This window comes from Salarias fasciatus, chromosome 1 (genome assembly GCF_902148845.1).
Source record: "Salarias fasciatus chromosome 1, fSalaFa1.1, whole genome shotgun sequence".
NCBI lineage: Eukaryota > Metazoa > Chordata > Actinopteri > Blenniiformes > Blenniidae > Salarias > Salarias fasciatus.
Window position 1 is genome coordinate 10507680 of NC_043745.1, and position 69817 is coordinate 10577496.

The 69817-nt window shown below is 43.0% G+C and overlaps 5 protein-coding genes across 8 annotated transcripts; 4 read left to right on the forward strand and 1 right to left on the reverse strand.

The window, feature by feature from the left end:
• The first annotated feature begins 4433 nt into the window (after positions 1–4433).
• cplx3b (complexin 3b) lies at positions 4434–22723 on the forward strand. Of its 2 annotated transcripts, XM_030102436.1 has the most exons (5): positions 4434–4712; positions 7194–7281; positions 7417–7673; positions 9359–9370; positions 22713–22723. In XM_030102436.1, the coding sequence occupies exons 1-3, from the start codon at positions 4555–4557 to the stop codon at positions 7639–7641; spliced, it is 471 nt and encodes a 156-aa protein (XP_029958296.1). In that variant the 5' UTR covers positions 4434–4554; the 3' UTR covers positions 7642–7673; positions 9359–9370; positions 22713–22723. The 2 variants fall into 2 exon arrangements, with proteins under 2 accessions (XP_029958296.1, XP_029958225.1); XM_030102365.1 differs by lacking the exons at positions 9359–9370; positions 22713–22723 and having other exon boundaries at positions 7417–7699.
• On the forward strand, positions 12341–15836 carry LOC115396361 (growth arrest-specific protein 1). Its single transcript, XM_030102258.1, has one exon. It carries the CDS (start codon positions 12880–12882, stop codon positions 13630–13632), a length of 753 nt encoding a protein of 250 aa, XP_029958118.1. The 5' UTR covers positions 12341–12879; the 3' UTR covers positions 13633–15836.
• An 82-nt stretch (positions 22724–22805) lies between the features above and the next one.
• On the reverse strand, positions 22806–39974 carry ulk3 (unc-51 like kinase 3). Of its 3 annotated transcripts, none has more exons than XM_030102013.1 (17): positions 39883–39974; positions 39235–39373; positions 38183–38323; positions 37530–37650; positions 37239–37334; positions 35415–35558; positions 34693–34775; positions 33324–33479; positions 33041–33146; positions 32855–32895; positions 32567–32669; positions 31775–31839; positions 31055–31133; positions 29632–29672; positions 26761–26808; positions 26603–26666; positions 22806–23934 (listed from the first exon to the last, which is right to left on the reverse strand). In XM_030102013.1, exons 2-17 carry the CDS (start codon positions 39331–39333, stop codon positions 23918–23920), a joined length of 1404 nt encoding a protein of 467 aa, XP_029957873.1. In that variant the 5' UTR covers positions 39334–39373; positions 39883–39974; the 3' UTR covers positions 22806–23917. The 3 variants fall into 3 exon arrangements, 2 of the variants coding, with proteins under 2 accessions (XP_029957873.1, XP_029957956.1); XM_030102096.1 differs by lacking the exon at positions 39883–39974 and adding an exon at positions 39780–39803; XR_003932373.1 differs by lacking the exons at positions 22806–23934; positions 26603–26666 and adding an exon at positions 28830–28915.
• A 665-nt stretch (positions 39975–40639) lies between these two features.
• On the forward strand, positions 40640–55726 carry tars3 (threonyl-tRNA synthetase 3). The gene is made up of 19 exons (XM_030101895.1): positions 40640–40962; positions 41174–41254; positions 41347–41534; positions 41937–42060; positions 43070–43194; positions 43430–43547; positions 43809–43873; positions 44271–44349; positions 45735–45881; positions 46918–47016; positions 49900–50066; positions 50178–50340; positions 50480–50617; positions 52297–52374; positions 52472–52572; positions 53083–53187; positions 53479–53551; positions 53659–53773; positions 55230–55726. Exons 1-19 carry the CDS (start codon positions 40648–40650, stop codon positions 55376–55378), a joined length of 2430 nt encoding a protein of 809 aa, XP_029957755.1. The 5' UTR covers positions 40640–40647; the 3' UTR covers positions 55379–55726.
• A 2854-nt stretch (positions 55727–58580) lies between these two features.
• On the forward strand, positions 58581–66667 carry tm2d3 (TM2 domain containing 3). Its single transcript, XM_030097269.1, has 6 exons — positions 58581–58713; positions 59086–59187; positions 59886–60046; positions 60136–60310; positions 65180–65255; positions 65342–66667. Exons 1-6 carry the CDS (start codon positions 58608–58610, stop codon positions 65505–65507), a joined length of 786 nt encoding a protein of 261 aa, XP_029953129.1. The 5' UTR covers positions 58581–58607; the 3' UTR covers positions 65508–66667.
• The last annotated feature ends 3150 nt before the right edge of the window (positions 66668–69817 follow it).

Below are 69817 nucleotides of genomic sequence, written 5' to 3' on the forward strand. Positions count from 1 at the left end.
GTATTTCTGACTCAGATTTCTTTACCAGGGGTCATATCACCTTAAACCCACACATCGCCCAGCCACAAAATGCTGATCGTGAGGAAAATGTTCAGAAAAATATGCACTCTGTGTTAAAGAGACATCTGTGCAAGGTTATCCAGCTCAGGGTCCACAGCATTGAATCTGATCCCAGTAAGTAAGAATGGATGCAGTTCATCACAAATGACCGTATTCATACCTGCAGGCAGTTAGAAGAGAGAAAGGATTCAATTTTTGAGCACGTTGAGGAAATTACTTCTCTAGGGTGGAGGAGCGGTGAGGTCAAGGGTCATGTTCAGGGACCCATAGAGGTGACCAGTTAGCAGTGGGATCTGAGTCAAGTCTGCTTCTCTAACCTTGAGGGAACCACAGCCCTTCACAGCTACGAAGGTTTTGGGATGTGGCTTCAAAAACAACAATGGACCTTCTACACTGTGACCGGCACTGTGCATCACCAAGGGGAGTATGAAGAGGAAAACTCAAAGCGAAAACATGCAAACTCCCCACAGGAAACAGGCAACAGCAGTGTTGCCTTTTCCTTCAACCACAACAGAAGACCTTCGTTGAGTTACAGTAATTCACAAAATGAGTGTGGCTTGCTCGATGGAAAATGACTGTTTATTCAGTCCACGATTTTCTTATTGATTGCTTTCACCCAGGGGTCATCCTCACATTTTTGCCTTTTCATTTTGAATTTTCATTATTGGCATAAAACCCAATAAAGATGTTTACAGATAATACATGATTATTTTAATATCAGGCTGATATAGGTGGGCCAATGTTATCTCACATCCCTAAAAAACAACATATCAGCTATATAATGACTTTATTCAAACCAAACTACATATTCAAAGATCCTAAAATAACATCCTAGATGTACTACTATTTACAGCCCTCCACTAACATTGGTGAAACCTGGCTTAACAGTTTGTGTAATCCTGCTAAGCAAACCAACAAACAGACACAGCTGAAAAAAATTACTTTGTGTGGGTGTGGATATGTTGACTCTTACTGACAAACGATCAAGCACAAGTTTTCAGACTTTATACCAATAGAAACATTTTTACCAAAAAAAAATAAAAAATACTTCAATGGCAAAATAAAGAAAAAATACAACTATAAATGAATGGTTAACTTTGGGCACATTGATTGCCATAAAAAATTGATTTCTTATAGTCCTAAAGGGAACCTAAACCCCCATGGTATAATTATTGCTTCTGATTTGTTGAAAAGAGCAAACTGTGTGTTTTTTTTCTTTTAATATTTAATAAAACCAACAGTTATTGGTATTTTAGAATTTAAAAAGTTTTATTACATTTTATGATTAATATCTGGTTCAAATTTCCATGAAATGTCCTACTTCCATCCATCACCTGCAAAAGAACAATCACAAAGTCTGCTACCAGCTAAAAAAAAAAAAACATGAATAATTCAATACTTTCACCAATGCTAGCTTTAACTTTACCACCAAATTCTTCTGGAGTGCACAAATACTGAACCCAGTCTCATCCAAGCAGTCTGAACCAGATGAGACTAAACACACAGCGACCTTGATCACCAACCTGCAGCAACTCCTGAAGCTAACAACCAACCAGCAAATCCCTCATTAAGCTCACCGGCATGCCGCCCGCGTTTACATCGGGAATTCCGTGTGAACTGAGTTTCAATAAACCGGATGGTAAACAGAGGATCTTGTAATCGTCTCCATTGTACATCTCCACCGCAGAGACCTCATTAATAAAACAAAGAATTTAAAAGAAAGGGCAATTCCAGTGTGTCGCCAGGAATGTGAGTCTGTTCATGCCCGGACGGAAACAGCTGATGCATTGCTCATAGGTTTGGTGTGATTAGGGACAACTCTTCTGCTAGCAATATTTATTTCAACCTCTATGATTGTAGTGCGACTTTCAGCTGCCACAACATGTCAGTCTTCTTTACTCAAACCGAAGAATTTCACCATGAAGCCTGGGTGAGTGGGAGAAATGTGCATCATGTCGGATGAAAGCAGCTGTAGTGAGAGATCATAATCAAGTGAGTGGGACCCCAGAGCAGATCGCAGAGGTGTGGCTCTCAAAAGCAAAAAAAAAAAAAAGAAGAAAGGACACAAAGTAATGCTAAAACATGCTGGCGAGGCAAATTCTTTCTTGTTATTCAATTTCACAGTGATTACTGTCTTGATCTTATTCTACTGCGCTACGTTTGGATCCATTCGCCGCCGGCAGCTTTGGAGTTGGAGGGAGATTTGTTCAAGCGAGGCAGGTACAGGCTAACATAACAGGGCCTTCTAAGCCTGTGACAAAAAGACAGTGAGACGGCGCTCTGTCGCTGCTGATCCACGGGGACGGGAAAAAGTAGGCCAGGCTCGGTGTCAGGCTGCTGCGAGGATCAGGAGGACGCCCAAGTTGTTGATTTGTGATCAAAGTTGCTTCTCACACTTTGGATGTCAAGAATCCCACAGACAGAGAGGGAGGGATTTAAAATAGTCCTCACACTCACAGACATGTAGGTCATATTTTTAGAAATGAGGCTTTCCAGCTGAATACTGCGTCATCCAACCATGTCGTGCAGAGGAAGCCAGCCTTTTAATGTTTTTTTTTTTTTTTTAATAGTGATGGAAGTTGAACTGTTCACCCCGCCTATCCCCATCAAAAGCGCACAGAACCACCGAGAAAATCCCACCGAGGGCCTAATAAGCATTTAGATACTGATGTTATTAAACTCACTAGTGGCTGCAACACACGCGACTCACTACAGGAGCTTTACACTGAGGCAGCTGGGGAAGAACTTAAGAACTGAAGGAAGTCAGCTCCATTTAGCAAACAATATTTACACAGCAAATCCAAACCTGGATTTTTTTTTCTTATCCTTTCAAAATTCTGCAGCCCAAATTTTTTCACAGAAATGTTTTTCAGCACCTTAGTCTGAAAAACACTGGGTATGGTGAGGAACAACATGCAAGCTTCATATGATGTAGGTTGACTTGCATGCAATCGAAACTGCATGAACTATTTTAATGGCACAGTACATTTCCAAAAATCAATCTCTTTAAAATACTTAAATATATTTTCATTGAAGTACTTCTTCTTTTTCTTTTTCCTGTAATTTTAACACTAGCAACAAGCTAATTAAAGTGCTGGACAGTTGTTACAGTTTGTGCAGGATTTACAAAGTCTGAAGATTCTGAGAATATTTCTACTTCACTGCAACTGATGATATGAATTATATTACATACCAATAATACAAGTTACAGTATGTCCATTAAAACATTCAACCATGCAAATGAAAAGTCACGTTTATTTAACTTTTCTTAGCGAGTACGACATTATATTGGATTACACCAGTTCTCTGGAGTATATCAAAAAAACTTTATACACTTTTATATATCTTAAGGGAGCTTAATTAATCATTAATCATTTGATTAACATGAAATGTGTGATTTAAAAAATAAATAAATTTTACTTCTAGCTTTCGATATTGGAGTGTTTTTTTTTCCCTCACATAATTTGTTTAGATTGCAATTTTATTACATTATTATTTTTTTATATATATAGATGAATCAGGTTATTGGCCATTATTGGTTGTTAGACCCCTTAGAATATCTAAAAGCATGACTAATGTGTCCTGAGTGGTTCGCTCATGTTTATTTGTGCTCTGATGATTTCTTAGTTTTTACAGAGGGCTTTGACATTAGATGAGCACAGAGGGTCTGCTCACCCCTGCACGCCTCACTTTCCTCTGTGTGAAGACAAACAAGCTTTCTCATGTGCATCAAAAAAAAAAAAAAACCAGAGCAGAGATTGAGACTCATCGCTTCTGAGTGATTAGACCAACAAACCGGGCTCGTGCCGTGGGTGAACAGACAGCCATCTGACTAATTTGCAATTAGGAGGGCTCTGAGTGGCGCGCGGGGCCGCGGCGCTCACCGTGACCCCGTGCGCGACAGAGGCACCAAAACAGCCGAGAGACACCGAGGCTGCTCACGTGTCCGCGCGGGCCCTCCGGAGTTGTGTCTGACTCCATCGTGAGTTCGAATCAGACGGCGAATCACGGGATCCCGTGCAGGCAGCCAGCCCGGCGTAAAGTGCACGGCACGCGCGCACCCAGTCCGGCGGTGGCGCCTGGGATTGGGTGGAGGGGAGTGGTGGCTGCGGACGGAGTCACGGGATTGGTAGAGTTCAGCGCCAAACTTGTTGACTCATAACTGAAGCAGCTCCTCTCCATCCTCCTCCTCGGCGCAGGAGCTGTCCAGGGGCCAGTGGTGCTGAAAGCTGCCAGCCTGCCACGGAAATTATTCCATCTATTTTTAGGTTGTTGTGTGTTTTTTTTCCTCCCCGTTCGGTTTTTTTTACTGCTCTCGTCGCAGCCGTTGAAAGAGGCTCAGCTGATATTCATCCACCCACCCATCCAGCCATCCATCCATTCATCCATCCATCCATCCATCCATTCATCCGTCCATTCAGCCTCACCGCTCTATCCGGGAGCGCGACGTGCCTTCAACTTCTTCACAAACCGAGGACTCTCCAAAGCGCAGCCATGGCTTTCATGGTGAAACACATGGTGGGAGGACAGCTGAAGAACCTGACAGGAGGACTGACGGAGGAGAAATCCGAAGGGGAGAAATCAGAAGCCGCCGCGCAGGGGATGACTCAAGAGGAATTTGAACAGTATCAGCAACAGTTAGAAGAGGAAAAGTAAGAGGAATGATTGAAGTTTGTGCTTGTGAAGTTGTATTTGTGGCGGGGAAACGTGGTTTAGACGTGGCGTGTGTTAAGCGCGTTATGTTTCTGTGTGTAAATAGAGCTCCCAGTGCGCCCGCCGTGCGCTCTTTTACGCATCAGCGCAATAACGCGAGCGCTCCTCGCACAGCTGCTCCTCTTGCCCTGGGAGCTCCCGTCGTGTCTGTTAGTTTCAGCAAATATATTATGTAGCGAAGCTATTAATTTAGGATTCCCGAATCTGTTTTCACACGGAAATACCTACAAGGACTCCTGCCCGGAGGCAAAAGTGTTTCTGTTGCTGCGTGTGTGGATGAAAAATGTTCCTGTGTTGAATGAAAGTGGCACAACCAACACTTCCACTACTTTATTGAGGATTTTTAAAAACCTCACGTCTAACACTTATTTCCATCAGTTGTTATATCATTGACTTTTCTTTCATTGGATTTGTTTTAATTGTTGGTTAAATTAAACCCTTTCCTCTGTATCGACCTGCAGAATCCAACACACAACTAATTAAATTTCCATCATTTGCTGTTAGTCTTTCTGGTGTTCATTGCCAGAACGCACTAGAAAAGCATAGTTCAAAACAAGGTCATTTGACAGTAACCCAGTATTGATTTGTATGAGCATGACTCTTCATTCTATATTAGATATCAGATGAGGAGGGAGGATTCAGAGCAAACTTCTACAGGAAAATATCTCATCTTCTCTCAAACATTCCAAAAGCACCCTGAAAATGGTTGAACTTGTCTCATTCTGATCATCGACCAACACACTTCAAACCAAAGGGTCCCATGGTTCCAACATTTGAAGGTTGAGGGTTAGTGGGAGGTGAAGTCCTAACCCTGGGCGGTATTAACGCTCATGTCAGCCCACTGGCGAGATGCTCAACGACCCCCCCCCCCCCCCCCCCCCCCCCCACACACACACACACACACACACACACACCCCACCTCCTAATGTGACCTTCAGTGGAACTGAGTTATTGGTCAGAGGTGCTAAACAGCAGCATAGATCACCCACAGGCCCCTTTACTGCTCAGATTAAAGTAGAATAAAATGTTGTGCGTGTATGTGTGTGTGTGTGTGTGTGTGTGTGTGTGTGTGTGTGTGTGTGTGTGTGTGTGTGTGTGTGTGTCTCACACGCGGACATTTTATCATCCCCAGTGAGCGGGCCACAGTGACATCTGATGCCCTTGAGAGGGGCGGGGGCGGTGTGTGAAGACACAAAGCTTCGCTCATTGGCTGCAAGTGAGCGTGGATGTGGCCCCTTGTGCCTTTTGGTGTCTGACCTCCTCACGTTAATGCAAAGTGAACTGAGGCTCACGCAGACAGCCCCGCGTAAAACAACCTTCCACTGACACATTGGGTACAAACACTTTGCAAGCCATGCCCGTGGTCCTCCAGCATCCTTACCCCCATTACCACCTCCAACCCTCCCTTCAGATGCTGACACTAAGCTGAACCCTCCAGGCACACAATGCAAATCTCCTCCACTGCAGCTCTGCTCTGATAAAGATCAGCAGTGTTACAAGCCCTCACTGTATTCACTGATCATGATCTAACATGGTGTTTTGTCACAGCACCACATTCATGCCACATTTGTCCCCGGGCTCCAAGGGTAGGTTAAAAAACAAAGGCTGTGGCATGCAGTTGGCTCGCAATCTCTCAGGAATTTCAGAACATTTTTGCAGTTTATGAGGGGGGCAATTAGGAAGCCATAATACTGAAGCCATAAATAATGTTGTGGCATTGAGTGAAGGAAGCGCTGCCAGAAGCTTATTGCCTGCCCTCTGCTGGAGGCACCACACACTGTGTACTGTACTGTTTACTGGAGAGAGATGGAAGAGACGAACCACAGATCATCAAAGGAGAACATTTATTGGGGGGTGGGGGGGGGGGTGGGGGGGGGGGGGGTCAGGCAGCATACTTATGATAACCTCCAGTCACTGAGATTCACAGCAGGTTCAAGACAATATCCTCAAAAAGAATGCAACTGTACAACTCACTGGAGAACACGACTTTCTTCCTTTTATGATTCATTGCATGTAATTCAATATTTTTGGTCTCAGTCTGAATGTATGTTTCCGTGAATTAGTAATGCTACTTAAAATCTTTTAAACAAAGAGGCTTATTGAAGGAAGGCTCACTTTTAGGTAGTGTTTTTCACTTTGTGAATATACTTTTTGATCAATCACATGACTTAAAAATGTTAAAAATGCTGCGTTGAGTGGTTGTAATTTGACACCAGCCTCATTGTAGATACTGTGTTTTCAAATTAATTTTAGTAGAAATCTAGAGGAAACCACCACCCCTTTAACCAAACCTAGATTTGTTTTGTTTTACCCTCATAAATGTCATTTGACTCGTCAGACTGACGTCACATGTGCAATGAAAATCCAAAATACTATGACATGTGACATTTTAATGAGGTTTTTGATTGTATTCCTTGCAGACAAGAACGAGAAGCTAGTTTTGCCCAGAAGAAAGCTGAGAGAGCCACAGTTCGGAGTCATTTCCGGGATAAGTACAGGCTACCAAAGGTAAATAAATATATTCACTTCTCTCCAGTTCTTCTGGTTTTTAAATCGGTTGTGCCTTTAGTTCCCTCCTGTCCAGCTGGGTTGAATGTGTGTGTGTGTGTGTGTGTGTGTGTTTTCTTTCCATGTCCACTGAAGAATGAGCTGGATGAGACTCAGATCCAGCAGGCGGGGGATGATGTGGTGTTGCCCACGGAGCTGGCCAAGATGATCGCCGAGGACAACCAGGAGGAGACGCACAAGCAGTCGGTGCTGGGCCAGTTGTCCAACATCCAGAACGTGGACATGGACCAGCTGAAAGACAAAGCCCAGGCCACGCTGGAAGACCTCAAAAAGCAGACTGAGAACTGCAGTCTCATGTGATCTGGTACAATTTAAGCCCCACGAGATTACAGGTTGTTGTTGGCTGTTTTTTTTTTTTTTCTGACGCAAATATTTCTCAGAGGCAAAAGTGTTTAAATGGCATTTTCTTGGTTGTTTCAGTGGAATGTCAGGACAGTAAATTCACAGAAGCCATAGATGATTGAAGCTCATCTCACTGACCAGCAAAAAAAAGCCCAAATAAAGTCATCAAGATGAAGTAGCCCCATTTTCTTTGAAACGCTCAAAGTCTCCATGAATGTCATTCCTGTTTTCACAAATGAACTCCTAGCTGCGATGGAAACTGTGACTGTGTTGCTCCTCACGTTGAAATTCAACCAATGGGAGGATTTCCGCCTTTAGAGAAACTTCTCCTCTGAGAAACATTTGTTCGATCCTTTACTCCCTCTGTTCCCGGACCTCTCCCGCTCTCTGCACCTCACATGGTCGCAGGTGCGATGGTGTTTTTTTTTTTTTTTTAATTTCCAAACAGCTGATTTCAGAGATGAGCACATGCACTTTCAGTACCAGAGGAAAACTGAGGTCAGCTGCTTGGTTGAAGTGGGAGGATTTAGGATTTGTTTTGGGTCTAACAGAAATGAATAACATGTTTGGGGGTCATTTATGTTTCACTTGGGTTTGAAATAATACAAAGTGAGGATTTTTCTGGTCATTCAGAGTTTTGAAGCAAAAGGAGACCGACTAACAGATCATGTTGGACCTAAACATTTGACATGTATTAACTCCACATAACGTAACATCATTGGCTCCTTCACTGTTAAAGCAGAACAGTTCACAGTTCTCAGCTCAATAAGCCCTAGACTGTATCTTGGTTCTCATTCTACACAACTGTTTGCTCACTCTAACGGATATAAATAATTCTAAATCCTCGGTTTGTTATGGGTCGAACTGGAGTGCCAGTTAACGTAAGCTATCATCTCAAGAGCTTCAAGTTGTGTTTGTAACCAGCTGAGCTGTCCATAACCCGACGACCTGGACTCATGCTTTGAGATGTTAGGATCACCCAGCGTTATTTACTAAACAACGCTAAATAATATTTAGTCTCCCAAAGCACAGAATTGCATAGAAAAGCAATATCTACTGACAGCAGCAATAAGGCCCATCATTGTTAAAAGTAGCTTTACCAGTGTTGCTGCATTAAAACTGGTCGTATTTTTTTTTAACATATCATAACAGTGACTTTTTAACTTCCTCCCTACTTCAGTGTGCCTTGGACGACGTCCGTACAAGGTTGTCTTCTTCCACATCCAACTTCTGAAAGCTGCTTTTTACAAGGACCAGCCTTTTTCGGTTGTTTATTTCTGCAGGATTTGTCACGTTTAGTTCCAATTCAAGCCACAAATAACTGACAAGCAGGCACTGGTGGTGTCTTATTGAAAGGTAGAATCAATTTGCTTTATTATGGTGGTTGTAAATATCTACAGTTACGTGTGTTCGATAACCATGTTCCCAAACTGAACCTAGCAGTCATATTAAGTAGCCTCGATTGGGAGAAAATCTGTGTGTATGCTGCATCCAGAGGTTAAGACAACAGACGCTGCTCAGATGAGGGAAATGTAGATGCTTTAGAAAGTTGTACGCCAAAGCCTTTGTGGAAAAAAAAAAACAAAACATTTCAGCCAACATAAAGGAGAACGGCACAAATATATCAAACTGTGTAAATGCAGTATGTGTGTGAGTGTATAAATCCACATGCCAGTATTTGTGTTGTGTAGGATGTGACGTTTTTCTGCGGGTCGTTCCTCGCTCCGTCGGGTCTCATAGTGCCGTCGACCATCGCGTGACCTTTGACCTGTCCTCCATCTCATCTATTTGAAGCGCCCCCTCCCCCGCCACCGTGTCTCGGTCGTGCTGTTCTGTGATGGTGGATCTCGTGTTGTTTAGCCGATGTGACGCGTCTCGTAAGTGTCTTTGTAAAAGCGAAAAGAGAAAAGAAGTGTCGGTGTTACGGAGTGTTACACGCAGGCCAGTCTGAGCTTCTTCTTCTGTTCGTGTCGTTTTCAGGCCAGACGTATCCGATCTGAGAGCGCGCTGTTGATGTCGTGTTGCGTTCATGTACAATGCCAGTGTTCAGTTTATGTAGCAGTGGTACTGAGGATGTCACACCTGTCTCCGGTTTGGTTTCTGTCATGGTTCAAACACCAAATTTTCTGATTTTTTTTTTTTTCTGTTTTATTTTAACGTGCAGTTCTGGTCAGAAGGGTGTGCGTCATGCTGCTGATCAACGTCTGAGGTGACACATCTTTTTAGTGCAGTGCTCGTTGTGGTGGTGTAGATGAACCGTATATTCACTATATTCCAATGATATGAAGCAGAGGAAGAGTTGCAATAAGTCTTTTTGTATCAAAGCTCCTGGAGTCCGTCACTGTCAGTAGTGACTGAATATTACTGGTTGGAAAAGAAGCCATAAAGCAAAACTCTTGCTTTCTATCAGTGTGTGTGTGTGTGTGTGTGTGTGTGTGTGTGTGTGTGTGTGTGTGTGTGTGTGTGTGTGTGTGTGTGTGTGGGTGTGTGTGTGTGTGTGACTTCAAATAATTACAACAATAATCCATTAGCTCAGTAATAATCAATAAAATAATATACTACAGTGGTTGCTGTGCTGTCATTCTGTGGAGTTGCTCTCTTTTCCAGGATCTGGCTGCCATGACACGCAGTTCCTTCTCATTCGTTGCCTGTTTTCTTTGTTTCACTGTATTTCTGTCACTCTGTCCAAAAGTGATTCTTTTTTTTTTTCAGTTTGAACGGCAATAAAAACAAGTTTTTATTAAAACGTGGCAGCTCTCTCATTTGTTGGGTCTACACACACATGGGATCTTCAGTCACCGACATGTTTTGCTCAGTCTCGAACACCAGGTGGAGACAAAAATACACTTCCGACTGCAGTGAGCTGAGACTGAGGCTGCATGGAGAGGCAACTTTAAATGATCCGATCATCTGCCTTATATGTAAATAAAACATGTTCATTCTGTATCAGTACAGTATTGCTCAAAATTGACTGCACGAAAGAAAAAAATCACTGCCACACCCATGGAGCGAGTGCCAACAACAAGTTGAATTCTTTAAAGGATTAAAAGAAACAGCAAACAAACCTCAAAGAAGGTAGCACCTTTTCGTAATCTACAATTCAAAACAAAGTAAAAAAAATTGAAAAAAGATAGTAGAGAAGATATACTTTATGGTTTTCCAAAATTGATTTCATACCTTCAGACACTTTTCCACGACAAATTATTTCAACTGAAGTGAGCCATGGTGCATGTATTCACATCTTCAACATGTTTACTGTATATGTCTCGTCTTCTTTTATCCGCAAAATACATGGTTTCCCAGAATTAGTGGGAATTGTTTCTTATCTGCCACTTGAAAATATTTCATAATACCAAACCCCTCTTTAATCTGCCTCTGCATCTTCTTTAAGTCATTTGCTTTCTTTCTTTTCTTTTTTTTTTTTTTTTTGTTTGTTAATGTGACTTGTATGGCTCCAAGTGATGAATTGTGTCCACAGACAATGGTTTGCATTAGTGTTCTTGGATCTTTTTAGTGATTACCATCATAAACACGTCTTATCTAAAGACCATCCAAAAGCTGGCATCTGGCTGCATTTCCTTGTGAACACCTCCAGATTCTTTGGGTTTTTTTCCCCCCCTCTCTGGTGGAGAAGATGAACTCTCCATGTTCTTCACAGTTAAATGATAAAATGTAAGTTCTGGGTTGTTTCCCCGGCAGTTACAGCTCCTGTGAGCCTCTTGAGTTTGGGGCACCCATCTGTTTTGTGGAGTTTGTGCAAAACTGGCAGTGCCTCTCAGGAGGGGCAAACCTGCAGCTATTATTCCCCCAAAAATCAAGTTAGTTACCATTTCAATGGCAGGAAAGCCCGAGCTATTGGTAGTTTTCAAGTGTGGCGTGAAAGGGAATAGCTGTAAAATATATTGATGCCGAGCCCCTCTCCATTGGTAGGCCGCAGTGCGTGAACAATCTTCAGCCTGCAAAGACACTGGGCCGCTGCATGGCCAATCTGACACAATTAGGGTGAAACGGGCCAGAAAATACTATTCTCTCCCATTCTCCTCCATCAATCGGGGCTTAAAAACTCTGCAGAATGAGAGGCAGGGGGAGGGAGAAAAAAAAAAGGTGGGGGGAGTGAGTGACAATTAGTGAGAGCCCTAAAGGGGAAAACCACACAGGGACGAAGCAAACTGTCACAGACTTTTCTGTCGCTGCTTTGCTCTGGTGGAGCAGATTTGTTTTGCTGAAAATTGAAGCAGCGGAGTTGCAGATGTGAGCTTCTTGCAGAGGAATGCATTTTGCAAGCTCAGTTACACCCCCCCCCCATCCCTCCACCCCTCCTCAACTTGTGTTTTGCTACAGGAGGGGGGGGACCACACAAATCCTAGGTTTCATGCAAAGAAATATTATAAACACTTCCATCCAGCCTGTCTCGTCCTGCACCGGAGGGGAGATTTGCGCGCAGAGCTGCGCCGCTGCGAGCCTTGAAATGGGTCCCACGACCGACTCCTCAATGAGGACCAATCGGCGTGCAGGATTGTAAATGAGTGAAGAGGGGGAGAGGAGTGAGCAGGAGGGGAACTTTTCTTTTCTTTTCTTTTTTTTTCTCTCGACAGAAGGAGGGGTGCAGTGGGGAAATGCTCGGCGGACCGTGAAGCGTAACAGCCAGAACAGGGACAAAGACGCGCATAGCGGGACAAACTGCGCCAGGGAGAAACCTCCGACGACTAAAAACAACTCGGGAATGCCTGGACGGATTCAAAGCAGCGGCTCTGCCGAGACGAAATGGCAAGAAATACGAGTTCAAGTGTGCTATCCGACTTGTGGACAATAGCTGCGGTCGGACTGCGCGTCAACTTTGGATAGACTTGTGGCGCGTCGCGGAGGCTCTCCGGTCCGCACCGGAGGAAACACGCTGGAGTTTTGGACTCTTCTGAACGGACATGTTTCCCGGAATGATTCTTTCAGTGCCGCCACTTCGTTTTCCAACCACGCCTGGTGATTTCCCCAAGTCAGATCCTGCAGCTGAGCCCGCCGGGAGCAGGAAAACCCACCGGAGTTGTGAGTCAGTGAGCCAGGCGCGTTGGTAGTTTATCCTTCTGTCGCTTTTAACGTGGAATATCTGAGTCTGGAAGTTTGAAGAGTTTGAACTTCCCTGATCCTATACATGTGCTGCTGGAGAGAGTCCACGCCGCTGAAGTACACCTCCATTCAAGCATGAGATGTTGGTGCAGCGCCCTGGCACTTCTCCCGTGGGTGCTGGTGGCCTTAGACGCCCAACTGATGTGCTGGCAGGCGCTGATCCGGTGCCACGGCGAGCCCGAGTGCGAGCTCGCCTACAACCAGTTCCTGGCGGCATGTGAGGGCAACATCATTGGCACGAGGAGGCAGTGTCCCAGCCACTGCATCAGCGCGCTCATCCGGCTCAACCACACCCGCAACGGCCCGGACCTGGAGACCTGCGACTGCGCGCAGGACCAGGACTGCCTGAAGTCCAAGCGCGCCATCGAGCCGTGCCTGCCCCGCAGGCACCCGAGCGACGCCGGGGGGATCGGCTGCATGGAGGCCCGGCAGCGCTGCGAGGAGGACAGCAGCTGCCACACCTCCCTGGCGGCCTACTTGTCATACTGCGGGCAGCTGTTCAACGGCAGGAAGTGCTCCTCCAAGTGTAAAGCCACCATCCAGCAGATGCTGTTCATCCCGAACGGCGCGCTGCTGAACCGCTGCGTCTGCGACGGCGTGGAGAGGCCCTTCTGTGAAGTGGTCAAGGAGAACATGAGCAAACTCTGCTCCATAGGAGACCACAGTGTCATCTCGGACCAGCCAGACGTGGATGACCTCTACGAGGATGAAGACTATGACCCCAGAAGTGACAGAGAGGAGCTCTACATTGAGAACTCCTCCTCTTCCCAGATGTTCTCCAGCTGCACGGCCTTCATGTCTCTCACTATTGCACGGATATTGTACTGAGATGCTGCAGACGTCAGTTGGATTTATCAATGAATGGGTGACACTGTTTGAGATGAGTGCCAAGAAAGCGGATCCCGGAGTGACGGGGGATGAAGCTCGGAGACACTAGGTGAGACGGAGGCCTTGAACCCGGGTCTGCTGGCGACACAGAGTTTGCATCGTGACCCTTGATGCACAGCTCACTCAGGAATACCGTCCTCCTCATTTCACCCGTCACTCCGTCACATACGCGGCCTTCGCCGTGCTCGGGGTCAGCTGCGGCCTCAACAAGCTGAACGTCTGGAGATGAAGGAAACCAAACCAAACTTTGGGGCATTTTCTGTCCCTCCAAGCAGCTCCTGTTTATTTGGATTGGTTTAAACGGTACTTGAAGTGTGGCTTTATTAAGACCTTAGACAAACATTGGACCCATCCAGGCTCTGTTTGCTCTGCTCTCCATTTCAGGAGGGATTGGGGGGGGGGGGGGGGGCTTGTATTGTCGGAGTAACCACACTTCAAATATTTGTGTGAACGTTCAGAAGACATGGCAAGAAGGGTGTTGGGATCAAGTACTTAAATTAACTGAAGCCCCTCTTCAGCACACTTCGGAGTTCCCCTCCCCCTCATGTGAGATTGTTTTATTGTACTTTTCCTGAGACGGCCCCCTCCCCCCTTCCTCCACTGCCCGCCACCTCCTGATGCCTTTTAAAGACCCCTGTCTTTATTGCTGCTTTCACACTGCCGCAGCCCTCCAGCAGGCCCTGACGGCTGCCGGTGTGAAGGGGTCAAGGCGGCGTACCTGCAGTCTGTCCCCCGACGCCACGCTCGTCAGTGGGCCTTCACCTGGACTGACGCCGCGTGCGGGCCGAACGCAACGTCCGAGTTCGGCCGCACGCGCGAAAACTAAAACTGTGTGCAGTCGTCGCACCGCATTCCTCTGAGCCTGTTGAAAACTCGCACTGTAAAATGAGGATTTTAGGTTTTAGTTACCTCAGCTCAGTTTTCTAGTCAGTTCCAGTGACTTGGAGCAAAGTGTGCTGAACTCCATCCGTGCACGACTAGTAAGAGGGAACAGTAATTAAAAAGTATCCTGGACGCTCAGGGTAAATGGGTTTATTTTTGCAACAGTACATAAGGAATCATTTTTTAGAGAGATTGTTGTATTTGTATGATGTTACTTGATTTGTTTGATTATAAATTATTCAAATTCTTTAATGCTATCATGAAATTAAAAGCATAATTTTGATTTGGGTGAGACAAAGTATGAAATTACTGACAAGTTTTTTTTTCACAACTTTAAATAAGATGGAAGCTCATTGCATTCACACACAAAAATAATAAAATTAGCAGTTTTTCTGCAATAACTGCTTCACCTGTTAAACCTGCTGTGTTTAATCCAGTTTTATTCAGGTTTGGAACTGAAAAAATAAGTGATTCTGGAGTCATATAGATGGCCGCCCATTAGTCAACAGCTGTGGATTTTACAGTGGTTCAGATGAAATCCTTAATTTGCTGGATTTGAAGATCGGGTAAACCAGTGCAACATGATGTCTTTTATCTGACATATTGCATCTGAAATGCATTTAAACGAGATAAGCAGATGGCGGTTGAAAAAACGGAGTCCTTCTCTAATGTGTAAAACTCATCTTGAGATGACATCTTATTACTTCTGTGAATGCAGTATGCTTTCGTAACCAGAAAACCTTTATTTTTGTAATCCTAACACCCCCTCATTGAGTGGTTGAGCTGGTTCGGTCAGGTCGAGTGAGGTTCGTAACAAATGGTGAATTAGTTTGTCCAAATGGCAGAGCAGGAAGTGGACTTGTTCGTTTGATGGAAATGAAGGATTGTTCAGTCAAACGCACTAAAACCAACGGAGCGTCGCAGCAGTGTGTGAACCGTCGATGTGGGCGGTCCGTCACAGGTTCAGGCTGTGCCGCAGCACGGAGGCGTTACTAACCAAATGAAGTCTTCACAGACGTGTCTAGAGAATGTTTCACTAGCAGGATTGTCACCAAGTGCTTTCTAAGTATAATACACGCAGCTCATTAAATCACTTTACCGATTCCATTAGAAGGTGTACTTTAAACATTTATTTCCTGAATCAAGCACAACATGAGTATTTGTAATAGCACATTATTTTAGAGGTTATAGTCATGCTAATGTCTCTCTTCTCTCAGTCTGTTAAGTTGTTAAGCAAAAAAAAAAAAGGGAAATTCACAGTTTGTCATTAGTTTAGATCACTTGTATTAAAACCTGCCAATGTGTGTCTTTGCCACTTGAAATGAAGCCTTGAACCGTGTCGTTGAGTGTTAAATTATGAAGCTAGAATATGAAGAATGTGTATATTTTATATGATCATATGCAGTGTTGCTTAAATGCCTTTAATATAAACACACGAATGTAGCACAACGAAAAACTGACATGATTTTAGACTTTTTCAATTCCTCATTTCAACATGTGACAGTGATAGTAAACACTACAGAGCAGTGTCTTCCTCCTGGAAGGGTGAGTTTTATAATAAAATGTTTATGGCCTACAGCGGTGTTGTGATGTGGTTTATTCACGACTCGAGAAGGAATCCAGAAAGTAATATGTGCAGCTATTGTGTGTATTTCTGAGTTTTTGCATATCAGGGGAAACTCTATGTTTAACGATGTACTTAAAATAATATGTATATAGCAGTGGTATCCTGAATTCAATGAAAATTACTGTCATTATTGGCTTTATCACATCTAAAATGGTCACTTTTTTCTATGTTTTTGCCCTTTTTTATATTATTTGTTCGGTCTAGGATCTTGGCTAGTAGAACTTGAGTCCCTTTGCAGAACTGGTGTTTCACAGTGGAAAAAAAAGAGTTCTTGAAAAAAATGTAGTTGTAATTGACTTATACATTGACCTTTAAGTTCAGAAAAATGTCATCAGACTTGGTCTCTGAGAAAAAGGTGATGCAGAGCAACAGTAGCTCATGAATATGTTAATAACTGCTTTTCATCAAGAGGCATTTCTCTCTTATTTTTCTCTTGAATTAAGAATAAGCTGTACTGTGTACTCATAGAACTCATAGATCAGCCTTTAAAAATAATACCTTCACAAAATACTGAGTATCTGCAGGTAGACTTCAGGAACCTGCAGGACCAGGAGAGTCCGTTCTGGTCTCTATTGTCTGGTTGACTCTTAAGGTCGAGGGAAGTAAAATGGTTGCACACATTATTGAAGCAGTTATTGTGAACTCGACATGAAACCAGCTCTTCAAACAAACCGATTTATAAACTACTGAGAGAAGCATCATTGCAACAAAACAGCTGGAATAAACTACAGACAGGATGTGTGTCTGACGTCTTTCTGAGTCACTTCAACACAAAACCGTTGACTAATGCAACACAAACGGCTCTGCGACTCGCTGAAATGTGAGGACGTCATGGTGCATGTGCATGGTGACGTATTTCACTCACTGGCAGTGATTACAGTGAGGTTCTGTACTCTTTCTCTCAAAGTTCTCAGGCCAGTTCAGGCTTGATCACTGTGTTGACTGACTGATGAGGGTCTCGTGCTAAAAGGCTGAAACACCCCTGATTCAACAGATACTGCTGAGGATGCGTCCTGGATTTCCATCCTTCAGCTGAGACGAAGCTCCCACGCCACGCTCAGCATCAAGGCGAACCTCCTGTGAATACCATCTGCTGGCACAAAGGACAATTTTCCATCACGTCCCATGTTTGTTGATTCGTTCAGATCCTTTCTCCATGACACCGTTTCAAAGAGGAACTTTATAAACTAGTTTTAATTCTGCATTCAGCTTGTCCAGTTGTTCACTCAGGTATCCCACATATTCACTTGTTATTTATCTTTTTATTTGTATATTTTTTTACCTTTTAATAAAGCTTATACATTTTCAGCAGTGGATCACATAGTGTACAAATGGTGGTCATTTACTAAATCAAACATTAAGTGTGAATCTCTTTTTATGCAGGATGTTACAGCTGAGAGTGTTCAGCAGGAAGATCGATGCAGAGACGACAAGACTGAAGAAGAACAATGAAGCAGGAAGTATAAGAGGAGAGTGAAAAAAAGGCACATTTAGGGATTGTCCTGATTGGAAGAGAAGTGCATTGAAAAAGCTGTTAGCAGGGTAAGCATGATGACACCAATAAGTAGCAAAAAAAGGGAAAACTTACGTATTTCAACGCAGTTTTTTGTCATCTTTTATTTAATCTTTTCATTTGTATCAAACAATGTTTAAATGTTGCCATATAACAAAGAACACGGGACAATAATAACAAAACAGAGAAATAATAAACAGGACAACTGTATATAAATTATTTTACATATTGTACTTACTATAAATAAATTACTGTATATTTGACCTTTGTGTAAAGAGGATGTTCTCATTTTTAGATTGTTGATACGTTTTAGTGATTGAAGCAGCATATTAAGATCCAGAATCAAAGATAGAATACAAGCACTGTTTCTGAAAACTTGCTTGTGTGTGTGAAGAATTTGCCTCATAGAGTAATGAAGGGATTTTATGTGTTATTTATTAGTTTGCCTTGAGGCCATGATCAGGGAGATTTAGCTGTTTGGTTGTCTGATTCTATTTTCTGGAGACCGTCAATGTGTTGTCTATTTGAAATGGTTTTATTATTGTCAAAATCATTTCTCAGTTGCTGCATATAGTAAATATAAACAGTGTGAATGCTGCTGGATTCTCTCGTGTTTCTTATTCAGGAAGCAGCCATTTGGGACCTGTTCCACGCCGACGGAGGAAATTACAGGTCATTAGCAAATAGTGAAAGAGCTGCTGCTCGGTGTGAGATCCACACCTGTTCTTTAAAGGTGACATATTCTGAGTCCTCAACAAAAACAATAAATCTCAAAAGCAGCATCTATCTTCATCTTTACCAAACCTGCCCCCCCCCGTTTTACCAAATGAGGCTGTTAATGAGTCTCAAGCTGAAGATCAAGAATTGATCTCACGACCCCTTGATTGTGAGATGACCACTCTCCCCACTGAACCACAGCACAATCGTACATACATGGCAACAGTTTTACAGTCACATGTACACAACTCTATCTGCACAGTTACTTTTTTGGCATGTCTTTCCAGGACAGAACCTCTTTATCTTAACATGAGCCATCATGAAACGGCTTGAGTGGCGATCTGCTGGACCCCTGGTCCACAGCAGCTGCATTGGTTTTGAGCATTACAAACTGAAAACAGGGGTCTTGTGCATTGCATTTGTATGTGGGCGGCTGTGGTTCAGTGGGGAGAGCGGTCATCTCACAATCAACAGGTCGTGAGATCAATTCCTGTCTCCTCCGTCTGCATGTTGAAGTGTCCTTGGGCAACACACTGAACCGTAACTTTCCACTGGTGTGTAAATCTGTGTGTGAACGTGAAGCGCTTTGGCTCTGTCAGTGCAGTGTAAAAAGCGCTATGTAAGTGTTGTCCAGTTATGTGGATATAATTTAATTTTTATAAGTATCGTTCAGTCAAATCATTTAAGTGTGAAGTAGACATAAATATTAAGTTTATGGAATTTAGAAAAATATGTTGACTTAGAATATAGATTGAGTCAACTGAACACATTTTTTTAAAGCATAATGTAACTCAAAAGATTTGACAGCATAACTTAAAAGTTCTTATGTAATCAGTTACAACTAAAATTTTGAGTTTTCTGAACTTGTTCGGGTTTACAGTGTGTAACATAACTTGAAGCTAAGAAGCAGCCTTGAGATTCATCTGGGCTGAGGTGAATTCTTAATGCGTATCTTTATTTTTACAGGACTGAAAAAGCTCCAGTGAAATCTCATCATTTTCTTCTTTTCGATTCAGAAAAGTTTTACGGTTTCAGATTTCTGTAATGACACCACACACATGCAGAGAACAGTAAGTGATGAGAATTAACAATGGGACTACAGGACATTGGCCTGAACAGTTGATGGAAGTTGGATTGCTGCTACAGGTGACTCGCAACTAAAAAAAAATACCAATACCCAGGAAAACATGGAATATGGCGCTCTGGATTCTGCCGCCAGTGTTGTTATTGTCCGTCTACTCATGCTTGTGCAGAAGCACTAAGTCTTTACTTTTGTCTAATTAATAAAAACATGTTTTCTATCAGAAACACAAGTTTTGTTTTGTAGTTTTTTTGTTCTGGACTTGCGGTCCAATGTAAAATAACGGGTTAGGGTTAGACCGAAACCCAGTAGTTTTACTACTGGTGTGTGTGTGGAGACCCCCGGAGGGGTTGTGCAAACTGTTCCCACTGTTGCGTAACAGTCGCACATACTTCTGAATCCAAGAAAACTCGAATTTTTCTTACAAGTTGAATACGCAGAAAAAAGTTAAAAATTAAAACACTATATTGTTCATTTATAAACTTTCAAAAAGCAATTTTTCTATAATATATCTACTTCAACATTTCATATCCCCTTAAAATGTTGCTCAAGTCAGGTATGGATGCTCGAGGATGCAGAGGCACTGGAAAACTAACCAAACTGACCTACACTTGAGGAGTCAAGTTTTTCATTTAACAAGTGGCAAGTTACAAAGTCTCCCTGCAAAGTATTTCCACGCAGCGTTTTCTTACTCTTCAATAACCACAGGAATCTTCGAGCACATCCAACTGTCTGATGCTGTAAAAACTGCAGGCCTGAGCAGCTCAGCCCAGCGGCCTGCAGACGCAGCCACTTCTCAGCGGTTCTCTTAAAGTGTCTTTGTTCCAGTCTGCCATGACTGTTACTACCATGAGTGCTCCAACACAACCCCCCTGTCCCCGTCCTCAGCCTCCGCCGTCCCCTCCACCTCCACTCCGGGATCAAAATCAAAACAAACAGGAGCCGAGCGGCCTCGGGGAGTTGAGCGTGCGGAGGGAAGGAGAGAGAGGAGGAGGGGTTTACAGAGGCTGCACTGTGCTGGGGCCCATTTTCTAAATTATCTTTATTCAGCATGTCTTTGAAACAAACTTTCAGTGTGAGTCGCTCCTGCTGGACCGACTCTCTCCTCCTCGCCGAGCCACCGGAGGGCTTTCAGGAGGCTCTTGTCTCAGATGCAAACAATGATCCATTCATTACAGTCATGGAGAAGCTGTGGGCTCACAGCACCTTTCCTTCAGGTCAGAAACTAGAGTTTTTATGGGTCGACAACATCAACAGAGCTGAGAGGAAAAAAAAAAAAAAAAAGAGGAAACTTCTCCTGAGGAGAGAAGAGACCTCGTGGTGTCTCAGAAGATGGGGCTGTAAGTGGTTGAGGCTTAACTATGTCAGAATCTCTCTTTCTGGATTGCATTACTGTAAGGATATGAAGTTTTGTTTTGCTTTGTGGAGGGGGTGGGGTGGGGGGGTCAATGAAAACTGGCAGGACTCCCAGAAACAAGCAACAAAAGCAACGCACAAGGGTCAAAATTGCGTCCAAACTTTTCCTGGCAGCAGCGTGCTCCCGGCTTGATTAAAGCAGGCAAAGCCGAGCCAGCACCACGGGCACCCACAGCCAATTAGAACCCCCCCTCGTCCGCCCAACGCGTCCCTCGAGGGTCTCTCCTTCCACCCCGTCGTTTCGTGACCCCGTGGCTTCGCCGCTCTCCGTTCTGCCCCACGCGGCCTGGAAGTGATTTACACCTGGCATGCCAGGTGAATGTCATTAGCCAGATGGTGGGGCAAAAAACAAACATCACCCCGAGAGTCCTGGGTTTGAAAACCGCCCGTTAAACTCACAGCAGCTACAGCTGCAGTTTGGGTTTCACTGCATTCAAGGAGACACTGAAATGCACCCAGCTTGGATTTTTCCAAACTGTAGGACAAAGAAAACAGTCTGGGTTGCGCTTCAGGACCGTTCTGTGTTGAGTTTGCATGTTCTCACTGTCTCTCCGCTGTCCTGCTCGCATTCGACTAGTTACTGTAATCAAGGATTACTTTCCGATCAACACAAGTTGTTCTCAACCGTAATGCACAAGATGTTTTTTAAAAAGTAGCTAAACTGAGTGAGCGTTAGAAGGAAACTTGACAGTGAAGAGAACTGAGTGACGTCTTTGACCGTGTGAAGCAGAGGAGTGACGATAGAAATGAAACACGTTCTCCTTCTGACGTTTCATCAAAGAAAAGTGTGGAAATGGTCCTCAAATTGAAAACATTCTCTTTTTCAAGTCTACTTGAAACTTTTTGTGTTTACTTACATGAAGAAATTCACCGGTACTTTGCATTTCACCAGTTTTAATCATATGTCATGACTGATTTTGCCTGGTTTGATCTGGCCTCACTGATAACTTTGCTAACTTGAGAAATGATTGTTCTTAATGTGACCTAGATGTAGATCATATTACCGGTACAATTTATGGTTAACAATATTAATGTACCAGAATGGGGGGGCTCAGTGGCAAAATATGATAAAATATCAGTTAAAAAAAGTCAGTGTGTCAGATAAATAGTGCTGGGAAACAATGAACATATCAGCTGAAATCCTGGTTAAAAAAGCAGGTCTTAAGTTTGCTTTTAAATATATTATTATAAACCCAGAGGTGATTCAGAGAGATTCAAACCAGCAAACTCTTTTCAAATGCTCGCTGCCCAACCTCGCCCCATGATAGAGAACAGACTAATGCTGAATATTAGCTGCTTTAAATAACGTAAATTTCCTTTTTTTGTTTCTAAGTTGAGCAGAAAAGTTAAATCACTGCCAGTTCCTTGTTTTAAAGGTGGTGTTCAGCGTTGCCACTGCTGGTTTTTGTTACTAATCCATCTTTCCCATTATGAAAGGTCTTTTTGTGTAACCTTAATTGCCTCTTCGGGTCACATTCCTCTTCCAAACAAACATTTATGAGAAAGAAGTTTAACTTTCATAATAATTGGCAAAAAGAAGTTGGGCTAACAGTGGGAAAACAAATAAAATACACGTAATTAATTCTGTTTATTTCCCCAATTTTTTGTCAGATCTTTACATTTTCAATTACGGTTTTCTGAGCTTCCAGACCTCTGAATAAATCATATAATTATCAAATGTCCCTACTTTCCCTGCCTGCTTAACGCTCGCCGCCCTCCGTGGCCACCAGCCAGCTGTTTCTTCCAGATGATGGCGAAGGACCAGCAGCGCTGCTCCCACCAAGGCAAATAAATCTTTCCACAGGGCCTGAAAAACGAGCGTTCACCTGGCACTGTTGACAAAACGTCTGAACAACACACGGAACCGCACAACTTTTACAGATCGCAGCTTTATTTTCCATCTGATTCATCATCTGCAGTTAGTCTTTAATAAATACATTAGAAAATCACAGCTGTATTAACACTTGAAGGAAAAAAAAGAATCACAGCAGTGTAAAAAAAAATCTTACCAGTGGACATAAAATGTATTTTCAGTTATATGTTGCCGTTACTTTTAAATTACATCCACCAAAAAAAAAAGTAAAGCTCCCTTTTGGATACCTGTGTGAGTCCGGGCAGACCTACAACAGTGAGGATCATCGGCTCGCCGCCGCCTCTAAAGCTTTCTGCCGTTTCCACAGAGGCCTCGTTATGAAGCAGCACAAGTCGCTGCATCCCTCAAATATCCAGCCGCTGCCAAACCTAAGAAAAATGCGAGGCTAGTGTAAATAAGGAAGAGGCCGCACCTCTCCAGTTTCCCCCCCGGTCGTGGCGGAGAGGGCTCCATCAGCCTGGAGAGCACGGTGAGCCTGCGGTTGACCCACAGTAAAGGCAGTGGGGGGGGGGCAGAAGAGCGAAGGCGGCGGGCGACTGAATGTGTACATGTTTGCACAGGCCTCACTGTAATATATTTAATACTACAGTTTAAAAAAGAAAAAAAAAACTGTAGCTTTTGATTGTGTCTTTGGGATTTTTCACAGTCTGCATGTGAGCGAGAAAAGTTGAGCAGCGGTCTCTGTTTAACTCGTTTACCATGACAGTGCGGTATTGTCTGACAAGCTGTCCAGAATTTACATGTCAATGGTGTGTCGGGGGGAGGAGGGGGGCCGAGGCAACAACACAGTGCACAAGAGGGTTCACATTCACAACGGTGCAAATTCAAAACTCAACAGCAACTTTCAGTCTGAAAACACTTTTTTTTTTCCCCCCCACTCAAAAGTAATGAACACAAGTCGTCCACCTGCCAAATCATCCGGTCAGAAAACTTTTCCAGCGCGGCCACATTTTGGTTGGCGGCCGCAGCGTGCCACCCAGACAGCGCTGCCGCAGCGGGCGAGGATGTGGTGGGATTTGGCCGGGGTGGAGACCGCGTTAGGTGAAAGCTGGGAGTCCGACCTGAACGCTGACTGACGGTCCGAGTCCTGCAGACGCCTGGAGGAGGCCGAGCCGCTCACTGCAGGCAGCAGGCTGGGGAGACACACAGGCAGGCAGCGCCTGTCAGGGTCACTGCTTCTCCAAGTCATCAGTTTCAGCTCTGCAGACACACCTGTTATTACCAGTGAAATTCATTTTTTTTATTTTAGCATCTTTATCTCAAGTTACTGTTTTAGCTCCTTCTATTGTGTTTTGCCTGTCACTCACAGGGCGCACGCACACACACACAAACACGCACGCACTCAGCCACCAGCTAACGTTATCAGCATGTTTTTGGACTGTGGCTTGTACAGAATGGCCCAAGTTAGACTCAAACCCACAACATTCCTGCCTGAGTGGTGACCACTGCACCACTGTGGAACTGTATATTCAATTTGATTTTATTATGTGTCTTTATTTAGATTTTCTATTGCTTTTTAGTGTCAGTTTTATACTTCTTTTGTTATATTACTTGCATATTTAATAATTTCTTAGTTTTTTCAGCCCAGTCTAAAGTCCAAGTTGTATTTATTGTATTTTCTATCCACTCATCTTTCAATCACTCAAACCTCATTTAGCTGCAGAATTTATTTTTCTTTTCTGTGTTTTTTTGTGTCAGTGTGAATCGCTGTGAATGTACAAACCTGCATAACAACTGATGTATAAGCAATCGAGTATTTTATTAATTAAAGCCAAAGTGGATGGAAGTTTCCATTAGAGGATCTGGTGCGATTGCTGGTTTGACTGTATTTGCTCGGTTCTGCAGGCTGCAGTCAACGTGCGACACACCAAACACTCAGCCAGAGATCCACTGATGTTGCAGCTGGATTGAAGTCTGAATGCAGCACACACACCGCACACGTCAAAATAAATCCAACACAACATGTGACGCACGTCAGAACTGCTGGCCGCATCACATCTTTTTTTGTTCGCTGCTGTTTTGACTCTTCTCATTTTGACGGGCAACTGTGAGTCGTTAGCCAGTCAAGCCGACACTACGCCGACACTGAGGAAGAGTTCAGCCCAGCACACTGGAGTCTGCTCACATACATCCATACGGGCGTGTTTCCCAACCTTTTGTCTTGGAACTCTGACCAGATCAAGGCCTCTTCTCATATCTCTGATTGGCTAAAATATCAGTGAGTCAGGGCGGTCTCCTGGGTCTGTTCTACATTCTAGATAAAGGCTTATTATGGGTTTATTTGACATCTACATCTTTTTTTTTTTTTGTTTTTTGTTTTACAAACAGACATGGAAGCATCTTCTGTCTGAAACTGAAGGGATCTTTTTCTCCAAAACTTTACTGTTTATTCTTGTGCTGCACAAATCTGGATAATCATGTCATGAGTGACAGGAGTGTGACACCACCACTCTGTACTGGATAACCCAGTTCTCTATCATGACAGACTGATACCAAGGTGCTCACTCTGGTGGGAGGATTTCGACGTGAAGAGACTGAACAGATGTGACTGTCTACCACCAGGTGGTTTGCACTTCAACATCACCGCATGAAATTCACCAGTTCTCGTTGAGGTTTTGGACCTTTCTGTGTGGAGATTTGACCTTTTCTCTGTTTTCTTTACAGGTAGTTTGATTCTGTCCCAGTCAGATAACATGGATTTGAGGCAGTTTGGTGACTACATGGCCCATCTCTCTGTGATGCAGTGGTAACCTGTTCAGGGTGTTTCCTGCCTTGGCTGGGATTTTACCTTGTTATTCTAAGTTGATCAAACGATACAGATGACTGATGGACTGACAGTCCTAATGGAACTTCTATTTATTATTGTAAATTGTTACCGTTTATGTTTCCGTGTCCCTCGTGTAGTTACAGAGTCTGCAGTAACCCCAATCAAATGAACGGGAATACTGCTGTGTTTTTTTTCCCTCCTTTTTGCCTGATTTGGTGTCACCAGACAGACTTGGAACGTTGCCAGTCGGCGTGGCTGACCGAGGAGAGGTTTCATTAAAATAACAGCGGCAGAATAAGAAACCACATTCTTCGTGAAACTTGAGCAGGCTGTACAGTCACTGGTGCCCTTCCCCCTAAACCTTGAAAAAAAAAAAAAAAAAAAATCATAATTCCCCTGGAATTTCTCACTGAGAACAGGATATTGTCTGGGCTTTAGGTATCCACGGTCCATCTATGAGCTAAGCCCAGAGAATATTAGGGAATAGGCTGTGTGTATATAAATCACCACATGGGAAATTCATGTATATTAAGACTTAATTTTTCCATAATTGGTACAACGCAGCTGCGACGGGGTTATTAGGTGCTAAAAATCCACCATCTTATAGCATATACACAAAAGGAAAGTTCACAGGCACATACATGACAGGAGTAAAGCCTCTCTGTGTTTCTCTGTTGAGAGTGTCGCTCTCTTTCTGCACCAAGGCCCATTTCACAAGGCCGGCTTTACAAGGCGAGCGAGCGGCCCAGGGCCGCAGCACTGCAGGAAAATCAAAGAGCCAGGCAGCCCGGCAGGGTGGCCGGCGCAGCAAGAGAATGGCTCATATTTTACTAGTGGGAGGAGAAAAAAAAAAAAAAAAAACTCTTCAATGAAAGGACATTTCATTGCAAATTCAGGCTGCCATTCCTCGCTCTTACTCGCTCCCACCACCAAACCCTCCCCACAGTTACTTATCAGCATGACTGCGAGGTTAGAAAAACCACACGCTCGTGGCGTGAGGGACGGTTTACACAACGCAGCGGGGGGGAACTCACAGCTTCTGACCGAATCTGCAAGAGGTTCTCGATCCAGAGACACGTCCCTCTGAGTCTCCTGCATCTGGGAGGTGGATACAAACCAAATATCAACCAAAACTAACTCCAAAGTTACACTTTACACAATCTAAAGTTGCACATGTTCAGTGCATGCTCACCTTGACGTGCTTCTTGAGGTATTCTGCTCGGGTCATGAGGCCTTTAATCTGATGAGAGATTAAAACAAAAGTAAATGTGGTTTGAGAGTTTAAAAGTCTTTGTTCACCGTGTTCCTTTGGCCTGTGCTGGTAATGTGGTATCGATTACTGAGTTTCAGTGTGTAGTCTGTTAATCCAGAGCAAAAGCTGTCTGGATGTTCAAACACTTGGTTCACACACACGTCTCTCAGAAACTTTGCAAACCTAAGCAACAAAAAGTCTGCCTGTTACTATGAACTTGTTTATTTTTCATCGGCGACAAACAATTCAAGTGTTAAAAACTACTTTTGTCTCTTTAAGACCCTTTCCCTCAATATTAACTGTCTTGTGATAATCCAAATTGTGTTTCAACATTGCTTAACATGCATAAATTAACATAAATTAAGCATTAAATGCCCGTTACTGCAAACGAACCGCACTGTCTTGTGGGCTGCAGTGAGGCAGATAACTATACCGTATATATAACTATACTATACTGCTGAAAACTTATATTTGTTATTCACTTACAACCAGCAGCTGACAGTGACAGCTAAAGAATCCGAGGAGTTTAAAAGTGAATTTTATATACTTGACAATTCTCTTAATAATTTAAGTTTGGATAAGTGCTCGATAACACAATTTTCTGAACAGTGCTGTGTGTGACCAAATAAAAGAGTCATGGTCAGGTGGGCAGATGATGGACTGAGAACAAGTAAATGGTAAAAGCACATTTTACCGCTTCAGCTGTCTCAGTGCTCAATGTGTCATCTTCACCTGTTCGTGCACAGCCCAGCAGTGACGGACGACATGCATCGGTTAGATCACCGCAGGGAGAAACATGGGACTAAACGTCTTTCTCAAGGACACTTCAGCACACCGGCCGTTTGAGATTCAAGTCGGCTTGTAGGTTTAAATGACACTGTAGTCACAGGACACTGGGCTGTTTGTGGGAAAGATATGTTTCTACACCGTTACTCTGCAGTCATAAAGTTCAAGAGGGACGCCAGCAAGTCAACTGCTGTTCTTACGGCATCCCTGCATTTACAGTCTCATCTGCATGATATGTATTTTCAGTGCCGAGTTTGTTTTAATGCTGCATCTACGGATCAGAGGAAACTAAATAAGTGAGATACGGATGAGGAGTGCATGAACTCCAGGTTGTAATCAGACCACACTAATCTTCTCTGCGTCTTGCTCTATTTTTTGAAAGGATTTCATATGGTACACATGTGGAAGTACTGAGTGCTGTCATCATGAGCTGGAGGCAGCGCTTTACTGTGGTTATCAGACCTCTGGTGATGAAGTTCTCTGACTGCACCTAATACCTACTTGGATCAACAGCATGTTAGAATACAAACCCTCTGGAGGATTAAGGCAGTCACTTCTGAGGCTCGCACTGATGGGACATTCAAATCGATGACTTCCACATTGTTCCTTTAAATCACCGTCGGCATTGAGCCACGCGACTTTTTCGAATGCGGCTTTCACTCCAACTTTTTTGTGGCCACAGCGCTTTAATCACAATCCCTTTAATCAACATGTACAATAAATGAGGAAAAACTCTACCCGAGTCAGCAGAAGTGTAAAGGATACTTTGAAATCTACCAGAGTTTTGATGGTGTTTATACTGAAAGAGACACGGTGACATGATATGTGCATATGTTGAGCCACAGAGACTATACATTAACAGACAGTGGCTGGATCAAAAGCTGCGGCTCTCATATGCGAAGCCCGAATATCAAATTACAGTTAAAGTGCACTCTACAGTAGATATGAATACACATGGAGGCCAGGCATGGCAGCATGTGTTGGCTCTTTAAGGTTCTCACATGCACATATGCTTTCAATCTAGCCCTCAACCCTGCCTCACTAATGCGGCATTAGATTATTACAGCCGCATCTGAATTTACTTAGGACAAGCACCCATTAAACTTCAAATAGGGAGGTCTATGAGGCCCACTCAATCTCCTTTTGTAGTTTGGTGGTGAAAACTCATGTTAGTTGTTGGCTCGGTCACCGGCAAAACAATTAAGGAAACAAAAACAAAAGACCTTGGAGCGGGGATGACAGATGTTGCCCGTGTACTTGATGCATGTGCGAGTCAGGATTCAGGGTCCAGTTAGAGCTGGCAACGTCACTGCATCAATAAAAAGTATTCAGGATATATTCCAGCACTGTGCTCAGGTTGTAAAGCCATAGAGAAGTACGTTTCCATGCATTAATGAAAGCAATCTGTTAAAATGAGACTGGTGAATACATACAAATGAAAACAAGGTGTTTCAGTCAAAAACAAAGATGTCTTGTCTCAGAAAAAGGATGAAGTGTCAGGCTGAACAAATACATAAGGATGTGTTTTCCCTGTATAAATAATACAAATGCTGTTTTTGGGAGGTTTTTTTTAACTGAAAAGCTTTAAGTTCAAACAGTATAAAATGATCATCCATTCAAAACATGGAAACATACATTCAATGACTCATTTCTGTGGATACCTGACAAAATAAGTCTACTTTGCAATAATCAAGCTTTCCAGCTGGTTAATATTCCAGTGTGGAGACAACAGAGGCCAGCGCGTTGTCGTTTGGAGTTAGTAAGGTGCGTAATGGTACCGGCAAAGTTACAAGCAACATATAAAGCTATCTCATTATAAAGAGGACAGCGATGTATGTGAGCATGAAAGGAATTACGGATGATGAATTATGTCATTTGGCTTTTACCACAAACTCATGCACATGTGACGGGTCGCGTGACGGAGCGCCCCCTGTGCGAAGCGATCAGCCAGGGGCTTGTTGGGGTTGAGAGATAGCTATTTTCACCGTGTGCAGTCAGCCAGTCTCCCCTCCCTCGCACACTCACCTCGCTGTGGAGCAGCTCTTTCCGGCGGCCCTGGGGCTCGGCTGGAGGAGAGAGAGCGGGGGGGGAAGAGACACACAAATAATGAGAAGAGGAAGGGAGGAGACGACTCTACGGCCTAATCACCTTGTTTGCTCGAGGAGAGGTCAAATACAAGATTGGATTTTCCTAGCGTGCAGGCCGGGGGGGCTCACGGGTGGAAATGGTCCCAATGTAGGCCAGTATTTTCACAGTCTGTCATCCTGGAGGGCCGGGTGACAGAAAGTGGAGAGCATGGAGGAGGAGGAGGGCTCTGTGGCGGTGAGGCATGTTGGGAAGCTGTGCAACAAAGAGCTCTTGGCCAAACAAAGAACCAATGTTTTCTCCCAACAATCCCTCTGGTGGTATCTGCTGTGCCACACAACGAGGCTGCCCGACGCTGCAGAGACGTTTCCACTCCTACATCACCCATCGGCCGGCACACGAGACGATATTTAAACTTGCACTTTGTTCTTCATCAAACAAGCTTCTTCCCAGGGACAACAGATAATAGTTTTTATTTGTTCCAATGTATAATAGCGCAAATAAATGAGCCTGGAGTCTGAATGGGAAGCAGATGGTGGGATTTTTCGTACCACACACAGGGCGCTGGCACCGGGTCTCATCCCAGCTCAAAGCCACATCTGGATCACTGTATCCCACCTCTTCCATTAGGCCGATCTTCCAGATGAGCTCATGAAGCGGGGTCTAATGGACGCCAGGCCACAGAGAGAGTCTCTGGAGTCTCTTGTGTTACTCCTCTGTTTGTCGGCCTGTCACTTATTAAGTGGCCCCGCCTCTCTCCAAGTCTATGGCTTTGCCGGCTCTCGTCTTTCTAAGCAACTCTTTGTTTATATTCATCCCTCTCAAAGTCCTCCTGTCAGACTCTCTCTGTTTCCAGTTAAGTCTCTCTTAAAATATCTCTATATCTTTATTCCGCCTCCAAGTGGTTTTTGCCCTCTCTTTTCCAGCCGTTCCCTTGGGGATCATTTGCTTTGTTCAGTCATTTCTTGACCTGTCTGAACCCTCAACTCTAATTGAATTGCTGGCCTGGCCTGCTCATTACGCCTGCTCTCTATAATCAATTTACGTATGGCGGTGCGCTTCGAAAGGTTTTTTTTCCCCCTTTTTTTGCCCAAATTGTTTTTTTCATTCTACAACGATGGTGTGCATGCAGCGGTCACAGCATGTGAATGCAGACTGATGGTCAGATGTGGGACAACTAAATGTTTAAAATGGCTTTTTTTTTTTGCACTACACCGACTAAACAATAGTGTCTTTGAGTGGCTTATTGCTCACAGACAGCTGGGCCGACCCAGGGCGCTGTTGGAGTGGCTCAGTGACTAACATCACCAGAAGACAGGATAAATAAACAAATCCATGCATGGTAATCACAGAATTTATCTACCTGCTAGAGCCAGCAGTAGCTCTCCTAAACACTGCTGGTACACATCCAGAGCCTCCAGGTCATCGGCTCCGCTCTCCTCCTGAAAGACGAGACAACCAATCGACTTCACGTGGGATTCATCAAGAAGGAAACTTAATGCTGAAACACATTCTTACAGATCTGATTCTGGACATTTTCTGAGAGGTGTGTGTATACACACTTCGGACTACTTCAGGGTGTAATCTACCTTAATTTCTGTGTTTTGATAAAGATCACCTGAGATGTTTTATACTCATCAGGTACTCGTTTGCTGTTGTCTTGACCAGAACTGTAGAACACTGAGATGGATTTCCTGTTTCTTACCTTATAGTTTGCTACTCTCATGTATATGAATGGGGAGGCCAAACGATTAGAAACATTTACAGGCATGATGCACTGGTTTCTGGGTGAACACTGATCCTTGGAGATGTGCTTTGAAAAGCAACTAATATAAAAACTGCATGGCTGACATGCAGAAGCTTTTTATTTACATTTCCAACATTATTGTGCAGTTCAGTGCGTGCTAATTTGCAAAGCATAGATTAGTGTATTGGAAAATGTTTAATTTACAGCTCGGCACACACCTCTCTGACATGTTTGTCATTCAGCTGCTTGTTAAAAACATGACTCAGTTTCCAGCTGCTGCTGTAGCTTCGTCTGTCATGTTGCTTATGTCTAATCTACAGGGAGTCATCATCGAACCTTTGCGATCGCAGTAGAAGCCATCTCCAAAGCCGCAAGCAGTCGAGGCTGATCTTGACACATTCCTGCAGAAGATGAAGAGAAAACACTGATTCACTCCAGCAGGTGACACCAAGCATGACAGACCTATTTCTATAGAACATATTTCAGGGCAATTGAGCAATGATTAAAACAATCTTTGCTTTCAAGTGTTTGTTTAGTACAGCGCATGATCAGATGCTGACTGGAAGACACTCCTTAAGAGTCAGCTGCCTGACAGGAACATGTGTTGCTTCACCAGTGTGTGTTTACAGCATTGCTGTGGTTCTACTACCACTCCCCTGTTCACATTGAAGAGACATAAATCACCCACAGAAATGTTAGAGACACGGATTAAACCTGAGACAACCTGAAGCAACCTGAACATGTCGGAAGAACAGAACAGGAAGATTTCCTACAAATCAAAGCAGGGTCTTGTCTTGCTGGGTACCACTGTGATTTGCAAGAATAGTAAAAAACAAACAAACTAAAGTTAACTTGATGTTACTGGTAATGTAGAACTGGAGCTGATCCCTGAGGAAACAGTCTCCCATTCATAACTACAACCAATTTAAAAGCACAAATTCAATAGGCTAGTTTCTGGACTGGGTGGATCTAGAATACCAGAGGAAATCAAGATTCACACAAAAAGGACATGAAAACTCCCACAGAAACGCTCCAAAGCCTGAGATTCACTGTCACACACACTCAAGAACCCAACCTGTCCAAGGCTTTGCACTGAATGTATGTGAGCTGCGCTACATCGCTCTTTACCTCTCAGGACATCTCTGGAGGTCCGCGCCTCCTCGAAGCTCAGCTTGTAGTCTGAAGCCACCAGGGCCTTCAGCTCCTCAGCTCTGGACACATACTGGCTGACCTGCAGACAGACGTCTCACACCGACTCAGTCTCATTATGCTAATCACACCATATGCTTTTCAAGAGATACAGACACACCATATGTTATTCACAGAGAAGGAGCGAGTCCAGGAGAAGCAGCGGCGTATGAAAAAGGACTAATTGAAAACAGAGAGTAATCCATGTGTGAATGTGTGGAGGCCTACCTTCTGCCTGAGGGCATCTTTACGTTGCCGGTCCGTCTCATCTGGAGAGGGTTGAGAGAGGAGATGTTTTGCTTTTACAATTAGTGAGTTTTTTTCTCTTGCTGGTTTATTATGCTTCAATAAAGACGACTCATTGTTGAAGGGCTCAGTCCACAGACAGGATATGAGAGCGGTTGTTGCTCTTACAGTGAATAGCGGGCACAAAGTGCTCGAGGGCACTGCAGTACAGCGAGAGAGCGGCGGACCTCTCTCCCTCCTGGTCCTTCTGAACAGCCTGCAGGACCAGCTCCTTCTGAGGAGAGGAAATACAAAGTGGCATAAATGGATGCAAACTACAACAGCCATCCATGCGCGCAGAGTCATGCGTGAAGACACATATGGGGCAAACATGAGGACAACCCCGCTAACACATGTGTACACGTGTTCAGTCAGTCATACATAAATGAATCAAGCATTCCCATCCTCTCACCGCTTTAACGATGCTCTCTGCACTTGGCATGTGCTCCAGATCCACAAAGGGGTGGGTGAAGAACTCGGCGAAGGTGATCCGGGAGTCTGGATTTCTCACCAGCAGCCTCAACAGAAGGTCCCTGCAGTCCTTTGATACTCTGGCCCCGGGAGGAAGCTGGTGCACAAAACACAACCTTACCGCGTTGCACTGCGAGCCACGGGAGCATCCCGGGAAAAGGACAGCGCATTGTTGCCACCGACCCGCTGGTTTCACATCACTACTCTCTGTCAAAAGATGACCTTTACACCGTCTCTGTGAGTCCCTGCATAATGGAGCATGTGCTAATGCAATCCATTAAGTCACAGACTCACAAGAATTCAAGTCCTCCGACTTTAAAAGTGCATGTAGTGCCAACTGTTTCAGTGATTTTCTTCAATTTAGATATTAGTACAGGAAAATAACTGCAATGACTTTTATATGATGCATTTACTTGTGTATCCCACAGTTTTCACTTAAATGGCAGACTGTTGCACAGTCAGGGTGGTGAAGCTGCTGTAGTGAAATTACACACTGCACAGAAAAGCTGGAGACCCTCAAGCATGAGCGGAACAGTGTGCCATCTAGTGGTCTCACTTCAAATGGAGTCGAAAATGACTGTACTTTATCATCATATATTTCCAGACATATAGAACATAAACACACACAGATTCACACAACAAATGATTCTTAATCGGTCAAAAATAGAAATACATATGATCCACATATGGTACATAAATCTAATTATTAAGTTTTGAATATTTTCCAGATTACCTGATGACACATTCATTTCTGTAGTGATATTCAGGTTGTTTTAACTTGAATTTATTATTTTTGCAAACTGATGCTCAGTTTTCCCTAAAATCTACAAAAGATTTAAAAAGATTTTCACTTTGCCAAGATTTCTCGTTTATCCATGTAAATGTGGCTAATTTATTTGGTTTGTTCATATTTGGGAAAGTTTGGTTCTCCAAACCCCAGGACCCTTGTCTAAACCGGCTCCTTGCTGCTGTGTAGTGTTGTAGTATCTTTCTTTAACTGACTTTGAGAGTACCGGAAACTAATAAGAAATTATATCTGACATGTAAAGTGGAAATAAAGATATCCAGAAGAAATGGGAAATCCAGTTGAATTAAAAAATATATGTATTTGATGTTTTTCTGAAAGAGGCAATTTACTCTGAATTCATATGTGAGGTGAGGTCATGAAACAGGAATCACAACGAGGACTGAGAGAGTCACCTCCATATTCTCAATAGCGAACCAAACATTTAGGATTTCCATAGAAGTTATGTCCCACTGCAGCTGAGTCACTCCATTCACTGAGGAGGAACTCGAGGTTCACCACTTACCTCGATCGGCTGGTTGCTGCGGATCTTCTCCTCTAATTCGCTGTAAGACTTTGAAGCAAACGGTGCTCGTCCAAACAGAGCCTCTGCGTGGACACAGACCATGTTAGCTACACAGTCACACTACGTAACTGAATCATTTCATGCAGCTAGTAATTAAGGAAAATAAAGGATTTTCTTCCAAACGTATTTAATTCTAGCAATGATAACATGAGAAGTGAGCACACTGCATTTAAAAAAAATCAGTATTTTTAACAGCAATATAATCCTTCTGGACCTCCACAGAATGAAGCAGGAAAAGATCGTTGATGGATGTAATAAACTGTTGGACTACAGTGAGACACTGCCAGCGAGCTGCCGAGCTTTTGTGTTCAGTTTTGACTCCCACTGACAGGAACTCTTCCCGTTTCAATACAGACAGCCACTCAGTACAATCACTGCAGTGTGCTGTTATGCAATTGTTGCACAATAACTGAACTATTAGCCCCATGAAAGGGTCTATCACCAGCCTGTCTTTTTGTGATTAATCGTACAACTGTGTGTGCGATCAGCAGAGCCAGCTTTCGGTCCTGCAGGGCCAGTCCGCTGATAACTCTTTTATTTCTGACAGAAATGGGATGCTATGAATTATCATTAAAGGGGACTCACACTGCCGAACACAAAACATGTCAGACGATTCTTTTCATTGAAACCATTTTAGATGTCTGACTAGAAGCAGCGCTCACCGTAGAGGATGACTCCCACTGACCACAGATCCACCCTGGAGTCGTACTGACGCCGACACACCATTTCAGGAGCCATGTAAAGAGGAGAACCTCTCAGGACGCTCTGCTCATCCCAGGGCGACATGTACTGTGCAAATCCAAAGTCTGGGAACGAAGCACGATGCATGGAATTCAGGAGCAGCAATGGATAAGAACATCTTTGTTCAGTTAGTTGACATGGAAAGAGCACCGTCAACAGAAAACACCACAGTGACGAGCCCGAATTAAACCAAACCAACCTAATCTTTATTTGTTCTCCCCGATCAAGTACTTGGAAAAACTGATGCATAAACAACATGAACACAGATCAAACCCAGGACAGACACATCGTGGTTGGTGTTTACTGTGCTGCTCGTCTTGAGAGTTCATTCAGTAATTCTGTAGTTCGACGCAACATTTGTTCTTTCACAAATATGAATCTTAACTGCTGTTACTCTGCAAAACAACACGTCTTTCTGTAGCTTCAAGGCTACACAGCTCATTCTGTTTGCTGCTTTTCATTACCTGTGTGAAACTATCTAAAACAGCTGTCCACACTCACCAAAGCGGCTGCCTTTCTTCATTTCAGTATACTGTGAATACATCTGAGTGTACTGGTTTGCCAAATTTGTCTTGGATTAATATGTGTGTAGAGTTTGCATGTTCTCCCTGGGTGCGCCTGGGTCTTTGCAGGTCCTACAGCTTCCTCTCATATAAAAAGTCATGTTATATTAATCACAGCTAATGTAAGGGTGCTTCTGAAAAACTTTAATGTCATTGAACAATCATCGTTTTGTCAGTTATTTAGATAATCATAAGATATAAACTAAAGGTTTAAAGCACTTCTATCACTTTGATTATAGTCTTAGATTCAAAAACTAAATAAAAACATCTGATCTTAAGAATTGTTATATTTTCCTACATTGGTTTTCATGACTTAAATGCTTGAAAAGTAAAAAATAAAATAAAAAAGTTATAAATGTGTAATAAATCAAGGACATATGGAAGTTTGTTTTAATGAAAATATGGGAAATAATTAACTTTAACTTCTCACTGTGGTTATGTGTGTTTCTGCATTTCCAATTATTAAACACACACATCTGGCAAATAATCAAATTGTGCCAATCAAGATGAACATGAGGCGATAATCCCGCCTTCATCCGTCCTCGCATTCACGCCTGTGAGTTCGCTTCGACTCGATGCCCAGCAAATCCAGAAGACTGTGAAAAGATTTCTCACTGGTCAAACATCAACCTCCACACTCAAATCTCTCCTCTGCCTCTCTGTTGAATTTAGGATAAAACTCCCGGCATCGGCTTTGAGAGCATTAAACTGACAGGCTCCCGTAGATCTGCCTCCACTCATCGACTTGCTGCCTCAGGTCCATAAAGCTATGATCTGTTTTATGGCTCCAAACAGCCGCAGTGACTGAGCTTTAGCAGCCGGACTGAGGGACACTCTGACAACCTCTGCTTGGTCCACAGAGTCTCCAGACTGATGGAACAAGAGCTGGAAGACTCCTTTAAAATCAGAGAGAAAGTGTGTTCCTTACAAATCTATGTGTGGTTTGTGTTGAATGATTTTTTGTAATACGTCTCCATTTAACCATCTTATGATTGCAATATTCATCAGGATGATTTCATTGGTGTGGATGAGTGATGTGCAACAAGCGAGTGCTTTGGCACTGTTTTTCTAAGACAAAAAGTTAAAATACCCAAACAGGAAGTGGCGCCTGTGTGAAAGTAAACACTAGATATGGAAATCAGTGCGTGAGCGTTTTCTGTGTTGGGTGAGACATGAGATTACCTGCTAGTTTGAGGACTGAGCCGCTGAGCAAAATATTCTGCGGTTTCAAGTCCAGGTGCGAGATGTTTCGGTCATGAAGAAACTGGAGGGCGCAGGCTGTTTGTGCAGACAGGAGTACAATTACACACTGAAAGCAGCACAGTCGAACTGGACTCAGCACCTCACTGCACCATGTGAAACACTAACAACAACCACATCTATCTCAATGCATATGAAATATATTTGATGCTGAAAAAAGGAACAAGACGAGTTCAAACAGTTACGGAACAACAGAGTTTGTTGAAGACTCACCGATCTGCTGCAGGAAACGCTGGGCCACACGCTCTGGTAAAATCCTGCGAGAGCGAATAAAGCGGGAGAGATCTCCACCAGAACACCACTCCAGGATCAGATAAATATTCTCAGCATCCCACTGTTGAAAGACAAGAGTTCAGACACTGAAGAAAAGACTGTGCTACGTTACTACTCTGCCTATTTATGAGTATAGCCGTTAAAGAAAACGTGAAGCAGATGTGAGGCCTGGTATCTATGATGGAAGCACTACTTTCTGTGACTGGGGCTATAAATCTGCACTTTTTTAAAGATAGGTGTAGGCAATTGTGGTCTCTTGCTTTCTCTGGGCAAGGCGGGTGTTTGACAGGATGATCTTCTTTGAAACACAGGAGATGATAGAGAAAGGTTGTTATAATTTAATGTCAGACTAACTACACTCAAAAAGAAAAATGTATGAATTATTCCATTTTATGACAGTATGTGATTAGATCCTTATAAACACTTCTGTACAGAAACATCTCACACTGAGAGGACAGTCATTACTGTCCACAATAATAGAAAAGGCTTGACATGGTGTCAAGAAGTGCATTTACAACACGGCTGCTTCACATGTAATTATACTGATTGTAGTGTGGGCCCTCCCTCGAGGGTCTGGAGTCGTACCGGCTCACCTGAAAGTCCTTCAACTGGACGATATGCGGGTGTCGCACAGTCTTCAAGATTTCAATCTCTGTGAGCAGGTTTTCTGTGGAGGCCTTGTTCAGAGTCTTCTTCGAGACGACTTTCACAGCTACGACCTCTCGGCTGTTCGCCTGCAGGATCCCAACCAAGAAGTCAGCTTTACATCTTAACCACAAAACTAACGAGTGCTTTGAAAACTGTTTAAGGCATTCAAAAGTCTAATCAAAATAGGGACAACTAACTGCTTTTGTCCTGGATCTATTTCAAATGAGAGGTACTTAACCTGACTTTCATTGTTTGTTCTAAACTCTAGCACTGCTCAGCTGTGTTTAGTACTTTTTTTTCTTAGCCTGAAATTGCAAGTGAGTTGTCCTTTAATTTGTGTAACGGCCTCACATTTGTTAAACCACATCTTATTAAAATAAAGTCATCTGTAGTTCATAAAACTCTAACTCTGGGCACCTGCATCAAAACACCATTATATAATTAATAAGAACCAATAATGGCCTCAAGTCAGGAGCAAAGTGACGTGAGTTCAGATGCCTGCTATTTCCCAAAGACCCCACTGCTATAATGATTGACAGCCAACATGTGACCAGACAACGTTCAGATCATCAGACACCAGGCAGATAAGCAGTAGGTTATAAACAAAAGCGTTTGCATCCAGAGAAATTAAAAGAGAAAAACAGGAGAAAGTGGTGCTTCGCTCAGAGGTTTAATGCTGTAATGAAATGGGAAAAAAAAGTGTAAATATTGTTCACTTTGCAATTTATGACACAGAAGCCTTGACTGCAGGAGCATGTGTACTGTAGTTGGCAATATTTGACTTCACTAAAGAACAACTGATTGAAACAGAACAAAATTAAATTAAATAGGTGAACCATCATTTGATTCCCTACTGAAATCGGATGAACTTATTGAGGGAGTGGGCCACATGTTGTCGCTGACATGACACAGTCACTACAATAATACAGCGATATAATGAGACAGGCCACACTGGGCCTCATTTGGCCATACGTGACCCTGGCTGGAGACACCTCACCTTTCTGTAGGCTTTGTAGACTGTAGCATATGTACCACTGCCCAGGCGCTCTGTGAGGATGAAGTCTGCCAGTTTGGGAGGTGCAAAGCTGGAGGCCATGCTGAACACACCAACAGTAGATTCCCCAAACAAGTGGAGGCTGGAAAGTAAAACCAATCAGATAATGACAGCAAGTAAAACCTGAGATCTTCATTCACTTGAGAGCAGCTCAGAGCCCTTCATAGGATTATAGTTGAGGGATAGTCTGCCCACATCATTACACTTGAGGACAATCAATAATCTAAGTCAACTGTTTCGCTGCATACTTTAACTTTATTAATCATTTCCAGGATTTGCTGAAGGCAGCAATTCAACTTTACTGAATTAGTTTCGTTCTGTACAGCAGCAAAATTTAGACACCTAATACTAACCATGTTTGCAACTACTTAGGCGTTTGTTATCCACGGAGAGGATGAAAAAAAACATGACAAATGCCACTTAAATGAGGTGAATTTACTCTCATCTACACAAGTTACAGCTATGCTAACGCAACGCTGGCGACGTACACAAGCACAACAGGGCGATGAAACGAGTCGTCACAGCAGAATAAAACACAACGACTTCAAATATCCCCAGTTCGGACGGTGGACGCAGATCTAAGATACTCACCTGCAGTTTAGCCCGCAGCATGAGGATGAAAAGTGAATGTTTACATCGCTGCTGACAGACTGGATGTCCGCATGCGGCACTGCACCGCACAACGTCACTACGTCACTACGTCACCACGTCACGGGATGCGGTGCTGCCGCCTCGCGGCGGAGCACCGTCACTACACCCAGCGAATTTATTCTGAAAAAAATCCAAATAAATAAAACATCAAGCAACTATTCATCAAGAAGTATATCTAGAACGCAAAAAACAATTGATGTGATAATATAAAAGCCAACTCGTTTTTTCTTTTCGGTCAAAATGAAATATAAGAGAAAAATCAACACCATCATTTATTAGTGACATTACAGAAAAATGTAAAATACTTGATTCAAATGTAAAAAGTGTAATATTTATTCAATTTGTTACATATTCAGACAACTCCTGTCATGTAGGGTTATACAATTCAGTGTTTCAGAGGAATTTCTAGTAGAGTTATAACAGTGCAAGACAAAAAATTGAATAAGAATGCTAGAAACGATATATTTAATGTATAGACTATACAGTTCAGAAAGACAAATGAAATTAAAAATATGTTAAAATATATCAAAAAAGAAAAAAATCTATATAAATATAGAGGAAACCAATAAAAAATTGATATTTAAAACGAGACAACTTGACACACACTGCTGTCATATGAAATAGAATGCTTTTATTCATTTCCAGAAGCTTTTATTTTGTGTGGCCGGACACCGGAAGCGACCTGTCATTGGTGGTCGTTTAAAGATGGCGGAGTGCCTGGCCGCACGTTTGGCCGCCCAGGAGGAGCAGATTCGCCTCCTCTCGGATGAGGTCTCCTCGCTCCGGGACGGGCTCAGTCGGGGTGTGGACGCCGCCGGTGTTGCGGCAGCGGCGGCGGTGTCCCCGGCGCTGGAGAGCCTGCGGACGGAGAACGAGAAGCTGCGGTACCGGCTACTGCACCTCCGGAGAGCTCTGCAGGCGGAGCGGGCGCTGGAGGAGGCGGCGCCGGGCAAGTGTGGCACAGCTCCGGGGAAAAACGGCAACAAAGCTCCGCAGACAACCAACCGAGCCGATAAAGCGGTATGGATACAGATTTTGACAGGGAACACCGGGTGTTATCTGTATTTCTCACCGGAGGCGGCTGGGCTGTAGTAAAGCTGAGTAACGGGCCTCTGACCCATGAAGACACATTCAAACTGCACCAGCTCATATCCAGAAATAGCTGCTCCGCTCACCCCGTGGGCAGCACTGATATGAACCCTTTGTGATTGTAACGCATGTCTCTCTGAAGGTGACAGCCCCGGACACGAAACCACTTGACAAAAACAAGAAAGAGAAGAAACAGGAGAAGACAGATGGAAGTGTGAAGGAGGTGAGCCTCAGTCTTTCTTGTAAACAATAGTTTTACAATATCCCGTGCTCAGGTGGAGAGTGAAAGCTTGGCCTGTCTTCTCTTCATTCAAGCTGAATCCTTGGCCCGGATACATCTCACAGCGACTCAGCCTTTACGATCAGCTCAAGAAGGAGAGTGATGCCCTGCTGGCAAAGAAAGCTGCAGGCAGCAGGCCCATCTCTGTGGAGCTGCCAGATGGGCGAAAGGTGGCAGGGAAAGCCTGGGTCACCACACCGTATCAGCTGGCCTGTGATATCAGGTCAGTACCTTTAAATTACTCTAATCATACATCCGTCCTTCAAACCTGATGAATTCAGATCAGGGTTATGAGGAGCTGCTAAGGTTCTGATCCCAGCTGGCATTGGTACTCACTTTCCACTCCGTCACCCTCATACACACATTCACGCCTATTCTCAAGCTAGAGCCTATCGACCCAACAAGGTATGATTATTATTTAAGAGAGAAAGTGAAAACTTCTAACCAGAGTCCTTCATCCTGTAAGGTAACGCAGTCAAAACTGTCAGCCCACAGTTTAACATGGACTTTCACAATACTACATTGTCTGGCTTTATTTGCCATTTCCTTCTGTAATATTTCTCTCAGTTGTCTGTTGACTGAAATGTGGACACACCTCCTGACTCTGCTGTTCTGGGTCTTTCAGTCAGGGTCTGGCTGACAATGCTGTGATTTCTCGAGTGAATGGCGAGCTGTGGGATCTGGATCGACCTCTCGAGCAAGACTGCTCCCTGGAGATCTTGCGCTTTGACAATGAGGATGCTCAGGCTGTAAGTACATTAAGTATGGGTGATGTAACCATGTTTTTTTTAATTTGTCCTTATTTTTTTATTTTGGAAAAAAGAAACTACCTGACATGCACTATTCAAAGTAGCTGTTATAATAAAAGTTAATCTAAAGTAATCGAAGGATGACTTTATTTTTCTATTGATTTCAAATACTGAAAAACCTGATACAAATAAATACTGTCTAAATATTCATAAATGAATGACATATTGTGAAGTATTCTAACTGAGGCAATAAAGAGCAGAACCTAAATCTAAAAATATCCTAATTTATTTATGTTGGGGGTCTAATAATAAGTGTTGAACCTTTCAGTGGTATTCTCATCATTTGTCATGGACCTTTATATAGTGTGTCTGATTGGTAATTCAAAGCACTGTTAATTAGTTTAGGCGGCATGTTAAAAGAACAATGTGGCAAATGTGTGAAGACAGAGATGCTACCAACAGAAGACTGTTGAAATATGTTGTTTATCAGCGCTACAGTTGTGACACCATTAAATAAAAATGGGGAAATGTGGTTACCAGCTTTGGTTTTGGCATCATAGGAAGATCAAAAAATTTAATTTCGCATAGAATTAGGTCCTTATAAGCTGAAATGAATTGTGCTTCATCATCAAACTGCTCTCTTCATTAAGACAGTCTAATCTCAGCGTTTAAACCAAAACAAGAAGAGGAAACATCAGCATGGCTCTGAATACATGTAAAAGCCAACATGTTGATGTATGAGAGCAAAACAGTTACATTTGTCAAACTTCCAAACTGGACTGTGAAATAAAACATGTAACATTGTGTTTTACACATTGAAAGAGCAAAAATGTGTCTTCCAGCATTGAAAATATTTAAAAAATCAAAAATGTCTGTTTACCCTTTATTGCATGTGACACATTTAACATCCTGCTCACTGCAAAATGAAAACACAGTTGGACAGAGGCAGTTTATTCATGTTCAGTCGTTGCATGTTGCAGTTTTATGCAGTTTTCTGGATCTCCTCTAGGTCTACTGGCACTCCAGTGCTCACATCCTCGGAGAAGCAATGGAGCGCTTCTATGGAGGTTGTCTATGTTATGGACCTCCCATCGAGAATGGCTTCTACTACGACATGTTCCTGGATGGACAGAAGTGAGTTTTTTTTTCTTTTTTCTTTTCTTTTCTGTTTTTTTTTTTTCTTTCATCAATAGTGAATGATTTTCAGGTCTGGATTCCAATGAGTAAAAGAAAACGGAACTGTTATTTCCTTTCAATAGATTTGCTTCCAGTTTGAATCACAGCCTCATTAGATGAAGTAAAAATGTGTACATTTTACAGATGTATTCTTGCTAAAGCAGATTCACCCCTACATGATTTCTGTTTCCAGGGGAGTGTCCAGCACTGAGTTTGGGGATCTGGAGACGTTGTGTAAGACTGTGGTGAAGGAAAAGCAGCCATTTGAGAGGCTTGAAATCAGCAAGGAGACACTGCTGAAGATGTTTAAGGTGAGCTGAAGAGAACAGAGCACCCACTCTTGACTCTCTAATCCAAGCAGCTTGTTTTAACCAGGCCAGTTTGTAAAATGTCATGCTACATGCAGTTCCTTCTGTGTTTTGAAGCGAGCCGACATCGTTTTGGTCCGTTTACTCATTACGGATGGAAAAACTCCTAAAGATGTTAAAATCCAACTGATGATTTGTGAGCAATAATCTCTCTTAAACTCAAACATAATGTCTCTCTAAACCACAATTTTTGTGCCTTTTCAGTACAACAAATTCAAGTGTCGCATTCTGAATGAGAAGGTCACCACTCCAACCACTACAGTCTACAGGTGAGAGTCTTTGTTTTTGGAGCAGAGTCACTGCTGTTGTTAATTATGAGAATTAGCTACAGACTGTTTACTTCATGTGGCCTTTTAGTGCTTTTCAAAGTGTTGGGTTGGTCTCCTCCGCTGAGCCGCCGATGTTTAGACTGAGATGCAGAGAAAATGTGGAGTCAGGGGATGTCTTCTCCTAAAATCTAGCTTTTCAGGCAGAATTTCTCCTCGGAAATATTAATTCAAACAAACCTTTTTATAACCGAACTTGTTTTAAGTGCCATACAGTCAAGTAAAATGTATAAAATTAGCTTTGCAGAGAAATTATAAATGTAACAGTTTTCTCATCTACAGACTGTTTATTAAGACTTGCCAATTGTTTCAGTGTGACTTGCGTTTTATGTTTTGATAGGTGTGGGCCCTTAATTGACTTGTGCAGAGGTCCTCACGTCAGACACACAGGCAAGATCAAGGCCTTGAAGATTTACAAGGTACATAGGAAATGCACAGTTTTTTCACTACTCAAAGCTCAAAGCAGGCTTGCATTGTTGTCTTTGTCTCCGTATCAAAAGTATTTTATCATTTGCTGAGGGAGATTAACTGTGTTGCTCTACAGCAGGGGTGGGGAATCCTGGTCCTGGAGGGCCGCAAACCTGCATGTTTTCCATGTCTCCCTGCTTCAACACACCTGAATCGAATCAAGATTCATGGCCAAGTCCAGCAGAAAGCCAGATAACGAGCCTCATTGCAATCAGCTGTGTTGAAGCAGGGAGACATGGAAAACATGCAGGGCTGCGGCCCTCCAGGACCAGGGTTCCCCACCCCTGCTCTACAGCATAGTTACTTTAGATTGAATTAGTATGCACAAGTGGAGGGGCTTGACATAAAGTAAATATTCACACAGAATATTGCTCGAGTTTGACCACCTGCACAGAGTCCATCTCCACCCCCATAACACCTCTGGCCTTTCCCAATTGTCTGTTGAGCCTGTCGGTGTCGGCCACTCTCAGCCGTGCCGACCCAGCATGCAACAGCTTGGAAGATAGTGCTCATCGACACAGACCCATAAAACATCTACAGATGTTGAAGGACTTCAGCTGTTTGTGTTGCTGACGCGTACTTGTAGATATCTGCTGGCTGGCTAATATCTGCATCATACGAAGGTCTGGCGTTCACAGAGACTGACGATCTCAGGGGAGCCGTGGCACAAATACTGATTCAGCTTCAAACCAACCGATTATATAGCAGTTATCAATGGTCAGTAAATTCACTGTAAATGGTAGTTACATGTCATCGATGCCAAGTCCTCAAGCTTCACTGGGACCACTTTTGCATTTAGTGTGTTGCTCAAGAGCACTTTGGTAACCTGCACGAAAACAGATCCACAGCAGCCCTTCAGTGCTACCTTGTCAAACATGCTGTGTAGCCATCGCTCAACAGTCCAATCACTTAATGACACAATGTCCTGAATGAAAACCGGTTATTGTCTGAGATGGTCTTGGTTTTGTTCAAGGTCGCAACTGTTAGCGATTTCTACTTGTAACAAAGGCTTCTTGGAGAAAACATGTTTGTTTTTTTTTCTTGAAAATGTATCATTGAAAACACAATATATTGAGTACTTGCTCTGAATCATCCACTCCATGCAGCTTTTTACAACCCTGAACGGTTCATATTGCATGATTATGAACCAACTTGAATGTCACATAAAAATGATTATTAAAGGAAAAAACTTTTAATGGTGCTTACAAAATCTTTATAATTGCAGTCTATTAATTTAAAGAAGATTAAATAAGTGATGCCATATCAAATGAGAGAAGGTGGGATTAATGAAAAACACAAAGTGTTCAATGTTTCACTCTTTGTGTGTCGCTGTTAGAACTCGTCCACCTACTGGGAGGGCCGCTCCGACATGGAGACTCTGCAGAGAATCTATGGGATTTCTTTCCCAGACTCAAAGATGCTGAAGGAGTGGGAACGTTTTCAGGAGGAGGCCAAGAACAGAGACCACCGCAAGATTGGCAAAGTGAGTCTCTGCATGCAGTCACACTTCTTTCTCTCCAACTCGATCATTTGACATCCGACACACGTCTACATGAGGTTTGGTAGTAATGTTCCTTTGCTTCATACACGTGGCACAATGTTGGCACCAACCTGGTCATGATCCATCGTCTATACAGGAGAGAAGTATTAAAGAAATACATTTTTTTTTCCGGACATATGATTCAAGAATTCATTACCAAATAGAGGGAGCACTTTCTGATCCCGTTTTGTTCCGGTTTGTGAAGAGAACAGTCCAGGTTATCGTCAGTCTCCTGCTACCTCTCTCCACCAGCAGAGGGCACTGTGTTTCTTCATAGAGGTACATTAGTGAAGACTGTTCTGCTCAGCTGGCTTCTCATCATAAGAGTCTCTTTTAGCGCTTATTAAGACTCGGTTTCATATTAACAACAAAAGTCGTGAAAAATCTGACAAGGGAGTAAAAGTGGCTTGCTGTGCTAAAGATGCTGCTCGATTTCATGATCTCAATTCACCCTGTCCAGTATAGTGGAAATACTTTAAGTGCTGTCTCCATTTCAGTTTCCCTCAAGGCAGGAGTTTTTTTTTTCTCTCTGTGCATCAGCGGGAATCCAGTTTTCTACATGTTAATTTTTATACCTTAATCAGTTTTGATACAATGTCTTGTGTATAGCAAAGATCCACAGGCACTGTTGTTCAGAGTAAGGGATCCCACCCTGTAACTTAAAACTGCAATTTAGTGATTTAGTTTTGTTTTGAAAAAAGGATTAGTGGATCATTTAATGGTAGCTTGTGTTTGGAGGCTCTCAGGTGATCAGATCTGTTATTCATCAGAACTGTCTTCCTGCTCTCCAGCTGCACCGTCACATCATCCTTGGCTCTTTTTGTTTCCCTGAGTCTATTCTGGTGGATGATCCAGAGTGTGTCTGTGACGACTGGACACCTCTCTGCTGGTTGTGAAGGAGCCTCTCACTGGCTGTACCCGCGGAGAACAAGGATTTGTGAAGTTGTTAATAAAAGACTCGTCTCTGCCTGCTTCATAGGATCAGGAGCTGTTCTTCTTTCACGACTTGAGCCCCGGCAGCTGCTTCTTCATGCCCCGCGGAGCCTACATCTACAACACACTCACAGAGTTCATCAGGGTAGGACCACAGGCTGGATGCCTCTTTATACATATTTTATTTATTCAGTTCTTGCTCTTTTTAACCCTTTATCTGGAAAAAGACGATATTCGGGAACTGCCTTTTTTCTTCTTGTCTCTTTCAAACTTACAGGAGTTGCATGAATTCATGAATAAACACACTTTTCTCATCCTGTTTAATATGATTAATGCAGCAGTTTTGGAGATTGTGAGTTTTAGAGAAAATGATATAATTTGTTTACATGTCAGTATTCACTTTCCATCTAACTGAGTGCACCATTAGGTGTTTATCGGAGAGAAATGCAGCTTTTACAGGTAATTCCACTTCATTGATTTTAGAGGCTTTGCCCTTTTACTAATAGATGAGAGAGATCGAGGCAGATGAAAGATGTTCATGATTTGAAGAAGGGAATGCTCTCAAAATTCTTTAACATCAAATAATGTCTGTCCCTTTTAGTTTGAGTCTGACAAGATGCACTTAACATTTCCACTGGACTCACTGTGATTTAAAACTCATTGACCTGCAGGCCACTAATGGTGGACTTCTGCAATCGCCAAGAAGCTCAAAGATAAATGTGACTGGAGCAGTGAACTAAATGGTGTTCTTAAGCCTCATGGGCTCAAATTCACCTCAGTCACACATTGTAACATTGTATAAAGCAACATTTCAGATCAAAAGGGGGGAAATGTGAATTGCAGATGCTTGTCTGTTTCTTTTTTTGGGGGGGGGTCAGAAGATAAGGAGCTAGCCAAACTTCCACATATGTTAAAAATGAATCCAAGCTGAAAGGGACTGGCACTCCCACTTTCTGAGTTCAGCAAGTGGTTTGCAGATGATTTGTCGGGTTAATACAACATCTTTTGTGTGGGGAAAAATAGGTCTTGAAATTGAAATTTTTCACCAGACCTAGCCATCAGTAGAAAACTGTGCAAGAAGAGGTTTCATCTGAGCACAATGGAAAGGAAATTGCTGCAAGTCTGCATTGTATTGAGGGTGAGAAAGGACATAAATTGAAGAGTTGGTGACAGAAGTACACACTTAAAAGTGAATGAGAAGTTTTTAGGTGGGTTGGTTATGAAAGGTGGAAGAGGGCTATAACAGTTGTGAAATTATGTACTTTTAAAGTCAAGACTTGCGAAACGCAACATGTCATTTTACCAGTCCTTTCTAAATGAATGAGGACTAAATATAAATGACAATAGGACTCAGACTTTATTAACCATGTCTAACTCTCAATTGTTTAGAAGTATTGAAAATGTCATTGAATGGACTAATAAGCATGTGTTTAACCTGACTGGCATTTTGCACAGAATGCTGAAATGACTGTTTCTGCCTCTGCTGCGCTCACAGACGAGGGAGCAGACTTTAAAGCAGCTTTACTTTTATTCAAGTGCAGGTGCAACTTTTTATATGAATTGTAGATGAAAGTCCCCACATACGTAAATATATTTTTCATCTAGTATCTTTGTATATCAGATATTTTTAGGCCCGTGACCATTCACGCTTTATATAGCAGGAATCGGATTTATTGGTCGATCCTTTGACACACAGGCAGTCAGTGCAGGAGCTCAGGTGTGACGTACTCCTCCCTCTTTGTGTTGGTTTGACTCTGGATGGGCTGCAGCTGTCTGACAATGTTCTTACCGGCACATCTAAGCTCACAGTTACAATAATCCAGCCTGCTTCTTGGAAAAAAAATATGAACAAGTTATTAAGTATTACAGTCTGAATCATTAGTTACATTTTCAAGATTTTTTGATGCTACTTCAGTCATGTAATTTATTGCATTATTGACAAACAGTGGTAATGGATCAAATATCTTAATTCACTATTGACAATTTATTGCATTTTTGGTTTTAATGCATTGAAAAGGCCAAAATAATTCTGTTATTAGTTGTTACAAACTGACATTTCTTTCATTTGTTCAATTTTAAAGTTGTTTTTGTTTCATTGATTTTCAAAGACAAATTGTTGTTGGAAAAATGTAGAAGACAGAAGACTAATTTGATCTGAACTATTTTTTTTTAATGTAACGGAATTTTCTATAGAAGAGGTGTTCTTCCAAAAATAATAAATCATAAAGCTTTTGAATCAAATTTTAGCATCATTAAAATATCTTGAGGTCCGATAAAAATATCTGAAAGCCAAGAAGCAAATTTTTCTTATTTGTTGGCCTTAGCTTGAGCACTCTGGGGCTACATTTAAAAACAACGACAACAACAAAAATTAAACTAATAGTAACTTGAACTAGATGCCTTTGCAGAGACATGTTAACATCTTGAAAATGTTCTCGGCGCACACCCACAAACTGGCCCAAGCCAGTCGGACTTTGCACAGAAACGGTGTGAGATCATTATCACGTCACTCTGGTGCGAATATTTTTTTTTTTTTGGATGAGCTTACTATGCATTTTCCCCCGCTACATGCCACCAACACACGTAGCAGATGGCCGGGAAACATGCTCTCACATTTATAACTCTACAGTACAGACTGCAGTGATGTTGCTATTTGTAGATAATGCATTAAATAGACACTTAGCACCTGATATTCAGACTGCGATACACTCCCAATGCTGAATAATATTTAGTTTGGGAACGCTGACTGAGCGTGGATTGTCTCCTTCACCACCTGCCGCTTTGAGATTCACAGTTTCACATATTCACGGACATCCCTCCAGTTACACCAGCCCTCTTCTGTTGGCTGCTAATCTTCTCAACAGGCTGTTAAATGTTTTGCTTCAGGGCAACAGATGGATAAATAAAACCCTCAAAAAGAGATGTTCTTTGCGGTATTTGGAAGTTTGGCTCCAGAGGTCAGGGTTTTCGTTTAGTACCTGTGCGGTCCAGCTGGTGTGTTTACTCTCTGTGGTTTGGTGTTTTTCAGGATGAGTACTGGAGAAGAGGCTTTCAGGAAGTCGCCTCCCCCAACATCTATAACAGCAAACTGTGGGAGACATCTGGCCACTGGCAGCACTACAGTGAAAACATGTTCTCCTTCCCTGTGGAGGACGACATCTTTGCTCTGAAGCCAATGAACTGCCCCGGGCACTGGTAAATTTAGAGCTCGCAGCGAAGACGTGTCTTTGCCAGGTTTGAACATCAGACCGCTCCTCTCGTGTTTCTTCTGCGTGTTTGATTTGCTCCTCTGCGGCCGCCCCGCAGTCTGATGTTTGGCCACAGGCCTCGCTCGTGGAGGGAGCTTCCTCTGAGGCTGGCGGACTTCGGGGTCCTGCACAGAAACGAGCTCTCGGGAACACTGACGGGTCTGACTCGAGTGAGGCGCTTCCAGCAGGACGACGCCCACATTTTCTGTAGAATGGATCAGGTGACTTCATTAGCATTTTTCTACATGAATGAGGTGTTTTCTATTTTCAGGCCTTCAATTATGCAAAAAAAAAAAATACCTACTTATTATGTGTAATTTCCTCAATCCTGAGTCATGTTTTTTTCTTTTGTTTGTGCAGATCGAGTCCGAGATGAAGGGCTGTCTGGACTTCCTCCGCTGTGTTTATGACGTGTTTGGGTTTTCCTTCCAGCTGCACCTCTCCACTCGCCCAGAGAAATATCTGGGCGACATTGCTGTGTGGAACCAGGCTGAGAAGGTAAACTGGGTCATGTAGCAGAGTCAAGTGTTTAGTGTGGGAAAGTAAACATCAGCTCCTGAACAAAGCATCACATTCCTTCTGAGTTACAGACACTACAGATACTTTTCCATACCTCAGATTTAACTAGGTTGATTAATCTATTGGTAAAACTCTGTAAACTCTCTTGAATCTCCACTGAGATTTCAGTTTGTGATCATCAGTGTGCAATCCCATGTTTACATTGGGCTTATCTATGTACACTGTGTATACAATATCATCTCGTATTTTATTGTGGTAATGACTGCGTGTATTTCTGAAAGTAACTATATTTCAGAGTAGTCTGTTGTGACTGTCATTACCTAAAGGGACTGATTAACAAAGAGTATATAGTATAACAGTGCAGTTCGATATTAGCTAAATGTTTCCGTCCATGTTTACAAGTATAATAGAATATCTGGCAGGGGCGGAGAGGCAACTGAATAATAAAAACCTTGTCGTTCAACAAACCGGAAGAACATCAGATTACCGGGTATCTGGCAACAAGCAACCAGTTGTTCATCGCCTAGTGGGTTTGAGTTGTTTAAAAAAAAAAGCTAACCTCGAAGAAGTATTCACAACACCACCACATTTCATGGAAAGTAATGTTTTTTTTCTTTTTTTTTCTCCTTTTATTCTTTTTTTTCTTTTTACCTTCTTCCTCTTTTAATAAGATATTTTTATTGAGGTTTTCAATGCTTTTTCAAACATAAAAATGTAAAAAAAAAAAAAATATATATATTTATATATATATATATATATATATATATATATATATACATACACACACATAATATCACATATACATGAGTACATATATACATAAAAAAGAGAGAAAAAGAAGGGAAAAAAAAGGAAATACACACATACAAAACAGGGCTCGAGATCTTATGTTATATTGCATCACGATTTCAATATTTCTTGCAACAAGTGTTTAAAAAGGTAAACGGTAGGCATTCAGATACATTACTTTCCTGAAGTGGAAAGTAAGTTGTAAGAGTGTTCGAGATTATAAATGATGGAGTTGTTTTATGTTGATGGTTTGTATTTGAAGCTTTCATCAGAGTAGTAATAATGCTGTGACTGTAGACAGTCAGAGTGAAGGGGGGGGTGTCTGCTCGCTAACATTGCTATATTATGTGTGGTGATCATGTCCCAACACACGATGGACTTTGTGTTTGCATAAATGCAGCTCCCATTCTAGAAGAATGTCTACACCGTGGCACTATTTCCGGGAGAAATTTCCACGAATCTACTTACTCACAATGTCACAGATCTGTCACGGTGCATAAAGTGCTCAACTCTGCACTGCAGCCCGTATCGTATCACCAGATTGTTTCCCAATGCACCGTTACGTCTCTGAATGTTTCAGGACTGTGAGTGAGAGAGTTGGATTCTTGCCATGTGATCATATGGTAGCATCAGATCTGAGTCACTGGAAAACTCTCGGACTTTCACACCTGCTGGTGTTGTGTTTTGATAGACACTACTCATTTGCGTTTTAATTGGTCGCTTCCTCACTTTTGTCTCGCTTCACGAGGGCAGTACAGGAACTGTACAAGTAGAATAAGCAGTGCTGTGTACACTATGAGCAAAAATATTTGGTTTGATTGGTACTTGCATCTAAATTACATGGTGGCCTTTGTCTGATTATATGATAGCAACTGGAAAACAGCCTGAATGAGTTTGGGGAGCCATGGAAACTCAACCCTGGAGATGGTGCTTTTTATGGACCCAAGGTCAGCTGTTCTCCTCTTTTTCTCCTCAATATTTCTCACCAGTCAGTTTGATTTCCTGCCCTCTGTCAAACTCTCTCTCTTTTTCTGCCGTCTGCAGATCGACATAAAGATCAAAGACGCCATCGGACGTTACCACCAGTGTGCGACCATTCAGCTGGACTTCCAGCTTCCCATCCGCTTCGACCTGACCTTTGTTGGGTGAGTCACCTGGTCGTGCCGTTGACGCACCGATGAGCCTGTGTGCTTTTCTATAATTTGTTTAGCTCCTCCTGCGTAGGATGTGTCAGCTTGTGTACGTAGTTGTTTTCGAGCAAACTCAATGAAGCACCAGAACATCAATTATGAAACCATTCATGGGGAAACAAAGACGATGCTACACAGCAACAGGCAGCATGCGGCGTATAGGTTAACAGATTTGAGTTTGATAATCTCATCACCACCTCTAGAGCATCCTGATACTTGAAACTGTTGCGATCATGAGGACAAAAAAAAATAACGGTTTATAAAATCTGACATTATGGACGTTGTTTTCTGTACGCAGTCCTGCCTGTATTATTGAAATTTAGCCTAAACTTTAGCAAATGTTCCTATTTGTCACCTAAATTGGGCTTCTGCTTCCACAACCTTAACGTGAATAGAGTGTAGTTTATGGACAGACGTTTATGTCCAGAAACATTAAATTGCCAATGTTTTTTTGTGTGACGACAGGAAGGATGGAGACGACAAAGGCCGACCGGTCATCATCCATCGCGCCATCTTGGGGTCGGTGGAGAGGATGATTGCAATCCTCACTGAGAACTATGCAGGGAAATGGTGAGTCACTGAGTGATTGTGAATTGAGCAGCTTGGAGTGAGAAATTAGTTATTTTCATTCATCTTTGACTCTGAAAGTACTTGCTGCTTCAGTCTCTGTTACATTTAATAAATTCCATGATCTTTGTCAAGATTTCAAGTGTTTCTTGTTACCAAGATAGTTGAAATGACAAAATCAGTTATAAGTCTCTTTTCATGCTGTGATTCCCTTTCTTGTTTGGTTATTTTTTTTACGATTTTTGCACATGTATCCATGTTTGAAGCTGATTCTCACCTGCCTGTCCCTCCCAGGCCCCTGTGGCTGTCTCCACGTCAGGTGATGTTGGTGCCTGTGAACCCGTCCTGTGAAGAGTACGCCAAGAGGGTGTGGCCTCCACTTCTGAAACTCACCAACATTTAAATGCGATCACATAAATTCAGAAGTAATGCAACATTGTCTGAGTATAAACCAGCAGTATTTCTCTCTCTAAGGTGTGTAAGCAGTTTACAGATGCTGGATTCACCGCAGATGCCGACCTGGATTCTGGATGCCTCCTGAACAAGAAAATCCGAAATGCTCAGCTGGCTCAGTATAACTTCATACTTGGTGAGGGAATGTACTTCCTAGATAAGATACTTTGACTGACTGAACATTTTAGAGAATAAAATAAATGTGAGAAAAGGATGGAAGAGATTTTTGTAATCCACCAACTCGGTAGCAGCTGTGCTAAATCAGTAAATGTGTTTTTTTTTTTGTTGTTTTTTAAGTTGTCTCTTTCTTTAACATGTACTTGATAGATTGTTTTGAAAGATGAACTGATCAGAGGTCAAAGTTGGTGACATTTTCAGTAGTAACCCCCTTTAAAGTCCTCACAGCATGTACAGTGTTATGAGTAGACATATATAAATGAATAAAAACAGAACACAAGAAAATAAATGACTGGTTGTTAAAGGTTTTAGAACATTATTCAGAGTTAAAATAGAGCTTAAATCGAATTGCTTCTTCATTTTGTGCCTCCACCGTTCGCCTTCAAAAGCAATTCATCCATGTGCAGTTCTTCAGAGGTGCTTGACAGTTATTATCCAGCAGCTCTGTCTCGGTTCTCCTGTAGATTCTGTTTGTTTGTGTATCTCTTCATTAAATTTAATCAGACTGATTGTAAGATGTAGAGCTTTGATGGTGATAGATTTCCAAAAGGACAGTACACAGATTTCTGACAAGGAGGCCAAGTGGATTAGTGGACGAGGAGTTTTGCTATTGTCTGCTTTGATGGTCATCTCAGTCCTACAATATTCATTCTATTTTAAGCAGTGTGGTGTTTCTGATTGGCTCAACCAATCAACAAGCAAGCAATAATGAAAACTCATCAGAGCTGCTGAGTGGGAGTAGCAGGTGGATGCTGGATGGGGTAGGGATGATGTGGTGGGTGGTACTTTCTGTCCTTGCAGGCCAGGTCCAGCATATTCCCCTTCAGGGTCCTAGGCTCCATGTTTGGATTAACATGCAGCAGTAGGGGTCTCCTGCTGCTTGAGGGGACTTCCAGAGCTGCTTGGTCCCGTTGGTCCGGGTTAGGTTTAGTCCCAAGCCGTGGCTGAATGTTCACATGCTCTCCGTCCTGCTCTGTCTGCCTCTTCCCTTTCCTTTTAGCAGCTCTGCAGGAGCATTACAGCAGGGTTCAAATTAGGCTGTCTTGTCTAATGTTTATGTAGGTGTTGCTCATGCTTTTAACACTGTTCCCTCTGTCATTTTTGCATATTATTGCACGATTGTCGGTTTTGCATTGGAAATTGGAAAAACAAAATGAGTCTGCTCTGGTTAATATGTTCTAAAGTGGTCCGCAGCCTGTCGTGGTGTTTTTCTGCACTGCTGTCAGTAGACTCGTCATGGGATTGTTGATGAGCCAGGAAAGAAAAATTGGATCTTAATTGGGTCTGTGTAAGGCAAATGTGCTTCCAAGCTGGCTAAACACCCATGATTGTTGAATTCAGAGGCCCACACTTGGGGACAGTTTGTGTGTTTCTTGGCACATTTCAAGCTGCTATGTCTCATTGTGTCTTGGCAGTGGTCGGAGAGAAGGAGAAGATGACTAACAGCGTCAATGTGCGCACGAGAGACAACAAAGTGCACGGAGAGCTGTCGGTGTCCGAGGTGATGGCTCGCCTGACCCTGCTCAAACAGTCCCGCTGTCGAAACGCCGAGGAGGAGTTCTGATCAAGACAAACAAAGCAGATCGCCACATCTCAATACCTCAAGCTTCGGGCTGCACTCGATCAGCTGTGAAAGCACGATTGATGGCTCTTTGAAGGATGGTTTCAGGAAGGTAGAGCACTTAGAAATCCGAGGAAGTGGAAAATCTGGAAGAAAATGAATGAGCAAGGCTCTGAAACAGATATATGAAGGAAAAATGTTACACAAACCTGTATCGGTGGGAAGGAAAGTTACGTAATGATTTGAGAAATTCAAATGAATGTTGTGATAAGGAAAGTTGTTGTAATTTGACTGATTTTATTTTCACAACTGTCTGCCTTAGTGGGGAAACCCTCAAATAAAATCAATGTGCAGAAACGTGAGCAAGATGATTTTAATTTCCAAACGAGGTCAGTGCTTCCATAGCAACATTAGATCTGATATGCAGTAACTTTAATTTCTCTTGTTGTTCCTGTGACTTTTTCAGAGCTCGTGGAAGAAGTACTCATAACGGTGCATCGTGAGTGGTTTAATTCAAACTGAGAAACTGACTCAATAGATGATTCAAGATTTTTTTCTTTAATATCAAGAAAATCACGTGTAGCAACTCAAAATTACTGAATATTTAATGAAAACTAGTATTAAATGGTTTAAGGTTGAAGGACAGCAGGAGGCTACGAGAGATGAACTGAAATCATCCATCTATCCTTCTATCCCACTTCATCCACTTGAGGGTTGAAGGGAGCTGGAACCAATCCCAGCTCGCAGACGGTAAAAGTGGGGTTAATAGCATGTCGAACATCAGAATCAGAATCATTCAGAATAATTTTTATTGCCAAGTACAGTTTCCCATAGAAGGAATTTGAGGCAATGGAGAGAGACCAAGGCAGCCATCTGTGGTGCCTTATGTTAAAGAGAGAGTCAAAAAAAAAAGGTACATCAATTCAGATTATGCTTCCTAAGGGAGTCATGATTAGAAGGGAGAGACCTAAAAAAAAAAAAAAAAACAGACTTGCACGCAAATACAGCAAAGACGTAGGACAGTTTGTTGCAGATCAGCTGACGCAGCTTCCCAGCACGCCAGGTCATCGCCACTGCTCATCAGCAGAAGGTTGGGGGGGTGGCGGTGGAATGGTTGAGCGCGATGGGTGCAGTGTAGTAGGCCAATCTTCTCCCTTGGTGCTCCAGCTGTTGTGTCTCAGTTCGCAGATGGTCGTTGCCATGGAAACGACCTCAGTCCAGAGGTGAGGCAGGTGACATTGGACGAGAGAGAGGGAGGATATCAATCACAGAGGGAGGAGATAAGCAATCCTTCATACTGAATCTTCCAGGGGGTTGTTTTGATTTCCAAGGGCTGCCAGAATGCAATCAGTATCTTGTTTTGATGTGGAAGGAGCTGTCTGACCTCTGCTTGGTTCTCAACTTTTCAGACAGCAGCTGTGTTAACCCTCTTGATGATATCCAACTTGCGTCTCAAATCGACCACAACCCTGATCAGACTATCCATCTTATGATTGAGTTCGCCAAAACGGTCAACATCAGCTTTTTCTCATTCGACGCCGTCTTTCACCATTGGACGTTTTTTTATTGCGGAGGTTCTTCTTAATTCTTCAGAAGCTCAGGCCGCAGCACAAGCCAATCATCAGCAGACCCGTCATCATAAATCTGAATATATAGACATCTTCCACATCCTCCAAGTGCAGGGGCACCAGTAACATGAGCACTCTCCACTTGCCCCAGGCGTCGATCACATGCCCAGCAGGCCGAGTCCCATCCAAGCAGGAAGGACCGCCCCGCACCTTTGCTCTTTGTTGCGATAATCGTATGAATTGCATTGAGAGACCAGCTGATCAATTCCATGGTTGGTATGTTGATATATTTAAAAACAAAAAACAAAGCTTGCTCCAGTCAAACATATGAGACCAAGTTTAGCAGCAAGCAGAGACACCAGAGACGGTGGAGCAGCAAAAGAGAGAGTGATAGGAAAAGCATCCACCTCCTCCGAGAGCCACACAAGAAGGAAACAGACAACCAAACACTCATGGGAAATTTAATATCAGTTAATCTTGCATACATGTGTTTGGACTGTGGAAAGAAACCTACTTGTGGGAAACATGTAAACATACCATTCACACCAAAACAAAATAAAATGTAAGTACTTGCTTTTTTTTTTTTTTTTAACACAGACTTACCTTTATCAGACAAGTAGGTACAAAAACATTAAATACTCGATTTCATTCTCTTTAGATGCCAGAGTTGCTTCTGGGGGACCTGTTCTGGTTGACTTAAAAAAAAAAAAAACAACTGGTAACCGATTAAATAGATAGAAAGCTCAGTGGAAATCCTAACAATCCATCTATCTTCAGTGTACCTTTGTCCAACTCAGACTCACAGGGCACTGAAGCCCATGAGGAAACTTTCAATCACCAATTTAAGTGTGTTTTGGTACTGTGAGAGGAAACTCATGCAAACTCCATCCATCACCTTGTCTGGACTCAAACAAGAGATAATTTTGCTGTTACAAGAGAGTGTGCTCACCACTATGGCCTCCTGCAGTTCATCCTTTCATAATATCATCAGTCAATATGCTCTATGCTGTAATAGAGGGAAACAGTCAAAGGTCAAACATCAGACACAACAGAGAGGAAAGTGACAGTAGAAAAGGAAACCCCCACTCCGTTTTCACGTTCATCTTTTCTTAAAAACTTCAGAGTGGCTGATCAGGGTGACATGATGGTGTTATGTCAGAAGTGAGGTTGAAGTACCAGCAGGATGTGAGGATGCTTCAGAACCAGAGGCTGAGGGCATCTGAGGAACTGTCTATGATGAGATTGCTTCATGTGTTCAAAAACTGAGCTGCTGGCTCTTGGAATAAAAACACCAAACTCCTCAGTTAAAAAGCGTTACTTTCACATCATTGTCTCAACATCAGTTCTATTTTGAAGAGCATAGAGAAGCAGGCCGTCTTGTCTGCGTGTAGCAGTGGGCGGAGCGAATACAAAAGCAGGAAGTATGTTTTAATCTGATGCGTTCAAGTGCATGGGTAAAATATGTCAAATACCATTAATTTTACTTCTTTGTTTGTTTATTGCTGTAACAGTGCATTCAAACTAATTAATTTATTAATCCAGTTCACATTTCATATTCAATGTTTTAATTGGGGAATCAAACAATCAGTGAACACTGGGTCCTATCCAACGTAAGTTTTTTCCTACGGTATTGAAGGCAGCTCTGCTCCACAGAAACAGCAGCAATGGCTACCATCAGTCAGAGATGGAGACCAGACCGAGGACGGGGCTTTAAACATTATGTGACTGTTGCCATTTTATTAACGAACCTGCTCTTACAGTGCGTCAATGGTATGTTTACAAGGACATTCCAGGATTTACGGTTTTGTGTCGTTATCGTGTCGAGTTACCCTATTAGCATCCGTGTTAGCTCCCGAGCTGTGTCAACTGTGGCGCTAGTTAGCAGTGAAAACCTGGTTGGTTAGTGATTGAAGGGAACAAATGTCTATAAGACAAGATGTGTTCGGTCAACTAAGCTCCACGTAACTCTTGACAACAATAAAAGTAGTGCTGTAACAGCTATTATTTCCAAAGATGTCAGTTGCCGTCAGGGTGAGCTAGCTAGTTAGATTTACGCAGCAGTAGCACAAATGCAAGGAGTTTCCAGCTCCGAATGACGGCAGATATTTAGATTAAGGTTGTGTATTGTCTCCACTGTCTCAGGATACCTGAGCTCTCCTCATGTTGGCCAGGAGCCTCTGTACACCAGAGATGCCCAGCATGGACCAGTCATCACCAGCCCGGTGGTGCCTGCTGCAGCCTCAGGTAAACGTCCCTGTGCTATATACCTGTCTTTATGCAGACTTTACTGAGACCTACGTCCTGGATGCGCTGCCCCGACAGCCGTCAACAGTCAGTTATTTATGAGTCAAAGTCACAGACGATCTGCAAAACTGCGCTGACTTTTTTTTATTAATCATCCTGCATTGTGATCTTGCTCAATGTGTTGATAGAAGCAATCATTCTTGAATTCTTTTCCCCCCACAGATTGTGTTTCCCTTTTGTGCTTGGTTGTCATAGACATGAACTGTAACAAGTTTTGCATGCTGATGAAATATTAACACCTCCAGTTCCTCAATTAACCACAGCATATGTTTGTGGGTTGTTTTTTTCAGAGATTGATCCAGTGATTATAGGTGGCCCTTCAGTTTTGTTAGTCATACTTAACGTAGCTGATCATTATGCATATAGTAGCGATGAAGGCCTTTCTAAAAAATACAAGTGGATATTTGAAGTTGATTATCAGATCTTAGCTGGAGAATAGAAATTTAGCATATCATGCAACTTTCCTGTTTCTAGGTTGCAGGCAACATACTTGATTCACACATCCGTTTTTCCGAAATGTTGTTGCCACATCTATTAAATCCCCACGATGAACATGAAATGAACCGATTAAACTGCTTCGTTGTTTTAACGTGATCTTACTAAAAATATGTCCTGTGACTCTGTCCAATATGCTGCAGCCTCTCCTACTGATGAAGAGAGCTACACTTCCAAGTGTCCCAGTGGTGGTTTGTGTAACCGCTTGCCTGCTGACTGCATCCAGTGCAACTACCACCACAACTGCACCTACGGCAAACCTGCAGCTTTCAGCTGTAAACCTAAAAAAGGCGTCCACTGCATAGTGAGTGATAGCCCGTCGTGTATAAATTGGTGATGAATGATGTTCATCTTGAGAATATCTGTGTGATTTTTTTTTTCTTCTGTTTTTAGGGAGAATCAGGCCAGCAGCAATCCAATTTCACCCTCTCCATCATCTGTCAGTTCTGCTGGCAGATGGACCCATCTCAGTACCGCTGCTCAAACTCCACCAACTGCATGACGGTTTCTTGCCCCCGAACGCGCTACAACGCTACCTGTGACGCGTTAGAACATGTTCACTGTCTAGGTAAGACAAAGGCTTTGCTTTAATAACGGACTGTTTTCTAAAGTTCCCGCAGGCAAACTATATGCAAGGAGCATATCTGTCAGACGTGGCCAGTAACACAGTTGCAGATGGTTTTGATCCCTCTTAAAGGGCAACTTCGGTTTTTTGACATCTGGACCTTATTTCTAGGTGTGTGCATGCTCATATACTCACTCAGACATACATCGTGCAGCTCGGAGTCCTTCAGAAGTTATTTAGATCCAACCGATGTAGCCGCACTTAGCGGGGGCCACGGCAATGGAGCTTCAGCGCGGGACATAATCTCTGCAAAGTCGCTCATTTCGGCTGTATTTTTTCCTCCATCGGCGCTGGGTTGCCTTTCGGTCGGAAGGGGGGCCTCCGGCGGTGTCCCGCGGCCTGGCTCGAAGCGCGCATCCGCCGGGCGGCGGAGATCTGGATTCTCCCGCTGACGGCCCGAACACACTGGACGCGGAAGCGCCGCGCACGGTGCTTCTGATCGCCTCCCATGTTAATCTATCTGACCGGCCGCACACAACGCGCAGTGGAGCGCCGCGCGTGCCGCGGCTCGCGCTCTGCGGCTCGCACTCTGCAGCGCGCCCGCTCCGCTTCGTTCTATTTTTCACGCGAGCCGCGAGCGCCAGGAGCGCCATATGTCAAGCTGGATCAAGCTGATCGGACCAAACAGGAAGTCGGAAACAGAAAAGGCAAGAGAATCCGGTCAATTTTCAAAATAAAATAAATCAAATGACGATTAGTTACGGACGGTGTTGCTCATCCGTCTATAATTTGTCACTTGGGTCTAATCACAAGAGAGATGGACGCACGCACACACACATACACACACACACACACACACACACACACACACACACACACACACACACACAGCGACAGAGATTCACGTGATGCAGAAAAAAAGAGGACAGGAGGAGAAAAAGTCTCTCCACAGGTCACCAAAACACACACATCCATACTGGCAGAGCGAGACAGAGGGAACAAATGTGAAAACCGAGAGCAGACAGAGCCAGCCGAGTGCAGTCGATGTGTGACCAGCGCGGAGAGTGCAGGCAGCAGATACGCCTCCAGTGCGAACAGCCAAGCGCCGGTGCGGAGACGCGCGCAGCGCGCGCGGCGCCTCTGCTAGGCTTCCGCGTCCAGTGCGTTCCCGGCGTGAGGAGAGAGCTCCGGCCGCGGCGCGGCGGGCCGTCGCGCGTCCCGCGGCCAGCCTGGAGCGCGGAGATAGCTTCCTCCCGGCGAGGAGAGACATCCAGCGGCCGCGCGCGAGCCGTGCGTCTTCGCCGGTGTCCGGAGCCTCCGTGGAGCAGCTGAGGGCCATTTTCCAACTCGGCCCCTGGAAGTCAGACGCCGGGGCACCGTGACAGCCGAGGCCGACTCAAAGTGCCTCTCTGCTGGGGGGAGGAGCTCCGCAACGTTCCCATCCGAGCTAATTGTGGCTAAGTTAGCGAAAACTGTCAGCTGACTCACCTGAAGACGGTAGACGTGCTGACTTTATGATAACACTGGCGATGGATGAAGAAATACAGCCGAGATGAGCGACTTTGCAGAGATTATGTCCCGCGCTGAAGCTCCATTGCCGTGGCCCCCGCTAAGTGCGGCTACATCGGTTGGATCTAAATAACTTCTGAAGGACTCCGAGCTGCACGATGTTTGTCTGAGTGAGTATATGAGCATGCACACACCTAGAAATAAGGTCCAGATGTCAAAAAACCGAAGTTGCCCTTTAAGAGCCACAGAAAATTGTTGGATTGCTGCAGTGGATCATACCTTCAATTGAACTGAATTCTGCTTTTTTTTTCCCCACATACATGTTTGAATAATGTTTATTTAATTTTCTATAAATAAGTACTGACTTGTAAGAAACTGCATTCTGCATCAGCTTTTATATCTGTTCTCAGTTTTAAGACATACGGATTGTTCATCAACTCATCAACACTCTGATAACAGTAAGGACATATCTGCAAGCTTATATGTTATTGCAGTATATCTAAAATAATAAAGCGTCCCCCCCTTTTTAATGAAGACAAAAAGCTTTAATTCGTGCATGTAAGCATAATTTTGCTTTCAGCACAGATGGCAGATTAATATTCAGTCAGTAACTCGATAATGTACAGTAGTCTGTGCAAATCTACGCCCTCGGGTACGCTTACTTTGCCCTTTAGTTGTGTTTCTGTTCTAATAAAGCCGATCAAAGCAGTGCAACAAACCCCATAATGAGCTGTCATTAGAATCGGGTGTGTGGGAGGAGGAGAGGTGGGAGGCTTTCGTGCTTTCCACTCTAGTGGTGCGAATATCTACTTCAGACCAAAGCAAAGAGACCAAGGAGAGTCGTTCATTTTTAAGTGCTGTCCATAAAGGCATTGAAATGTGCTTTTATCATGAACAGTGTCAGAATTGATCAGTGTTTCTAGGGCACTAATGAGCCTTTTTTTTTCATAAATCGGCAGGTTATGTTTGAAAAAGTCTTATTTTTTCCTAAATAAAGCAGACTCTGTCATTCAGGAAGAAAATAAAGACAACTTTCTTGGGAAGCAGTTGCCTCTAAAACATTCTCCACACTATAAAAAACAAAAACCTGTGGTGTGGAGGAACAAGATATAACAAAATCTACAAAAAAAATCCTCCTCTGTTCACATTAACTCAGTCTTTGTTCTAGTAGAAACAAATATCTGCCTGGAAGGACTCATGTTAGCGTTTGCTGAAGCATTGATAACTGTGCTGATCACTTCCTCAGTACAGCCCACACACACATCAGTCTTCATGAGAACATGCAGCAAACTGCAGGCTCAGATCTTATCAGATACACGAGTAGTGATATTGCGACACTCCAGGTGCACAGCCTGCAGCCCAACTCTTCTAAGCACAGCTGTATGTTGGGCTGAAAAATGTCTGCTGAGAGCTCATGATCCCTTTTTAAAATCCTCTCCTGTGAAGAGCGGACTGTTCTGACATCTGTCAGGTCCCATCTTTGGCCTGCGCTGTGTTCAAACTGAGGCTGGGCCGCTGGTTGGGAGGCAGACCTGTTCATAATTCAACAAATGGACCACACAAACTGAGCTATTCATTTTAATTTTACTTACAGCACCAGTTGGAACCGAACCATTTCTTGGCACTTTAATATGTGAGCAAATACAGAGGAGTGAGAATCAATTAGTGATGGCGAAAAAAGGGAAAAACTCAACTTTCCCAGGAAGAAACCGCCATCAGATCTCAGAGCTTACAGCAGCTTTGCACTGCGCTGGTTTGGGATTAGGTTATAGAGAGAGAGAAGAGAGACAGAGTGTCGAACAGAAAAACAATCACGTGTCACAGATCACTAGCTTTCAGTTTCGCCATCGGAGAAGGAACCGAGAGAGGACAGACTGCAGGAGGAAGGCACAATGTGCTAGTGTGGAAAGTGAAGAGGAGATAAGCTCATTGCAATAAAGAAGGTACTCCAGCAGTGTAAGCTTTATCAAATATGGACGTTTGAAGCTCAGACTGTTTTCCTCTTACTCACTGAAAACTGAGACGGTTTCGCAAGTGATGAGCTTCATGGCTGAACGCTTTGCCTTGTTTTCTCCTTTTCACAAACTCCAGAGTTTGTTTGGGTTACACTTGTGGTGCAGTTACCTGATTTAAGCCTAAAATTAGAGGGGAAAAATGACATTTTGCACAAAGCCAACGTACTTGGCACTCGTTCTCATTTATAACACATTTAGAATAATGCAGTTCTCTAAAGATTCTGTGTTGAGGCGGATTTTCACCAGTTTTCAAGACTCGGCAACAGTTTCTAAAATATACAGAAAAGGAAAACTGCATTATTTGCTTTTGATTCATTCGGATCTCAATTGAAAAGACACATGAAAATGAATAACCATATTCTTTTGAACACTGATGCACAAGCAAAAAGTAGATGAAGCTGATTGGAAAAGCAGGTTTTCTTTCTGGTTCCAGACGAGACGCTTTTGAGGTTAGGCTGCAATAATAACACCACGGGGTAGCAAACACCACGGGGTAACACCAGGGTTCAGTTCAGAAAGCCTGAAGTGTGAAGACAACCCCGCCCCACCACTCCATGCACAGTAACAAAAAAAAAAAAAAAAAAATGAAGGAGCCTCAAACTAACTAGATGTGAAATAGAGTTTATTATATTCTGGAACGGTGAGTTCCTTTTCTGAGGTTTACACACCGTCACGGGCTGCTTCAGCTTGCACAGTTTTATTTTCATTCTCCAGTTTTTTTCACCACCAAATACGACTCAGCTCTGATTTTCTCCACTTCTCCAGTGAAAAAAATCATCTGTGTAATTCTTGGCACACTTTTTCTTTTAGACCAGTTCACCTTTCTCTTTAGCCTGATGAAGCCACCTTTTTTTTTCTCTTGAGCTTATTTTTGTTTTTTGCAGACTTTTCAATAGTTTTCCATTTTTTTAAAAAATGGTAAAATTAGTTGTTTTGTGACATAAACTAATCGAATGTCAGCTCACCTATTTTTTTTAAACAGAAAAATGTTACACCCTTTAAAATGGAGAGGGCTTCGCGCCTCCTGGTTGAAAATCATTGATCTTAAACATGTGGGACGGTAACCCCTCCCAACAGGAAGTCATTCTGTCACAGAGTTCACAGAAATGTCATTGATATTTTCTCCTGTGAAGTTTGTATTTTATCAGTACTGAGAAGTTTTCAGTAGCGATGGGATGGATTCTATTGACACACGTTCATTTCTTCTTAGACTAAAAAGTAGTTTTCAAAACCAACATCAGCATTTCTTCTTTCATTATCAAAACTTCAAAAAGCTTTTTAATGTGATGAAACCTGTTTTTAGTCACGCTTCATGAGCTGTCTGTAAATCTCTCATCTTCTCCCGCAGGTCGAAGACGTTTTCAGAAACGTCTGTTCTGTAACTGGACCGGTGGTTACAAATGGTCGACGGCGCTGGCGCTCAGGTAAACCTGCCAACAGCTCCTATCCGCTCACGGAGGTGGTTTTGTGTGTGGGGACGAGCTCTGATACCATCTGTGACTCTCTGCAGCATCACCCTCGGGGGTTTCGGCGCAGACCGCTTCTATCTGGGCCAGTGGCGGGAGGGTCTGGGAAAGCTGTTCAGCTTCGGAGGCCTGGGCATCTGGACTCTGATCGACGTCCTCCTGATCGGCGTTGGCTACGTGGGACCCGCCGACGGTTCTCTCTACATCTGACGCAACGCCCCGCTGACTCTGGCTGGCTTGTGCGTCGCTTCTGCTTCTTAAGATCCGAGATCTTGTGTTCTTAGCACGTTTCGCCTGCCCGAGCTCGCTGCGCAACACGTCCCCATCCCATCTGCTGACAGGCAGGAAGTGTTTTCCTCCGCCACGCCAACGATAACTCTACCCACACAGCCATCAGATCGATCCCCATCGCTCCTGTTGAGCGTCCACAGATGGAGCTGTGCAGGAGGACGAGGAGCCAGCAATTACGTCTGTCTCGTCGCCTTGACTTCTCTGGTGTTTAAACTCGGCCGTGCTGATAAATTGCTCTGGTTTCCCGCGGAGCGGCGCTTTCCTCAGACGCCTTGTCACCTCGGAGCCGTGTATCGCTCCTCCCCATCGCAAGGTAAACGCATCAGCGAGGGTCAAACGGTAACCATGGCTACAGAGCTTTTTATAGTAACGCTACACACACATCCACCAGAGACGTGTTGAAAGCTAATATTTATGTCCTGAAAGAATGAATGTGCAGAAGGGATGTTGTTTTTATTGATACGTGTTGCTGTGAATCATTTCTACGGTTCTTTGCATGTTACTTTACATTTGTTCCACCAGTGAGTCGGCAGTGCACGACACCACTGTAACATTTCTTGCGGGTGAAACATATAATTTCATGGCTTTTCTGGTGGCCATACAGAAACTGGTGAAAGAATATTGTAATCACTTCACAGCATGTGGTTGATGTTTGTTCCTGAGTGTTGAAAACACTTAACATATCTCGCCCTGGAAAACTGCAGCTTTGTTTCTCGTGTTGATATTACTGAAGATCTCTCCTGCTTCATGTGGTTATTGTTCCTCAGTCTGTATCGTCCTTCATGCTGTAGAAAACAGAAATATCTTCTGTGTGCTAACACTAAGATTTCTGATCAAGGCCACCCACTTTATGTAAATATGTTGTTTTTGATTTTTTTTCCTCTTTTCTTGGACAATGTAAATGTTTTTTTTAAGTTATGTAAATAAATCAATAAAATTTATTTGTTTATCTGATTTTTTTCTGAAGCGATGGGCGACGACACAGTTTGATGTTGCTGACATGAGTGAATATATTGAAAACAGGAAGTGACAGTGCTGGTCTCTGATCCTACTCCTTCCATACGATATGACACGGCAGTCCACTGTGGCTGGAGAACCACACTGAGTTCAATAAAAACATCAAAAATTGAAGACTGGTCTCATTCCAACATCTTTAACAGCAGAAAGAAAAATAAAACTGGTTTTTGTTGACTGGATGATAGTCTGTTAAAACTCAATCTCACCCTGTACAAAGACAGTTTCCCTGTTGAGTCACAGTCGTCTTCAGTTTCTGAGCGTTGGGCGTTATGTTAATATCCACAATGCAAGCAACACAGATGCTTTCTCTTGAAGGGCCGTGACCCTGGATCCTCTGCCTGAACGCTGACCGCCCTGCAGCTTGTGCCACAACAGTTCAGCGCTCTATTCTCGGCTGGGGTCATTTTCACAGATGTCTGTGCTTTTTCTCACATTAAACAAAGCGAGCGTTGCCATCAGCCTGAGCTACCCTCACGCCTGTGACACATTGAGGGGGAGTGGGTCTCAAGTATAAATGCTTGAGTGGCTCAAAACTGAAGCCTCTGATGCACACAGAAACACACAGAACCTTTTGCACTCATGTTGCATAATACAGCCTTGAAAAAAAAAAAAATCACACACAGGGGGAAAATATGATTTCCTTTCTAGTAAGTTCTTGGGCTGTGTCGACTTTCCCCATTGGCTCCTCCACAGCGAGAGAGTTGGAAATTCACTCCACCTCAATTCCTGTTCCTCAAACGTGTCTCCGCCCACTCAGTCATGCAGCTCCCTCCTACAGGCTGATGCAAGTGTTCGTCATCTCCGAGCCGAAGAGGAGACTTCTCCCCTGAGACAGGACTCAAAATGTGAATTAAATGCCAACAAAAACACTGATGTTATTCCTGATGATGGTCTTAATGACTGTCCCTGCACGACCCCAGTGTGTCTGAGTCACGGTGTGATCTTACTGTGAATTCATTAAAGGCTTCATGGAGACTCTCATGTGTAGTATCTGTTACTGGGTGTAACGGGGGCAGATAATAGTGCGATTTTATTATTAAATGACACATGCTTTTACAAACAGGCAGAACTATGTTGAGATTTAGTGTGAAGCCAGGTTTTAAAGTGTACTATAACTTTGTGTGTGTAGTCATCTGAGATTCCCCCAAGCACCCCACGACCCTAAAGTGGATGAAATGGTATAAAAGATGGATGGAGGAAAGATTTCAACCTTTATGTTGCGTCAGTTGTTTTGACTTGAAACCTGAAATGGTGATGGAACTTAGACAATCAAGTGATATAGCCATGAAGTAAACTGAAAACATTTCAATATATTTTTTCATCTGTATGACAACATTGAGCACTTAGGTAGGCATCCATCCATCCATCCATCCATCCATCACAGCAGTAAGTTATTTTATTTTATCTCTCGATAGGTAGCAGGGCAAACAGCAACAGACATTCACTTCTATGAGCAATTTCAGTCAGCAGTTAACCTCAAACACGTCTCTGAGCGGCAGAGAAACCGGAGCTGCAGCTTCTCCGTATCTATGTTGTTTTTTTCTTTGCATGGTGGATTTTTCACTTGCATCACTGGACAGGGATGAACTCTGTTCTCGCTGGTTTCCAGCGGTGTGTGAGAGGGCGCACAGAGCCACATCTATTTTGAATGCTGTGCTGCCTTACGGCGCGAAGTTCATGGACATCCAAATATTTGCTCTCAGATGATGAAATCTGTAGTTTTTCAGAATGTGATGCTGCAATACGTTGAACTGTTGCATCATGTCATTTACAGAGTAGACTCCGCCACTCCAGGAAGCTCAGTAATGATCCGTTCATGTCACCCTGCACGAGAACAAACGGTCATCATGCTTTAACTGAGCAGTACTTTGGAGGAGGTTCCCTGTACAGTTTCAGGAATGGGACTTTTCATCTATTAGGTTTGAAATTTTGACTGAACAAACATTTTACAGCAATATCACAACTTTTTGATTGACGGTTTGGTGAACAGATCGCAGAAAAAAGTGCTACTCTCATTTTCTAAACTCTTTGAAGAATCTAATTTGACCGTTGAATTTTTTATGCAGTTAAATTAAATGAATACTGACCACTGACATGAAATGCAAACAAATAGCTGATACTTTGAATAATTCATGAGTACTGTCTACTTTTGAGCATTGTTCAGCTACATATACTTTCATTTAACAATATAATAAGTGTGATCTAATAAAAGTTGCAGCACTTGAGGTTTACATCTGCACACATTTTACCGTTTAACCCTACTGCAATAAAACATTTTTATTTCAGGTTCATACCGATATATTCATTTTAGTCCTTGTTTTATATCATGTCTTAAATCCCACTCCTCATGTACAGTACATGGTTTCAAAGATGGCTGTGTAAAAGTGCTTTATAAATAAAGATAGCATGGTGTGAAACTTTTTCTGTCCTCAGTGGTGCCTGTAATAGACATTTTCACAGCATTATATTATGTTCAGGTTAGGTTTGCTCAGCATGAATTTCATCAGCTTGATTCAAGGTGGACCTTTCTTTCAGGCATTTTCATGTTTTTGTACATTACTGAAGTTTTTGAATTTCAGAAGCCTTTCCCTCTCAGCTAACATTTTACCATTTAATCCCATTGAAAAAAATTGTCACATTTATTTTTTCACTGTCGTGCAGCCTTTCCAGTCTTATTGGTGCCTTTATTAAAGTTATCCCACTTTGTTTTCTTTTGTAAATAAAGTGCTTCTGTAATTTTCACTGCATCACAGCATCATCCCCCAAACCCAGTTTGTATTAAGGCTTGTGGACATTTTCTTTGTGGAGTTCGCGCGTTCTCTTGTATGCATGGATTCTTTTTCAGGGTCTGTTAGAACAGAATCATAGAAGATAAATGGATAGATGTGTTTTATTACAACTGTGATGGGGACTAGATAACCTACAATATAACTCTAGGGAAATAATTCAGACCAGGATTACATGTGGGGGGCTGTTCAGCTCTGCGCCTTAATGACTGTAATCTCATCACCATCTCCCCAATAGATACAAACCCAGAAAAACCCAGAGTGAAAAGCTAAATGATTTAAATGATTACACTGATAACTATTCAGATGTATGCCTTCTGCCCAATTACAAGTAATGACTCTGGCTGTATTTGGTTTTGCTATTATCTTTTTGTTATTCCCATTTGCTTTGAGTATGAAAGTCTTCTTAAAGGTGATTACATAGAA

Excerpts from the sequence above, each read along its gene's own strand:
- LOC115396361 (XM_030102258.1), top strand. The coding sequence starts at position 12,880 with ATGAGATGTTGGTGCAGCGCCCTGGCACTTCTCCCGTGGGTGCTGGTG.
- tars3 (XM_030101895.1), top strand. The coding sequence starts at position 40,648 with ATGGCGGAGTGCCTGGCCGCACGTTTGGCCGCCCAGGAGGAGCAGATT. Across the intron at positions 41,535-41,936 it reads CAGCTGGCCTGTGATATCAG|TCAGGGTCTGGCTGACAATG; the intron begins GTCAGTACCTTT and ends TGGGTCTTTCAG. Across the intron at positions 53,188-53,478 it reads GAGAACTATGCAGGGAAATG|GCCCCTGTGGCTGTCTCCAC; the intron begins GTGAGTCACTGA and ends TGTCCCTCCCAG.
- ulk3 (XM_030102013.1), bottom strand. The coding sequence starts at position 39,333 with ATGGCCTCCAGCTTTGCACCTCCCAAACTGGCAGACTTCATCCTCACA. Across the intron at positions 33,480-34,692 it reads GCAGCAACCAGCCGATCGAG|CTTCCTCCCGGGGCCAGAGT; the intron begins GTAAGTGGTGAA and ends TTTGTGCACCAG. Across the intron at positions 32,670-32,854 it reads AAGATGCCCTCAGGCAGAAG|GTCAGCCAGTATGTGTCCAG; the intron begins GTAGGCCTCCAC and ends GTCTGTCTGCAG.
- tm2d3 (XM_030097269.1), top strand. The coding sequence starts at position 58,608 with ATGGCTACCATCAGTCAGAGATGGAGACCAGACCGAGGACGGGGCTTT. Across the intron at positions 60,311-65,179 it reads AGAACATGTTCACTGTCTAG|GTCGAAGACGTTTTCAGAAA; the intron begins GTAAGACAAAGG and ends CTTCTCCCGCAG. Across the intron at positions 65,256-65,341 it reads TCGACGGCGCTGGCGCTCAG|CATCACCCTCGGGGGTTTCG; the intron begins GTAAACCTGCCA and ends GACTCTCTGCAG.
- cplx3b (XM_030102436.1), top strand. The coding sequence starts at position 4,555 with ATGGCTTTCATGGTGAAACACATGGTGGGAGGACAGCTGAAGAACCTG. Across the intron at positions 4,713-7,193 it reads CAACAGTTAGAAGAGGAAAA|ACAAGAACGAGAAGCTAGTT; the intron begins GTAAGAGGAATG and ends TATTCCTTGCAG. Across the intron at positions 7,282-7,416 it reads ATAAGTACAGGCTACCAAAG|AATGAGCTGGATGAGACTCA; the intron begins GTAAATAAATAT and ends TGTCCACTGAAG.